General features: G+C 39.1%; 6 protein-coding genes, 1 non-coding gene and 2 pseudogenes across 10 annotated transcripts; 7 read left to right on the top strand and 2 right to left on the bottom strand.

Annotated features, from left to right (window-relative positions):
* Positions 1-15,664: 15,664 nt before the first annotated feature.
* LOC148296978 (small nucleolar RNA R71) lies at positions 15,665-15,771 on the top strand. The gene has a single exon (XR_015834181.1). It is a non-coding gene; the product is annotated as a small nucleolar RNA R71 (small nucleolar RNA).
* Positions 15,772-19,350: 3,579 nt separating this feature from the next.
* LOC148296977 (phenylalanine ammonia-lyase 1-like) lies at positions 19,351-23,220 on the top strand. The gene is made up of 2 exons (XM_088247987.1): positions 19,351-20,005; positions 21,222-23,220. The coding sequence occupies exons 1-2, from the start codon at positions 19,584-19,586 to the stop codon at positions 22,969-22,971; spliced, it is 2,172 nt and encodes a 723-aa protein (XP_088104113.1). The 5' UTR covers positions 19,351-19,583; the 3' UTR covers positions 22,972-23,220.
* A 519-nt stretch (positions 23,221-23,739) lies between these two features.
* Positions 23,740-27,356, top strand: LOC148296976 (adenosine kinase 2-like; annotated as a pseudogene). The gene is made up of 12 exons (XR_015833519.1): positions 23,740-23,895; positions 24,685-24,738; positions 25,047-25,093; positions 25,238-25,269; positions 25,373-25,474; positions 25,566-25,633; positions 25,911-25,987; positions 26,093-26,190; positions 26,300-26,361; positions 26,484-26,550; positions 26,640-26,823; positions 26,970-27,356. The product of XR_015833519.1 is annotated as an adenosine kinase 2-like (transcript).
* Positions 27,357-28,433: 1,077 nt separating this feature from the next.
* LOC148296975 (protein SMALL AUXIN UP-REGULATED RNA 12 pseudogene) lies at positions 28,434-28,908 on the bottom strand (annotated as a pseudogene).
* Positions 28,909-30,445: 1,537 nt separating this feature from the next.
* On the top strand, positions 30,446-30,937 carry LOC110767988 (uncharacterized). Its single transcript, XM_021971670.2, has one exon. It carries the CDS (start codon positions 30,533-30,535, stop codon positions 30,755-30,757), a length of 225 nt encoding a protein of 74 aa, XP_021827362.1. The 5' UTR covers positions 30,446-30,532; the 3' UTR covers positions 30,758-30,937.
* Positions 30,938-31,756: 819 nt separating this feature from the next.
* ELF6 (Zinc finger (C2H2 type) family protein / transcription factor jumonji (jmj) family protein) lies at positions 31,757-39,112 on the top strand. Its single transcript, XM_088248835.1, has 7 exons — positions 31,757-33,375; positions 33,595-33,673; positions 33,830-33,897; positions 34,406-34,556; positions 34,826-35,403; positions 36,151-36,348; positions 36,445-39,112. The coding sequence occupies exons 1-7, from the start codon at positions 32,214-32,216 to the stop codon at positions 38,868-38,870; spliced, it is 4,662 nt and encodes a 1,553-aa protein (XP_088104961.1). The 5' UTR covers positions 31,757-32,213; the 3' UTR covers positions 38,871-39,112.
* A 502-nt stretch (positions 39,113-39,614) lies between these two features.
* On the bottom strand, positions 39,615-44,286 carry LOC110767794 (AP-5 complex subunit beta-like protein). Its single transcript, XM_021971450.2, has 3 exons — positions 42,564-44,286; positions 41,577-42,016; positions 39,615-41,429 (listed from the first exon to the last, which is right to left on the bottom strand). Exons 1-3 carry the CDS (start codon positions 44,040-44,042, stop codon positions 39,938-39,940), a joined length of 3,411 nt encoding a protein of 1,136 aa, XP_021827142.1. The 5' UTR covers positions 44,043-44,286; the 3' UTR covers positions 39,615-39,937.
* Positions 44,287-46,300: 2,014 nt separating this feature from the next.
* LOC110767671 (GCN5-related N-acetyltransferase 8-like) lies at positions 46,301-48,265 on the top strand. Of its 3 annotated transcripts, none has more exons than XM_021971284.2 (2): positions 46,301-47,130; positions 47,832-48,265. In XM_021971284.2, exon 1 carries the CDS (start codon positions 46,400-46,402, stop codon positions 47,111-47,113), a length of 714 nt encoding a protein of 237 aa, XP_021826976.1. In that variant the 5' UTR covers positions 46,301-46,399; the 3' UTR covers positions 47,114-47,130; positions 47,832-48,265. The 3 variants fall into 3 exon arrangements, with proteins under 3 accessions (XP_021826976.1, XP_088105097.1, XP_088105096.1); XM_088248971.1 differs by having other exon boundaries at positions 47,758-48,265; XM_088248970.1 differs by having other exon boundaries at positions 47,755-48,265.
* Positions 48,266-49,229: 964 nt separating this feature from the next.
* On the top strand, positions 49,230-50,851 carry LOC110767664 (protein CYTOSOLIC ABA RECEPTOR KINASE 7-like). Its single transcript, XM_021971272.2, has one exon. The coding sequence runs from the start codon at positions 49,491-49,493 to the stop codon at positions 50,682-50,684; it is 1,194 nt and encodes a 397-aa protein (XP_021826964.1). The 5' UTR covers positions 49,230-49,490; the 3' UTR covers positions 50,685-50,851.
* The last annotated feature ends 8,682 nt before the right edge of the window (positions 50,852-59,533 follow it).

Genomic DNA, 59,533 nt, shown 5'->3' with positions numbered 1-59,533 from the left:
TTCTGCAATTAATGTTGAAAGAAATGTACAACTTATCATTCTAATACTGCACAAATCAAACGTGGGAAATGGAAGAAAATGACATTTCCTCATGGTCCTCATTTCTCAGCGTTCCCAAACATGAGAATGAACATTCTCTATTTCACTACAAAAAAAAAAGTGGCAACAATCACCATTATTTGGTGACTACCAAAAAAGATATTTTTAGTGACTAAAGCCTTTAGTCACCCTCGCATTAGTCACCAAATATCACCAAATAATAGTGACTGTTGCCACTTTTTTTGGTAGTGTTTCCATCTCCTGGGATTACATATGAGAAGTTCATTCGTAAGAAGTTCTATCCGCAAATCAAACAAGCCCTTATAATCTAGACAATCACTTGTACTGGAAAAAAGAAGATAGGTTTATTAATGACTGCAATTAATAAGGTGTGGAATTTGAGGGATATAAAAAGGTCACGACAGACTCCATGCCAAAATCCCACCAAACACAAACCAAATAAATTAGAGGGGATGGGGTTGGTAGGTTTTTTGGGTCAAGGGAACTGTATTCATTAATAGTGGGAAACATTACAAATTGAGGAAACTCATTTCAAAATGCAGCCCAACACCAACAAATAAAGCAGGCCCAGAGAAACATAACCTAATAAACACAAAATCCCATACAACATTAACAAAGAAACCCTAGATCTAGAAACACAGGAGCAGCCGCACATAGCATGCCAACAATCCCACCAGAGCAGATCCACCACCACCAAGGAGAAGTAACCGATACCAGGGGGTATCAAAGAGGCCAACGGAAGATGGGGGTGAGCAGGCCACCCACGCGGAAGTGTTGCGTAGATACAGCTGCACCAAAATGGATTCAGTTGCATCCTCAACTTGTGATACTCGCAAGTGCACGAGCCGTTCGGTAGTATAGCGTATGTAAGTGCGAGGTCGATCCCACGAGGATTGGTGATTGAATGATCCAATTCAGTTTCCCTACACAAAACAGAAATGAAAAAGAAAGGAAATAAATAAAACAAGGAAGAAAGAAATAACTAACTCAAGCAGATAAGTTCCCAAGTTCAATTAGATTAATGGATTGATTCTAGCTAAAGTATGATTAAGCCATGGTGTGTGGTCATAACCTTGTGTTCCTAATTCCCTAATTTGATCATTTGTTGTCTAACCTAAAATTAAGCATTAGGAACCCATTAAGCATAGAAGAACAATTTAAACAACCAAGCATGTATCTAATCCCTGTTGTCGAATGTCCATACATACTCTTCCTATTCATAGTTCAATTCGAATTAAAGCATGGTGTATACTCTTAATTCAAACCAAGATAGCTAACATGCAAGCCTAAATGGTGATCAATCATTCAAACTAGCATATTAACTTATAAGCATAATGAATAGGAACAAAAACCATAATTGAAACTTGGAAACTAATCAAACTTGAAACTAAAGAAAAGAATTTACATAACAATGAAAATTAAAGTAGAACTTGGAAAGACTTAAGGAGAATTTCAGCACAAAGATCTCATTATAACAATTGAAAACTAGAAAGAGAAACTAAGAGAATTTGAGGGAGAGAAGGGAAGGGAGCTCTAGAGAAGTGTTTGAGAGCTCCCCCCCTTGGGGTGTGTTTACAAGCTTAGAGAACCTCCCTATTTATAGGCCTAGGGGAAGTGAAAATCTGAATTCAATATGGCTAATGCATACAACACTTGTTTTATAAAATCTGAAATGGTTGATGCACTTGTATTAGAAAATCTAAATTGGGTGATGCACTTGTATTAGAAAATCTTGAATTGGTTGATGCACTTCACCAATAGATCCCACCAGCAGCCCTAGCTCATCTTCATGTCACCATGACCAAGCTTCCAACCAGAAATGATAGCTTATACCTAGCTCACCATGACCAAGCATCCAACCAGCACATGCTGAGGTCAGCATGACCAGCAACTTCAAGGGCTTACAACTTGGGCTTCTCTTAATCAAATTAGGACTTTAAGCACTCAAACTTGAAGTTCAGAATGTCTTCTTTCCAGCCATATATCATTTGGGCCAATCCAAGGTCGGAGGAGGAAGTTAAGGCCAAAACAAATTGCTAACTCATTTTCCGCGCTGATAAGATCCATCCTGAGCATGGTTCTGTGTTTGCTATGTAACGGACTCCAGATTTATCCAATGGGGCTGAATTTTGGATATGTTATAGTACACACCAATTGGAACAACTTTCATGAAGAATGTGGCCTCATTCGAGCTATGTAGGTTGTTGAAACAAAGCTTGCAATATGACCTACGGAACTGGACTGGCAAGGGGCTGTAGCCAAAATGAGTTTGTCTTTAAGCTCTTCATCCATTCATCCAAATTAGGCCTTAACATGCTTGAATTGCATGAATTATGCTCTCTAAAGCCATCATTATTACCTAAAGCTCAATGAACTGAAAGATAAACACAAAAAGGATTAAAAGCACAAGTTTAACTCAAAAACATAACCAAATCATAAGCTAGAAGGGTACAAAATGATATACAATTATGAACCGATCAAATACCCCCAAACCTAGATTTTGCTAGTCCTCAAGCAAAACAAAAGGAAAACGAAGAAAAATAAAACAAAATAAGAAGTTAACTAGACCACTTTCGTAGGTAACTCGATTGCATTGAGCGTATGCAACAAGCCTTTAAACCTCTAGGCATCCCTAGTAGGAGGAGTTGTGTCTCCTGAGGGTTTAACAGATACGATACCCACAAACGTTTTTCTAACTCTACAAAACAAAATGGTTAGAAAACTTAATAGATTTGTTAGTCCTTAAGCAAAACAAAACAAAACAAAATACAAAAACGTTAACCTTCCAACCAGACAGAAATTTTAACTTCGTAGACATGACTCAACAAGGAACAAAACAAGCACTAAGGAAGTTCTAAACATTATTCAAGTGCTACCACAATCTCAGAAAAATCATGCTCAAGGTGTGTGTGTGAAGTAGCCATGAAGATACAACTCATGCTTCTCAAACAACGATATGAATTCCTGCAAGAATGAACACAAGTTTGCCAAGCTAAACCAAGATCAATAGGACTTTACTTATGGATGTAATGGGGTTATGATAATGGTTAGACAAAGAATGGTTATGGAAACACAAGGTCTAAAGAACAAAGTAGAGCATGACATGTAAACAAGATTATTGACATTTGAAATGTAAGGCACAAAAATTGAAAAGCTCACAACACCAGATTTTGCAATTGAATCACTTCACAATTTGATTTTGACATTTACACACTTTGTATAATATTTGGCCCAATTTTGCGGCTCTTTACCCTAGATCACCTTTATTTCTCCTTATATCACCCTAGGGTCGTGACTACATTGGCCACACTTCTTTTCTCTTTTTCTTTTGATTTTTTTTTATAGCTCATTTATTGCCTTGAATACAATCTGAAATACAATCATACTCTACATGTTCCCTAGATGGTAGGATGTTTAATGGATGATAAGGTGATAGAAAGAAATGGCTAAGTGTTTGAGCACAAAGGGGTTTACAATGGAATATGTATTGTATGGGTTGATGGAGGAAAAAGAAAGAGGCTTAACAAAGATGGCCTAAATCATATCTTAGTTATAAACTTGACATTCCAGTGAATCACACAAGCAAAAATGCATACAATTGGGTAAGACATGCAAGAGTTGTATAATCATGGCTAAAGTGCATAGAAAGCTCAAACATAATTATGTGAGACTTAGCTAGCAAAAGAATAAGATTCAGACCTAACACAATGCTTATCAAATTCCTAAGAGCCATATTATAAGTTAGACTCAAGATTTATCATTGGTGTGGGAAGGAAAACTGAAAATGACTCAAAGAAAAGAAACATAAAAGAAAAACGTGAGGTTTCAAATTGCTATTCTGCTCAATTTCAACATATAATCTGTTTTGACATGTAACTTTCAAACCACTTGGTCAAATTTAACGTTCTTTACGTCGTTGGATTCAGCATGAAAACATGAAGGACACAACGCGGACCAAACATTCAAAACAGTAGCAGAAAAAAAAAATTGTAGCAATGAAGAAGCCTACGTTTTCAGACACAAACACAAAAACTAAAAAAAACACTTTCCTCACCCCCAAACTTAAATGATGCATTGTCCTCAATGTTAAAGCAAAGTAAAGATGATTGAGAACATGTAAATGATAAGGGGAAAAGTTAAGAAGAAGGTTTAGAAAGAAAAAAAAAAGAATATATAAGCAACTCACGGATGACCAGTTAAGGGCCTCAGAAAACACAGCCAGGGGATCCGGGAAGATTGGAGGGGTCACAATGGTCCCGCTTAAAACCCAAACTTCTTAGACACCGAAGGTGTCGCCTAAAGAACTCCTAGACACTGTATTGACGGAAGTGCTCACTGGAGTTACCATAAGTCAGCTCATATGAAAAATCTTTTTAAATTTTTAAATTTTTTATTTTTTTAAATTTTTATAAAAAAAGAAACAGAAATTTAAAATAATAAGTAAAGAGAAAGGATTGAAATGCTCCCCCTTGAAGCGATTAGGTCGAGCGTGATGCATTTGGAGGTCGCGACTTCTCCCACTACTCCACACTTCCTATCTTTGAAGTTGCCATCTCTCTCCATTTTTATTGAGCTATTTACATTGCTAAAACAAACACACACAAAAACTTGAAACGGAATTAAAGGATTACGAAATAATAAAAAAAAAACTAAAAATGAAAAGGAAAAATCAACACAAGTCCAATTCCATGCTTCAAAGCAACAAGCACCAATGGGTTGTGTAAGCTGGGACTTAAACCCAGTTCTCTTGCTTGTTGGGCAATTGTCCTTTTCTGTTGGACTACAAACACCACTTGTCCATTAACGTCATTAACTTTAAAACTTGAAATTGTCCAGTTAAGAAAAAAAAAAATTAAAGTAGGAAAGCCAAATAGAATCAAACAATGTTACCGATCCCCGGCAACGGCGCCAAAAACTTGTTGCGTAGATACAGCTGCACCAAAATGGATTCAGTTGCATCCTCAACTTGTGATACTCGCAAGTGCACGAGCCGTTCGGTAGTATAGCGTATGTAAGTGCGAGGTCGATCCCACGAGGATTGGTGATTGAATGATCCAATTCAGTTTCCCTACACAAAACAGAAATGAAAAAGAAAGGAAATAAATAAAACAAGGAAGAAAGAAATAACTAACTCAAGCAGATAAGTTCCCAAGTTCAATTAGATTAATGGATTGATTCTAGCTAAAGTATGATTAAGCCATGGTGTGTGGTCATAACCTTGTGTTCCTAATTCCCTAATTTGATCATTTGTTGTCTAACCTAAAATTAAGCATTAGGAACCCATTAAGCATAGAAGAACAATTTAAACAACCAAGCATGTATCTAATCCCTGTTGTCGAATGTCCATACATACTCTTCCTATTCATAGTTCAATTCGAATTAAAGCATGGTGTATACTCTTAATTCAAACCAAGATAGCTAACATGCAAGCCTAAATGGTGATCAATCATTCAAACTAGCATATTAACTTATAAGCATAATGAATAGGAACAAAAACCATAATTGAAACTTGGAAACTAATCAAACTTGAAACTAAAGAAAAGAATTTACATAACAATGAAAATTAAAGTAGAACTTGGAAAGACTTAAGGAGAATTTCAGCACAAAGATCTCATTATAACAATTGAAAACTAGAAAGAGAAACTAAGAGAATTTGAGGGAGAGAAGGGAAGGGAGCTCTAGAGAAGTGTTTGAGAGCTCCCCCCCTTGGGGTGTGTTTACAAGCTTAGAGAACCTCCCTATTTATAGGCCTAGGGGAAGTGAAAATCTGAATTCAATATGGCTAATGCATACAACAATTGTTTTATAAAATCTGAAATGGTTGATGCACTTGTATTAGAAAATCTAAATTGGGTGATGCACTTGTATTAGAAAATCTTGAATTGGTTGATGCACTTCACCAATAGATCCCACCAGCAGCCCTAGCTCATCTTCATGTCACCATGACCAAGCTTCCAACCAGAAATGATAGCTTATACCTAGCTCACCATGACCAAGCATCCAACCAGCACATGCTGAGGTCAGCATGACCAGCAACTTCAAGGGCTTACAACTTGGGCTTCTCTTAATCCAATTAGGACTTTAAGCACTCAAACTTGAAGTTCAGAATGTCTTCTTTCCAGCCATATATCATTTGGGCCAATCCAAGGTCGGAGGAGGAAGTTAAGGCCAAAACAAATTGCTAACTCATTTTCCGCGCTGATAAGATCCATCCTGAGCATGGTTCTGTGTTTGCTAGGTAACGGACTCCAGATTTATCCAATGGGGCTGAAGTTTGGATATGTTATAGTACACACCAATTGGAACAACTTTCATGAAGAATGTGGCCTCATTCGAGCTATGTAGGTTGTTGAAACAAAGCTTGCAATATGACCTACGGAACTGGACTGGCAAGGGGCTGTAGCCAAAATGAGTTTGTCTTTAAGCTCTTCATCCATTCATCCAAATTAGGCCTTAACATGCTTGAATTGCATGAATTATGCTCTCTAAAGCCATCATTATTACCTAAAGCTCAATGAACTGAAAGATAAACACAAAAAGGATTAAAAGCACAAGTTTAACTCAAAAACATAACCAAATCATAAGCTAGAAGGGTACAAAATGATATACAATTATGAACCGATCAGGAAGCGCTTGTTGTTAATATTATGTTAACTCGCAATTGTACGGGGCAATTAGTAGTATAGCAAGACAAGTACGAGGTCGTACCCACGAAGACTGAGAAGTTAAAACTAGTTATGTACTTAGATTACCAAATTCAAGAAAGTAGGAGGTTATGTCTAAAACAGAATTTAAAACAAGAGTGGTTGTGATTGTTGAACAAAAGAAGCAAAATGAAATTGCAAACAAAAACAAGTAAACAAATGTAACAAAGAGTGGTTTTAAGAGTTGGAAAACAGATTTTGAGACTAGGGCATTCGAATCACCATAACAATTCAATTCTGGGTTATAAAGATTCAAGTAACAAGTCTAATTCAGATTCAAAGATTGATTCTAGCTAAAGTATGATTAGGCCATGGTGTTTGGTCCTAACCTTGTGTTCCTAATTCCCTAATTTGATCATTTGTTGTCTAACCTAAAATTAAGCATTAGGAACCCATTAAGCATAGAAGAACATTTTAAACAACCAAGTATGTATCTAATCCCTGTTGTCGAATGTCCATACATACTCTTCCTATTCATAGTTCAATTCGAATTAAAGCATGGTGTATACTCTTAATTCAAACCAAGATAGTTAACAAACAAGTTCTAATGGTGATCAATCATTCAAACAAGCATGTTAACTTATAAGCATAATGAATAAGAACATGAATCATGAATCAAACTTGAAACTCCAAACTTATAAACCCAGAATATTCATGTTAGGTTACATCGAAGCCCTAGTTATGGATTTAGCTACTCATAATGGAAAAGAGACTTGAACAGAAATGAGAAAACATAATGAATACAATAAGAGTAGAAAAACCCTTTTTCTGAAGTTCTTGTGGTGTCCAAGGCTTCTCCAAGTGCTTCTCCACTTCTAATGCTTCTCCAAGAGCTTCCCCACTTCTAGAAAGATGTATGAAGGATATGGAGGTGATTTGGGATGAGTTTGAGTGAGTGGTGATGGCTAAGGAAGATGAAATTCGTAGGGAAATGGAAGAGAGGTTTGCTGGAGTTGTTTTGGTGATTGTTGGAGTGTTTGGGATTTTGAGAGTGTTTGAGGATGGTTGGAGTGAATTGTGGGGGTTGTGAATCTCAGGATTTGTTGTGTCTTGAATGTGGAATGGATGTGGTATTTATAGGGAGAGGGGAGTGACAAATCTGAATTCAATATGGCTAATGCATACAACACTTGCATTATAAAAGATGAATTGGTTGATGCACTTCACTAATGCATACAACACTTGCATTATAAAATCTGAATTGGTTGATGCACTTCACCAATAGATCCCACCAGCAGCCCTAGCTCATCTTCATGTCACCATGACCAAGCTTCCAACCAGAAATGATAGCTCATACCTAGCTCACCATGACCAAGCATCCAACCAGCACATGCTGAGGTCAGCATAACCAGCAACTTCAAGGGCTTACAACTTGGGCTTCTCTTAATCAAATTAGGACTTTAAGCACTCGAAATTGAAGTTCAGAATGTCTTCTTTCCAGCCATATGTCATTTGGGCCAATCCAAGGTCGGAGGAGGAAGTTAAGGCCAAAACAAATTGCTAACTCATTTTGCGGGCTGATAAAATCCATCCTGAGCATGGCTCTGTGTTTGCTAGATAACAGACTCCAAATTTATCCAATGGGGCTGAATTTTGGATATGTTATAGTACACACCCATTGGAACAACTTTCATGAAGAATGCTGCCTCATCCGAGCTGTGTAGGTTGCTGAAACAAAGCTTGCAATATGACCTACGGAACTGGACTGGCAGGGGGCTGTAGCCAAAATGAGTTTGTCTTTTAAGCTCTTCTTCCATTCATCCAAATTAGGCCTTAACATGCTTGAATTGCATGAATTATGCTCTCTTGCTCTATTGGCCTACAAAACACACAAAGGGAGGGAAATAACTTAGAATTATAGGAACTAAGCAAAAGAAGTAAGTAAATTGGGCATGTATATGTATGAAATTATGAGCTTAACACACCCCCAAACTTAGATTTTGCTAGTCCTCGAGCAAAACAAAAGAGAAACAAAGATAAAAACAAAACAAGAAGTTAACTAGACCACTTTCGTAGGTAACTCGATTGCATTGAGCGTATGCAACAAGCCTTTAAACCTCTAGGCATCCCTAGTAGGAGGAGTTGTGTCTCCTGAGGGTTTAACAGATACGATACCCACAAACGTTTTTCTAACTCTACAAAACAAAATGGTTAGAAAAACAACTTTGAAATCAACTAATGAAAATGAAAGAAAGTTTTAGTCATACCTCCAACACCATAGAGTTGCCAAGATAGGTCATCAATCAGTGTGTACAAGTGGAAGCTATAGCTCAAAGGCACACAGTTTCAAAGCAAGCACACTCAAACCTTGAATAGAGAACATGCTTCGACTCTAATTCTCACAGATAACACTCAATCACTCAGAACCTATGTTTTAATTCTCTCAAGAAAGCATAAGTGAGTGTATGAAATAGAAGCACAAATTTGGTTAGATCTCATGAAAGGAATTAAATACTAAGAATAGAGATACACACATACTTACCAGCACCCATGAATACATCCTCAAAGATCAGCTAGGTCTTTCACAATGTAAGTGAGTGTATGAAATAGAAGCACAAATTTGGTTAGATCTCATGAAAGGAATTAAATACTAAGAATAGAGATACACACATACTTACCAGCACCCATGAATACATCCTCAAAGATCAGCTAGGTCTTTCACAATGTTGTAATGAAAGGCTAAGGTTTAGGGGAAATGGAAGAATTGGAAGGAAAAACAAATAACTTAAGAACATACCAAGGTTGCATGCTTCATTAATCTGCAAGGCATCATTGATTTAGATTGGCATGGCAGCAAACTTCATGGTATCTCCTGGCATAGACTTTATTTTTCACACTTAGATCAAATCGAAACACTTTCATCTTCGTTGATTTGATCTGCATCTTCATTAACTTCATTGCACAGATTCACATCATCTTTATTTAGGTACATGGCTGCAACTTCCTTGCTTCAAACTTTATCTTGGCACACCTTGGTATATTTCTAAGCTATAGGGTATGGCTACAATAGGTCAAGTATCTCAGATTGAGATACAAAGGTAGGGAAATGATGAGGGTGATAGAAGAAAAGGCTTTAAGTGTTTGGCTTCAAGAGGGTTGATGGAACACACAAATAGGTAGGGTGAAAAGAAAGCACATAGAATGGTTATGCACACATAGCCTAGCATCACTTCAATGAGTTCATTCATGAATGAGAGCAAGCACATGATATCTGCAAAAGAGAATCATCCTTAGTATTCAATCAAAATGGAATAATGAGATCAATTAGAGTGAATTGAAGAAAATAAGTATGGATGAGAAATAGAACACTTTAAACCCTCTCAAGAAAGCAATTAGGCTCGATATAGCTCACTAGGGTAGTCTCCACTATTTTCCTTCAAGAATTTGAGCGTGGTACTTTAGCCACCAGAATTCTAAGAGCAAAAGCTTTGTGAAGTGCAAAATTCTGATATGAAAACCTCAAATAGCAGCTCCATAGCATTGATTGTATGACATTCTTTAAAAAAAAAATTGTGACAAGAGAACGAAAATTGAAAACACAAATGGATAAGAAAATTGAAATTGAAAACCTTTCCCCCAGACCTGAATTGAACATTGTCCTCAATGTGAAAGCATACAAAAGATGATTGAGAACAAACAAATGATAAAGGGAAAAGTTTAGAAGAAGGTTTAGGAAAAATAAAAAATAAAAAAAATGAATATATAAGCAACTCATGGATGACCAGTTAAGGGCCTCAGAAAACACAGCCAGGGGATCCGGGAAGGTTGGAGGGGTCACAATGGTCCCGCTTAAAACCCAAACTTCTTAGACACCGAAGGTGTCGCCTAAAGAACTCCTAGACACTGTATTGACGGAAGTGCTCACTGGAGTTACCATAAGTTAGCTCATATGAAAAATCTTTTTAAATTTTTAAATTTTTAAATTTTTTTTTAAATTTTTATATAAAAAAAAAACAGAAATTTAAAATAATAACAAGTAAAGAGAAAGGATTGAAATGCTCCCCCTTGATGCGATTAGGTCGATTGCTACCAAACACCTTCTTCTTGAACACATGGGTTGCCTCCCAAGAAGCGCCTTAGTTACTGTCTTGGCAAGACATTGTGCAATCAGCTAAGTTGATGGTACGAAGGGAAGTTGATCTACCACATGGCCAGTTTGGATGCCAGCTGAAACTCCCTCATAGAATGGCTTTAAACGTTGTCCATTTACTTTGAAAGTCGAGCCATCTTTAGGGTTTTGAATCTCCACAGCTCCATAGGGAGAAACATTGACCACGGTGAATGGGCCTTGCCATCTAGACTTCAATTTTCCTGGAAAGAGACGCAAACGTGAGTTAAACAAAAGAACTGACATACCTTTGGAGAACTCTTTCCGTTGAATGTTTCTGTCATGGTAACTCTTGGTTCGTTCTTTGTAAAGCTTTGCATTCTCATAAGACTCATGTCTAATTTCTTCCAATTCATTCAGCTGAAACTTTCTTGCATGGCCTGCCTTGTCTAGATCAAAATTTAACTTCTTGATGGCCCAAAAAGCATTGTGTTCAAGCTCCATTGGCAGGTGACAAGCTTTCCCAAATACAAGACGATAAGGGCTCATTCCAATGGGAGTCTTATATGCTGTCCTATAAGCCCATAATGCATCATTGAGCTTGGCTGCCCAATCTTTCCTTGTATTGTTCACCACCTTCTCCAGGATGTGCTTAATTTCTCTATTGCTTATTTCCACTTGACCAGAAGTTTGCGGATGATATGGTGTAGAGACTCGATGGGTGATGTTGTACTTCTTCATGAGTGCTTCGAATGGCTTGTTACAGAAGTGGCTGCCTCCATCACTAATGACAGCCCTTGGAGTACCAAACCTTGTGAAAATATTATCCTTCAAGAACTTCAGCACCACCTTATAATCATTGGTTTTGGTGGCTATGGCTTCCACCCATTTAGACACATAATCAACAGCAACAAGTATGTAAGTATAACCAAAGGAAGATGGGAATGGTCCCATGAAATCAATACCCCACACATCGAAGAGCTCCACAACAAGTATGTTATTCAATGGCATTTCATTCCTGCGACTTATGTTCCCCATCCTTTGGCACCTATCACACTTAACACAAAAATTAAATGCATCTTTAAATAGAGTGGGCCAAAAGAAACCAGATTGCAGAATTTTAAGTGCTGTTTTCTTAGCTCCAAAGTGACCTCCACAGGCCAATTCGTGGCTATGCCTAAGTATGCTTTCTTGCTCTTCTTCTGGAACACATCTTCTGATGAGTTGATCCGGGCAATGCTTGAATAAGAAAGGTTCATCCCATACATAATGTTTCACCATGGAAAAGAACTTCTTCTTATCCTGAGAAGTTAGATCATTTCTAAGAACACCACAAGCAAGATAATTAACAAAATCAGCATACCATGGCTCTTTGACTTGGGCAGCATATAGTTGTTCATCAGGGAAAGTCTCATTCAAGGGTAGCATAGCTCCTCCTTTTTCTTCAACCACAATTCTGCTCAAATGATCAGCTACCACATTCTCACATCCCTTCTTATCTCGAATCTCCAAATCGAATTCTTGCAGCAAGAGAATCCATCTAATCAAGCGTGGTTTGGCATCCTTCTTAGTGAGCAAGTATCTAAGGGCTGCATGGTCAGAATAAACAATTACTTTAGAACCAACAAGGTAAGAACGAAATTTTTCTAAAGCAAAAACCACAGCAAGCAACTCCTTCTCTGTTGTGGAGTAGTTGATTTGAGCATCATTCAAGGTCCGGCTAGCATAATGAATCACATGGGGCAGCTTGTTCTTCTTTTGACCTAAAACTGCACCAATAGAAAAGTCAGAGGCATCACACATTATTTCAAATGGTAAAGACCAATCCGGAGCTATGATAATAGGGGCTGAAGTTAGCTCCCTCTTCAAGGTAGAAAAAGCTTCCATGCAAGCTTCATTAAACTCAAAAACAGCATCCTTAGCAAGGAGATTACACAATGGCCTTGTAATGCTTGAGAAATTTTTGATGAATCTTCTATAGAATCCAGCATGACCTAGAAAGCTTCTAATTCCTTTAACAGAGGTAGGGGGTGGAAGATTTGAGATGAGGTCGATCTTGGCTTTATCCACTTCGATTCCCTTGCTTGAAATCACATGGCCTAGTACAATGCCTTGTCTCACCATGAAGTGACACTTCTCCCAATTCAAAATCAGATTTGTTTCCTGGCATCTTTTAAGCACTAGAGACAAGTGGTGAAGACAATTATCAAAAGAGGAACCAAAAACTGAAAAATCATCCATAAATACCTCAATGAATCGTTCCACCATATCTGAAAAGATTGACATCATGCATCTTTGGAAAGTTGCTGGGGCATTGCATAAACCGAATGGCATCCTTCTATAAGCAAACGTACCAAATGGGCATGTGAATGTGGTTTTCTCTTGGTCTTCCGGAGCAATGGGAATTTGATTATAACCTGAAAAACCATCAAGAAAACAATAGTAAGCATGGCCAGATAAACGTTCAAGCATTTGATCAATAAAAGGTAAGGGGAAATGATCTTTTCTAGTGGATGTGTTCAACTTCCTGTAATCAATGCAAACTCTCCAACCAGTGACAGTTCGTGTAGGAACTAGCTCATTCTTCTCATTCTTCACAACGGTGATTCCGGACTTCTTTGGAACAACTTGCACAGGGCTCACCCACTTAGAATCTGAAATTGGGTAGATGATTCCTACATCGAGTAGCTTTAAAACTTCAGCTCTAACCACCTCTTTCATGTTGGGATTTAGCCTTCTTTGGGCATCACGAGATGGTTTGCTGTCTTCTTCCATTAAAATCCGGTGCATGCACATGCTTGGACTAATTCCTTTGATGTCTGCTATGGTCCACCCAATGGCTGTTTTATGCTCTTTTAGAACTTTAATTAAGCTCTCTTCTTCATGTGAGGAGAGACCTGCAGCAATTATAACAGGGAGAGTTTCGTTAGCACCCAAATATGTATATTTAAGATTATTGGGAAGAGGTTTAAGTTCTAGCTTTGGTGGGATGACAATGGATGGCTCCAATTTCGTGGATGATGGTCCAAGAGGCTCGATTGGTGGCCTAAAGGATGGTGGGTATGGCGGAAACACTTCTAAGGCAGCCACCACTTCTTGGAACTCCGGTTCACAAAGATCTTCCTCTTCTTGTGTTAAGACAGCTTCTAGAGCATCATTAGACTTTCTCTGCAAAATTTTGGAAGAAACCTCATGATCCACAACATCAATTGAAAAGCAAGAATCAAGAGAGATAGAAGGTTGAGATAGAGCATTAAGCATTTTAAATTCAACAGTTTCACCCAAAACAGTCATGGAGAGAGTGCTATCTTTCACTTTGATGATTGTGTCTGCAGTGGCCATGAATGGCCTGCCTAGGAGAATGGGATCAACACGATCTCCATTTGGATTGTCTTCCATGTCCATCACTACAAAATCAGCAGGGAGAATTAGTGTATTAACTTGAACTAGAATATCTTCTACAATACCTTTTGGATATTTTATAGAATGATCAGCTAGTTCAAGTCGCATTGAAGTCTTCTTCATCCCTTCTAAGCCAAGCTCTTGATAAACTGAATATGGCAAAACATTGATGCTTGCTCCCAAGTCCAACATGGCTCTTCCAACCTTCTTGCCTCCAATGTTAATGGGAATGTCAAAGCTGCCAGGATCATCTAGTTTTGGTGGAAGCTTCCTTTGCAATACAGCACTTACATTCTGGTCGAGCTTTACTCCTTCATTTGGAGCGAAATTGAGCTTGTGAGTTTTCAAGTCCTTGATGAATTTTCCATATGCAGGAATCTGTTCAATAAGATCAAGCAAAGGCAAATTGATATTAACTTTACTCAAAATATCATAAATCTCTTTAAAAGCCTTATCTTGCTTTGCTTTCTTAAGACGGCCTGGAAATGGAATCTGTGGAACATATGGAGCGGGTGGCACGTATCTATCTTCTTGAAGATGTGGTGGCACAAATTTGTCATCCCTTTTATGCAATTGGAATTGATCGGATTTCTGAGAATCTGATTTGGCCTTAGGAGCAGATTGAGAAGTTTTGAGTTGTTCTCCTTCCGTGGCCATGGTCTCCTCCTCTTCATTTTCTACAATCACAACATCATTTGAAAGATTAGAATCATCTTTATTATCAATGATCTTACCTGATCTGAGCACATGAATGGCCTTGGCTTCTGGGTTCTTTGGATTGATCTCAGTTTGGCTTGGCCATTTCCCAGGCACTCTTTGAGTTATTTCAGCAGCTATTTGGCCTAATTGGACTTCCAATTTGGAGATGGCAGCTTGTGTAGTTTGCTGAAAATTGGATTGGTTGATTGCCATCTGCTTCACTATATCTTCCAATGATGATGATGATTGTTGTGGCCTTTGGAATGAAGGGGGATTTGCTTGATTCTGGGTATTTCTCCATGAAAAGTTTGGATGATTCCTCCAACCTGGATTATAACTTTGAGAGTATGGATCATTTCTTGGACCTTGGTTGTAGGAATTTACCAACTTAGCTTGCTCTTGCACAAATTCTGGATATCCAGCCCCAAGTGGACAAGCTGTGGTAGCATGGTCATGAGATTCACAAATGCTACACACTTCCTTCGGAGGGCTTCTTGAGTTTAATGCAAGAAGAGCATCTAGCTTTTGTTCCAGTTTTGAAATCTGCACACTAGAAGCATCATTAGAACCACTAATAACACGTTTACCTCTTGTATCCGTATGTTGGGTCTCCATTGCTATCTCCTCAAAGAGTTCGTACGTTTCTTCTGGAGTTTTGGTTTTAAAAGAACCACCTGCAAAATTGGTGACTATATTATGACTAGAAGGGGTTAGTCCTTTATAAAACATACGCATTTGAAGCTTCAATGGAATCCCATGATGAGGACATTGGTTGAGCAACCCATTGAATTTCTCCCATGCTTCACAAAACGATTCATCATCTTGCTGTGCAAATAACAAGATCTTGTCCCTAAGCATGTCGGTCTTTTGCGTGGAGAAGTATTTTTCCAGGAACTTCTTTTGAATGGCAGACCATGTAGTGAGTGAACCAGGCTTCAAAGAATTCAACCAATACTTCGCCTTATCCTTTAAAGTGTATGGAAACACTCTCATTCGAAGTTGATCTTCTGTCACACCTGTCAAGGGAAAAGAACTCACAACATTAAAAATATCCTTTATATGAGTCAATGGATCTTCATTAGGTAAACCATAAAAGGAAGGCAGCATATTAAGATGAGAAGATTTAAGCTCATAATTTCGAGCTACAGTGGGCAGCAAAATGCTTGAAGGAGATGCTGGAATTGTTGGGATATCAAGTTCTCCCATGAACTCAATGGCAGCCATCATTTCTTCTTCTTCTTGGTCTGAACTTGCTTCCGAATTTGAAAGTGAAGAACCGGGAAGTTCAGTGTGGAGAGCAAGACTTGTAAATGTAGCAAGAGCTTGCTCTTTTGCAGTTGACAACTCCCTTTCTAGACGATTCTGAATTTCAGAGGTCACTCGTCTGGGTTGCAATGATGGTCCTGCGTTCAAAGATCTAGAACGTTGGAACGAAGACCTCACTTGTTCAAGTAATGGATTTTTAGACATAAACTACCTGAAACAGAAAATTAGATTAATTAGAAACACTAAAAAGAATAGGGTAACCTTGGGCACATAACCAGGGAAGAACTTTCGTTCAGTCCCCGGCAACGGCGCCAAAATTTGTTGTTAATATTATGTTAACTCGCAATTGTACGGGGCAATTAGTAGTATAGCAAGACAAGTACGAGGTCGTACCCACGAAGACTGAGAAGTTAAAACTAGTTATGTACTTAGATTACCAAATTCAAGAAAGTAGGAGGTTATGTCTAAAACAGAATTTAAAACAAGAGTGGTTGTGATTGTTGAACAAAAGAAGCAAAATGAAATTGCAAACAAAAACAAGTAAACAAATGTAACAAAGAGTGGTTTTAAGAGTTGGAAAACAGATTTTGAGACTAGGGCATTCGAATCACCATAACAATTCAATTCTGGGTTATAAAGATTCAAGTAACAAGTCTAATTCAGATTCAAAGATTGATTCTAGCTAAAGTATGATTAGGCCATGGTGTTTGGTCCTAACCTTGTGTTCCTAATTCCCTAATTTGATCATTTGTTGTCTAACCTAAAATTAAGCATTAGGAACCCATTAAGCATAGAAGAACATTTTAAACAACCAAGTATGTATCTAATCCCTGTTGTCGAATGTCCATACATACTCTTCCTATTCATAGTTCAATTCGAATTAAAGCATGGTGTATACTCTTAATTCAAACCAAGATAGTTAACAAACAAGTTCTAATGGTGATCAATCATTCAAACAAGCATGTTAACTTATAAGCATAATGAATAAGAACATGAATCATGAATCAAACTTGAAACTCCAAACTTATAAACCCAGAATATTCATGTTAGGTTACATCGAAGCCCTAGTTATGGATTTAGCTACTCATAATGGAAAAGAGACTTGAACAGAAATGAGAAAACATAATGAATACAATAAGAGTAGAAAAACCCTTTTTCTGAAGTTCTTGTGGTGTCCAAGGCTTCTCCAAGTGCTTCTCCACTTCTAATGCTTCTCCAAGAGCTTCCCCACTTCTAGAAAGATGTATGAAGGATATGGAGGTGATTTGGGATGAGTTTGAGTGAGTGGTGATGGCTAAGGAAGATGAAATTCGTAGGGAAATGGAAGAGAGGTTTGCTGGAGTTGTTTTGGTGATTGTTGGAGTGTTTGGGATTTTGAGAGTGTTTGAGGATGGTTGGAGTGAATTGTGGGGGTTGTGAATCTCAGGATTTGTTGTGTCTTGAATGTGGAATGGATGTGGTATTTATAGGGAGAGGGGAGTGACAAATCTGAATTCAATATGGCTAATGCATACAACACTTGCATTATAAAAGATGAATTGGTTGATGCACTTCACTAATGCATACAACACTTGCATTATAAAATCTGAATTGGTTGATGCACTTCACCAATAAATCCCACCAGCAGCCCTAGCTCATCTTCATGTCACCATGACCAAGCTTCCAACCAGAAATGATAGCTCATACCTAGCTCACCATGACCAAGCATCCAACCAGCACATGCTGAGGTCAGCATAACCAGCAACTTCAAGGGCTTACAACTTGGGCTTCTCTTAATCAAATTAGGACTTTAAGCACTCGAAATTGAAGTTCAGAATGTCTTCTTTCCAGCCATATGTCATTTGGGCCAATCCAAGGTCGGAGGAGGAAGTTAAGGCCAAAACAAATTGCTAACTCATTTTGCGCGCTGATAAAATCCATCCTGAGCATGGCTCTGTGTTTGCTAGATAACAGACTCCAAATTTATCCAATGGGGCTGAATTTTGGATATGTTATAGTACACACCCATTGGAACAACTTTCATGAAGAATGCTGCCTCATCCGAGCTGTGTAGGTTGCTGAAACAAAGCTTGCAATATGACCTACGGAACTGGACTGGCAGGGGGCTGTAGCCAAAATGAGTTTGTCTTTTAAGCTCTTCTTCCATTCATCCAAATTAGGCCTTAACATGCTTGAATTGCATGAATTATGCTCTCTTGCTCTATTGGCCTACAAAACACACAAAGGGAGGGAAATAACTTAGAATTATAGGAACTAAGCAAAAGAAGTAAGTAAATTGGGCATGTATATGTATGAAATTATGAGCTTAACAGCGCTCCCATAATCCAAGAGTCAAGTGCAGTATGCACTTTAATCGCAGCCACGGACCACCACACGCCATCGAGGAAGAACAACGAGAGCAGTGGACGCGGAACCGAGGAGCAAACGGTGGTGGTTGAGAACTGGCGACCAGACGAAGTCGCTGGCCATGTGTGGACTGCTACATAACAGAGAAGTGATGAAGGGAGGATAGATGTAAGAAGCGGAGGGTGAAAAGTGAAGGTGGCTGGGGAAGAAAGGAGAGGGAGATATGGGAGATAAAGGGTCTCACAGAGTGGGCTTACCTTAGGGAAAAACAGAAAAAAAAAAAAAAAAAAAAAAAAAAAAAAAAAAAAAGGAAACCGAAGTAGAGGCAAGGAGCCCCAGATCTGAGACAAGGCTCAGGGAAAAAACACCCATTTCGGGTGGGGAGAAGCCAGGGACTCTCAAAATGGAGGAGGAGGAAGAGAGCTCTCTAGAGAGCTCTCGGCTGTTTTTTTAAGTCTGTGGGTTGGTGGGTTGGTAGGTTTTCCACTAAGAACTGGTGCATAAAAAGAAAGAAGTGGTCCTAAATTTGGAAATTTCATGCAACATAAGATTCAAACATATTCAAACAAAAAAACAAATTCAAATATATGCTAGAAATTGATAGAAGAGGAGAACAAAAAGTATTCAATCACCTAGGTTCGTTGAATCTTTTGAAAAAGAAAAAGAAAATCCCTATAGGATGAAGCAAAATTCGCCACGTGTCGCGCTGCCACCGTTCAAGATCATGAAGATCCAAGGGCCACCTGCAGTTTTCAACTAACCCATCGGCCTACCAACCCCAGAGCTCTATGCAGGAAGGCCCCTATATAAACAAGGCAAATAAGGGTGAACCAACTCAGGAAAATTTTCACTCATACATAGGAAATTTTCCATCCAAATTCAGCAGCCTCTTCCTTTCCCATTCCCTTATTTTCTTTCCATTTTTAATCCCATTTTTTGAGTTATAAAAAAAACCCTTTTGCCCTTTGTGCCATTTTGTAATTTGTCCCCTCATCAAATTTTGACATTTTTCCTCATCCGGGTCGTCAAGTTTGGCATTGTTTGTGATCTGGGAAGCAATGGAAATCGGCAATAAGGATCTACACGGCAATGGGAATGGCTCCTCCCTGGAGTCGTTTTGCGTGGGGCATGATCAGCTACATGGGACACAGGACCCATTGAACTGGGGCATGGCTGCTGAGTCACTGAAAGGGAGCCACCTGGACGAGGTCAAACGGATGGTCAACGAGTACAGGAAGCCAGTTGTCAGGCTGGGTGGAGAGAGCCTGACCATAGCTCAGGTGGCTGCAATTGCAAACCACGACAGTGGGATCCACGTGGAGCTCTCTGAGGAGGCCAGGGCTGGGGTGAAGGCCAGCAGCGACTGGGTTATGGATAGCATGAGCAAGGGTACAGACAGCTATGGTGTAACCACTGGTTTTGGTGCAACCTCACACAGGAGAACCAAGCAAGGTGGAGCCCTCCAGAGGGAGCTAATTAGGTAATTAACTATAATTAATTCATCCATTCAACATATCAAGGCATCTTGCTCTCACGCTCCCGTGAGATGATTTAGGAAGCCCATTATAAATGCGAGTAGATACTCGTTATCTCACCCGACAATAGCAAGTAACAAATTGATATGGACTTTTCTGTGTTATGTTGGTTTTTGTTTTTTTTTCTTTTATGAATATGCTTGAATTCCATGGTGGGAGTTTAATATGATTGAATTGAATAAGGATAGGGTGTGGCCATAATTTTTGATATATTTTTTCTTCTGCCACCAGCTATTTTTAGGTAGGTGAAGTCTTTAATTGAAGAGATATTTAGTCAAATACTCATTCTTAGCACTAAAACTATAAATAAACCCTACACCATTTAATTTCTATAAACAAACCCAAAAAAAATCCAAAAAATGACAATTGGCCATATTGAATTTAATTTTGATTATTAAATTACTTTGATGTCCTATTGAGTATTTTGGGCTTATTTATATGTTTTGGGGTTGGGTTTGTTTTGAGAAATCAATGGCAGTTTTGTAATTTAAAATAAGTTAAAAGTCTTTTTGTTATGTTATAAATGGGTTTTGGGTGTGTTTCTAAAGTCCATTTCATATAGGATATTTTTATAATTTGGGCTCATATATTGGGTATATTAGTGAATCTCCCTTAATTGAAATGGCCTTACCACCAAAAAATAAATAGAAGGGTAAAAAATCTAGAGAAGGAGAATGACCATTTCACCAAAAATTTATAATAATTTTTTATTTTAAAATACATTTATATAAATATCTTTTCATAAGATTATTTTTGTCCAAAAGTGCGTGAGTCATCATGTGATTGAGTCTTTCACCTGAGAATATAAATTCACTCTCCAAACCAAATAAAATAAATATTTTTATTTATTTACTACTATAACTGGTTTTTTATTTTTAAAAAATATTTGGTAAGTTGAGTAAACGAGGATAGCACTCCTTGCTATTAAAAAGATGAATAAAAACAATTTCTATTTGTCAAAACATTTTGATAGTCTTGTAATTTAATAAAGATCAAATAACTAATTTTACTAATTTTACTAGCCAACGGGTCTAGCCCAGTGGAAATGAATTTCATCGTGTTAACAGTGTGTGAGAAAACCGCCCTCTCCCGATATCAGCTTTTATTAAAAAAAATATATATATGGTGTTAATTGAGTTTCTTTTTTTGTTTGTTGAACAGATTCTTGAATGCTGGAATCTTTGGCAGCAGCACAGAATCTACCCACACATTGCCTCACACCGCAACAAGAGCAGCAATGCTTGTGAGGATCAACACACTCCTCCAAGGCTACTCAGGCATCAGATTTGAAATCTTGGAGGCCATAACCAAGTTCCTCAACAGCAACATCACCCCATGCCTTCCTCTGAGAGGAACAATCACTGCATCAGGGGACCTGGTTCCTCTCTCCTACCTTGCTGGGTTTTTGATTGGCAGGCCCAACTCCAAGTCCACAGGGCCCAATGGAGAAACCCTTACTGCTGCTGACGCCTTCAAGTTGGCTGGGGTTGATGGTGGGTTCTTTGAGTTGCAGCCGAAAGAGGGTCTTGCATTGGTCAATGGCACTGCAGTTGGCTCTGGTTTGGCTTCTATGGTTCTCTTTGAGGCCAACACTCAAGCAGTTTTAGCAGAAGTCATGTCAGCAATTTTTGCTGAAGTTATGCAAGGGAAGCCTGAATTTACAGACCATTTGACACATAAACTGAAGCATCATCCAGGCCAAATTGAGGCTGCAGCCATAATGGAACACATTTTGGCTGGAAGTGATTATGTAAAAGCAGCTGAAAAGGTGCATGACTTAGATCCTCTTCAGAAGCCTAAGCGAGACAGATATGCTCTTAGAACTTCTCCCCAATGGTTGGGCCCACAGATTGAAGTGATCAGAGCAGCAACCAAAATGATTGAGAGGGAGATCAACTCAGTGAATGATAACCCATTGATTGATGTCTCAAGGAACAAGGCTTTACATGGTGGAAATTTCCAAGGGACCCCAATTGGTGTTGCCATGGATAACACCAGATTAGCCATTGCTGCTATTGGCAAACTCATTTTTGCCCAATTCTCTGAGCTTGTCAATGACTTCTACAACAATGGGTTGCCTTCAAATCTCACAGGAAGCAGCAACCCAAGCTTGGATTATGGGCTCAAAGGTGCTGAAATTGCAATGGCATCTTACTGCTCAGAGCTCCAATTCCTTGGCAACCCTGTCACCAACCATGTCCAAAGTGCAGAGCAACACAACCAAGATGTCAACTCCTTGGGATTGATTTCTTCTAGAAAGACAGCTGAGGCTGTGGACATATTGAAGATCATGTCATCCACATACTTAGTTGCATTGTGCCAAGCTGTTGATCTGAGACATTTGGAGGAGAACTTGAAGAGCACAGTGAAGAGCACTGTCAGTCAAGTGGCCAAGAGAGTCCTAACAGTGGGCTTCAATGGTGAGCTTCACCCCTCTAGGTTCTGTGAGAAAGACTTGCTCAAGGTGGTTGACCGCGAGTACGTTTTCGCTTACATCGATGACCCCTGCAGTGCTACCTATCCATTGATGCAGAAACTGAGGCATGTTCTAGTTGAGCATGCATTGAACAATGGTGAGAAGGAAAAGAGTTCAAGCACTTCAATCTTCCAAAAGATTACAGCTTTTGAAGAGGAGCTTAAGACCCTCTTGCCCAAAGAAGTTGAAAGTGCCAGGCTTGAATATGATAATGGAAAACCAGCAATCCCAAACAGAATCAAAGATTGCAGGTCTTACCCACTATACAAGTTTGTGAGAGAAGAGCTGGGAACTGCTTTGTTGACAGGTGACAAAGTAAGATCACCAGGTGAGGAAAGTGACAAGGTGTTCAATGCAATCTGTGCTGGAAAGTTTATTGATCCTCTGCTGGACTGCTTGAAGGAGTGGAATGGTGCTCCTCTTCTCATATCTTAGAGAGTGCTGGTTATGGCTTTACTACTGCAAATTACTTAATTTTCTTTTCAAAAATTTATGTTTTTTTTTTCCTTTTATACAAGGCTGTATGGCCTTGAAACTGGAAAGTGCATGGTTTTTTTTTCCTTTTATTTTCATTTTATTGCTTATATGTTGTCTACATTGTAGTCGATCTTCAGCAGATCAACAAAATGTATTATAAACAAAAGTCACAAAAGGTGGCTTTATTTCTTTAAATCTCTTTCTCTATCTCTGAGGATGTGTTCTTTTGCCTAACCTGTATGAAAGCTGAAAGCAAGGAAGCTGACCAACTAGTATTGGTAAATACATTGATCAAAATGATAGATTTTGTTAACTCGAAAAACATGTAAGGTCTCAACCAGCTGGCCTGATTGATTTCCAGTTTTGTGGAATAAGAAATAATTGCTTCCTACAAGTACTGTTTCTCTCTGTCTCTGTTTTCTCTACCTCATTTTCTCAAAATTGTAATCGTTGTTGTTTAACTTCATTTAAACAGAATCCACAACACAAACTTTTGTTATAAAAAAATAATCACTTAAAAAGGTGAAACCCTTCTCAATCAACAGAATCCACAGCATCGTGTGTGTGAGAAATCTCAATTTCCTGTAATTTGGATCAAAATATCGCTTGTACTAAAAAAAACTCTTTCTCAATCAATAAAAATCCATTTGAATCGATGAGATGGGAAATGACAGGATGCTACTCATTCCCTCTCTTAGTATAAATACCTCACAAACCCACACTCGCTTTGTGCTTAGCTGCTCGACCTCTGTTTTTCTCTTTCTCGAAACACAATTCAGAACTCTCGCAAATTTCATCAATGGCGTCCGAGCGGGTTCTCCTGGGGATGGACAATCCTCTTCTCGACATTACAGCTGTCGTTGACGATGAATTCTTGACAAAGTAAGCCCCCATTTTGGTATATTACGTTTTTATATTCCCATGCTCTGGTACTGTTTGGTTGCTCAGAAAATGGTAGGAATGTGCGATCTGTTGTCAATAACTTTTATTGGGCAAACTCGTGTGGATAGATCTGAAACTTTTTTGTTTTAAGAAACAGAGGATTATGATAAAGAAGATAGATCTGAAGGATTTATTGTTCTTTGTTTTGTTTTGTTTTATGGGCTTAACCCAAAACCTCATCTTTTCCATTATGGTAGCAACCCAGATGAGCAATAGTTGAGTTCTTGTAGCTGATATATATGTGACTGTTTTGGTTTGGATCTGATCTGATTAGATATAGTGCAACAAATTCTCCTTGTCACTGATGATTGGGATTGTGTGCTTTTAATAGAACTTCAATGGTTTTTCATATCATTTATGCGCTTTGCTCATGCTCACTTAGTTAAAGTGGAAAAGGCCAATGTGGTTACTTGCTTGTTTGATTTTGTGATTTTTTTGTATTCACGGTATATATGACTATGAAAAATCCATTTTAACCCTCAATGAAAGTTTCTTCATTTCCTCTTTAATTACTTCCTTTGTTTATTCTTTAGCCAACTCTTCAATTACTTTCAAGTGTTATAGCCTCATATTAGTTTTGCTTCAAGCTTAATTTGTTGTTAAACTGGAACTATAATCATAGATTAATGTTGTATTTAAATGTTTCTATATGCTGATTGTATTTTTTTCTCTTTCTTTGATCTATGCATCATGCCGTACAGAGAACTAAGTTGACTTGTTTATTGACAGATATGATATCAAGCCGAACAATGCCATTCTTGCTGAGGACAAGCACCTGCCCATGTAATTTCAGTTCATTTTTGGTTCTCATCCTTACTTTCTTGTTTTCTTATTAAATCACCTTGGTTTAGAAAATGTTGTCTTTTATTTCCATAGCTTCCAGTCAGTAACTAAAACCAATTAACTTTCCCTGTTTGAACCCCATATCTTCTTATTGGCAAAAGGTGTTAGTTTTCTAATCTGTAAGCTCTATGTTTATAAGCTCCTCTTAGAGGTTCATTTAAACATAACATCATGATTGGTTTCTGGCATTTGCAACTTCCTGGAATATTGCATTTGCTTATTCAATCTTTGTGGATGGTTTTTCACAGGTCTGAAGAAATGGCTTCCAAGTCCAATGTAGAGTATATTGCTGGAGGTAAGTTGATAAGTTGTTCTCTTTGGTATTTGGTGATGCCATTTTTATGATCTTGTCTACAAACTTGCTTGATAATAATGCCTATTTTTCTATCCTTTGCAATCTGTTGACTAATGCACTATATGTTTATTGTGCTCTCTTTAGGTGCTACTCAAAATTCAATTAAGGTTGCCCAGGTTTGTTTACGTATTTTTAAGAGAATTTTGTATTTTATTTAAGATCTGATTCAATCGTATTGTACTGATAACAAATCTCAATTTCTGTGTTATTTTGTTACAGTGGATGCTCCTAGTTCCTGATGCGACTAGTTACATTGGATCCATTGGGAAGGACAAATTTGGAGAAGAGATGAAGAAAAATAGTAAACTTGCTGGTGTTAATGTGAGTTTCTCTACATCTTCACCTACCCTACTGATCCCTCAGCTATCAAATTATTTTGAGTCAATGAATATTTATTTACATTTGTAATCAGGTACAATACTATGAAGATGACAAGGCTCCAACAGGAACATGTGCTGTTTGAGTAGTTGGTGGTGAGAGGTCAGTTTTACATCTTTTGCCTGTTCAAAAAACTGTTGCATGCTGATCTTCATAGCCATCTTCATGCTGATCCTCTTTTACTTTTATTACTGCTCTGTGTCATGCATTTAGATTTTACTCATGGTTCCCATCGTGATCCTTGTATCAGTCATAGGTCATAGATTTTTGGAACAAAAGGCCCCTGCATGAAGTTTTCTATTTCTTTTTCTCATCAACTAATCCTATGGTTTATTAAAACTTTGCTGGGATTAATTTCCTGTTACAAATAATTGTACAGGTCCCTTGTTGCTAACTTATCAGCTGCAAATTGTTACAAATCTGAGCATTTGAAGCAACCAGAAAACTGGGCTCTGGGTATTACTTCCTTTGCTCTCTTGTTAATTCAAACCTCGTCTTTTTTATTAGTTTTGGTCATTTGTCCTCTCAAACTCATGTCTACATAAACTCATGCTTGAACAGTGGAAAAGGCAAAATATTTCTACATTGCTGGATTTTTCCTTACTGTGCCTCCTGAGTCCATCCAACTGGTTGCTGAACATGCAGCTGCAAACAATAAGGTATCAAAAATGTAGTTTTTCTGGGATTGAGTATGAACAATGTGGTTGGAGTCTTTCTCTTTTTGTTGTTAAATTCAATAGCTTCAGCAGCCTTCTCTTGCATGTGTAGGTATTCATGATGAATCTATCTGCTCCTTTCATCTTCAAGGATGTGCAGGAGAAAGCCCTGCCGTAAGTCACCTCTGCCCTCAACCCCACACCCCTTAAAATAAAAGTAAAAAAGTAAAGAAAATAAGTTTCTTGGTGTTCATGATGTCCCTCAATGGAGAGTACTGAATTTCCTTTTCATATAGGTACATGGACTATGTTTTTGGGAATGAGACAGAAGCAAGAACCTTTTCAAGGGTTCATGGCTGGGAGGTAACACTACTTGGTCTTGGGTATCTCAAATTTGACAGCATAACTTCTAATCTCTACCAGTCACTAATTATAATGTCTTTTGCAATCAGACTGACAATGTCGAGGAGATCGCTATAAAGATTTCCCAGTTGCCCAAAGCATCAGGTGCTCACAAGAGGATTACTGTGATCACTCAAGGTGCAGATCCTGTTGTGGTTGCTCAGGATGGGAAGGTGAAATTGTATCCTGTGATCTTGTTGCCTAAGGAGAAGCTGGTTGATACCAATGGAGCTGGTATGTGATATCTTACCCCTTAACTATAAGCAATTATCAATGTTTACCGGTGAAACACTTGAGTGGGAAATCAGGATTACAGATGAAGAACAGAAGAGTTCATGTTCAATAATGATTAACAAAACCCATGATGTTTCTTGTGGCATGGGATGCATTTGTTGGGGGATTCTTGTCTCAGCTGGTTCAAGAGAAGCCCACGGAGGACTGTGTTAGAGCTGGTTGTTATGCCGCAAATGTTGTCATCCAAAGGTCAGGCTGCACATACCCCGAAAAGCCTGATTTCCATTAGGCCCCATTTCTCAACAGTTCAGCTCCATGTAGTTCCATTTGTGGTAGAGTTGGATTTCATGCTGATGTAATTGTCAGAGCCGGCAGTGTTTATCTCCTAAACCCATTTATCTGGTATAGGAGTTTGTTTGTTTTGATGTTAATTTTGTTTGTGATCCTTGTCACATAAAGATGACATCGATGGCAATTTTTTTACAGAACGTATTTTCCATATTAATATCAAAAAAGCTGAACAAGTTATCCCAGTCTATTTTAGTAATTTTATTTTCATGGTTTAATTTGAGGACACTGCATTCTCTTCAAACTTGGCTGATGCCCTCAGAACTTTTTCAATTACGAATGTAAGTTAGGAGAGATTCCTGGGTGTCACCGGTTGTATACACCCTTGAGTGAGAGTGATTGCTACAATCTCTTTCTACTTGTATGGGTTCCCAAGATGATACTGTTGGGTCTACGATCTGCGTGGGTATACCGTATATGTACATAGATACAAGTGTGACGAATGGTGGAAATTACATGTAAACCTTGCAATAGCTTATCAAATTATCCATTTATCATCGATTCACATTGTAGGTATATTATATAACTAAGTCACTTAAATCAAGCACTTTCGAAAAATGAAGAAAGCAAATCGGCGATAAAATTACAACTCTTAAACCCATTTACAAGGTTTGGTGGCTTCATTTGCCCAATTCTGGTTACAACTTACAATTAGCCTGGGAAGCACTAGGCTCCTAATTGCAGATAGATGCTTTGACTTAAGGAGGCTCTGCTCATCTAAATTTGGAAATGAAGCATGCAAAAGCATATGATCAGTTGGAATATTGGCCTAATAAAAGTTGCTTCACCATCAAGGAACTTAGAATTAGGGATCCTCCTCACTTTTAGCATCTACGAGATGGCTATGAATGCTAAGTGTGAGATATTTATGAATAATTTCGGTAGCATTACGTAGAGTAGATTAGGCTATGGTGGAGTTTTTGCGATTAGAGAAATAATGCTATTTCCCTACACAAAGTTACATCTCTATCATGCCAATCAAATCACAGTTGTCGCACTAGGTATGACTTGGAAAACTGAATGTTGTAGTCACAGAAGGACCCTCCATATAATTTGATCATTGAACTGAAAATCATGTAAAAATGTGTAGATATTTGGGCACTTGAATCGTGGGTTTGTGGAGAATTTTTGTTTAGATAGTTACTCTTGTGAAGGTACACAATGTACAAATACAACACAAACTCAGCATCTGACTTTCTACCATATCTTATATATCTTCCAAGCTCCAAGCATGTGTTATGAAACCTGTGGAACATGGCACCTCAATGATAATGAAGCCCCTAATCAAGTTCAGCGCCGATGCAGCAAAGAACGCTGAGGAAAATGCATTCATTGCAAGGAATGCAGAGCTTTGAGTTGGTGGAAAACTGGAACACTCCCTCGGCATGATCAAGCAATGCCTTGAACAAAGGGTGGCTGAGCAAGGCAACCTTGATGACATATCTTTTGCAATCTTCACCAACATACACCACCAAATGGCCTTTTGGGACATCTTTTGGGATATAGTCCTTCTCATCAAAGCAGAACCACATGTATCTATTGCTAGTGTGAACCCAGATTGCACTCTTTAGGACAGTAGCGCCGGCTTTCCTGCATCTACGAAAGCATTGCTTGATGAGAAACTTGCTCTCCGTTGGCTTCATCGATGTTGATGACAACTAGACGGTGAGAGTGAGAGAGTGAAGGAGAGGGCACTGAGGATTGTATGGCAGCAAAGTTTAGCTTTATATAGCAGTATGTAGGTGAGAATTCCCAATGTAGATTAGCTACTGTTAGGGATATTGTAAAATATATAGATTATTTTGCCACAATTGTGTTTGAGAGAGAGAGAGAGAGAGAGAGAGAGAGAGAGAGAGCAGTGGATTCTTATTACATTTTGGTGGGGTAGTAAAGTAGATCATAGTTCACCTGCAATTACTGTTCTAATTATGGAAGTATATAGCTCATAATTAACCATCATTTTCATATTTCCCCTGTTAATGTACATCTCTCTGAACTAAATGAGAGGACTGAATCAAAAGTACAATAGAAAGAAAAAAATAAAGAGAAATTAGAAAAACCATTCCCAGAAATTTAGAAATGTACATGCTAAGAATGATGCCATTCATTAAGTAAACCTAGTCTCAGTGTGTTCGTGTTCATGGAACAATCTGTCTGTAATTTTTTTGGAACTTGAAATTTGAATGGAACATAAATAAAGTACACCAATGAAAAACTTGTTAAATAAACTCCAGAAGCAACTTTGTTTTCTTTTTGCTGCATTGTTTGAAGTTTTCTAGAGAATTGCATGTGGCCAATTGGTACAAGTCAATTTGAGCCATGGCCCATGAGCTATATAGCACACAGATTTCAATTAAAATAAGTGTTGGTATATATATATATGAAGAATGAGACCCTCAACATGACACATCATTCAATTTCAAAAGCCAACAGATCTTCCAATTTGGCTCCACTCTGCACCCACAGAAAGAGAAGAGAGAGAGAGAGAGAGAGAGAGAGAGAGAGAGAGAGAGAACTCCCTGATTCTGCTGTTAGAGGTTAGAAGGTCAAGTCTGGTTGTTTTGGAGAAAATTTGAAGTTATAGCATAATATTATCCATGCATTATCTTTTTAGCCTTTGTTGGCAGAGTTTGGATTATTTTTCTATTGTTAAAATGGAAAAGTGACAACATTAGTTGTTGAAGATGTTATCTTGTCTAACATTCCCCTTGCAGCATGCATGTGTTTATGTTCAGGCTTTTGATATTCTATACAATTCAGCTCTTGCCCCATGTACTTGTACATGGCAGCTTTATTTTTTGGTCTTCAGATTTGTGTTTTTGAGTGGCAATTTCAATTTGTGAACAATAATGAAAGCAACCCATTTTCAATCCCCATCCCTCTCTTTAATTGAACCCAAAATAGGAGAAATTTTTGTATGTTCCGAGAAGTCAAAAAACCTCACATTGATGGGAGCATATTCACCAACGGTTATGGCTCACAAAATCACTTCAAAATACTGAATTAGAGTGCTAGAAGCTAAACATAGAGAGTACTAAATTGTATGATTAGCCACTTTAACCTCTTTCTTGGGGAAAAAAAAACCAACTAAAATATATGGCTTTTATTGTAAATTGCAATCCCAACCTCATATTTTCATCACCCTGTTTTGCTCCAAACCACCTAAAACATGAGGCACACATCTTTCTTTCCTAAGTATGTCCAACTTCTCACCCCTTATAAAAACCTAACCCCATCACTATTTCTAATTTCATCTTCATTTTTCAAACACAATTCAATCAAAACCCTCTCAAAAATTAAGAAAACACCAAAAACCCAAGAGAGATCAGTGATTAAAAAAAAAGAAAAAAGGATCAATAATATGGCCAATAAAACTGCCATTCTCATTTGTGTGCTAGTTGTTGTGGTTGGATGTAGCAGCATGCAGGGCAGTGAAGCAATATCCGCATGCGCCAAGCCATGCATGCCAGTCTGCATGAAGGAGGAAGGGGCAAGCATTCCCATCTGTGAGATTGCCTGTGAGAACTATTGCAAACAGATCTCCGGCAACCGGAATTCGGAGTGGAATCGGTATCGCAACCTTTGATTGTTCATCAAGCAAGTTTCAGATTTAATTAAGTTCTAATTAAGTTGGTCTAAATAAATGATGTAACTACTGGAATTTTGTGAATATTATAAGGGTAGCTGAACAATATTCCATTGTAGTTTGTAAATAGAGATGCAATATTCTTTACCAAGCATACTTTGTAATTTTTTTACCAACAGTTTCTTTACTGTTATATACAATATTCCTCTCACAAAATAAAATTAAACTCGTAATTAGCTTGTAGAACGTTAAAATAACAAAAGTGCAATCACGAAATGAATCATCATGATCATTTTATTGAAAACTTTTTCATGTTGGTCCCCTCACTTTCCAAATATAGTACATGGAATCTTTGTTTTTGTTGAAAGTAGCTTTTGTTCTTTTCTAATTTCTATCCCAATGGTAATGCATTTTGATCGTGACATTGAAATAACATTGCAATATGTAATCTCTCCACTGTCTCTTATTGTTAAATGTCAAACCCCCTGTGGGGCTTTTTCTCTCTCGCTTTTTTATGTGACTAAGTTATATGAACTTTATGAAGAGACATATATATATAAAGGATATTACACTCGTGATATGTAAGTGTTTCTCCAATTATACATGTATGTAATGACAGTTCAATGTCAAGTCTTTCTCCACTCCTGAAGTATCTGGATAATTCCAGTTACATCCCTAATTAATCTCTTCTTATCTAAATTTTCTCCACAATTCACTTTTGATTTTGATTTCCTTCATTTAATTTCAATTCCAAATATGAATCATATCATACCCCTATATTGTTACACATAAATTATTAGTACACGTTATCTGTGATGCTAGTGATAACTTATCCTAGATTTAAAAGAAAATATCTGACAAAAAAAAAATATTTAAAAGAAAATAAAGGTTAACTTATATTCTTTTTTTGAGTTATAACTTATCTTGTTTTTGTGGTATGAAGGTATACTTATCTATTTGGTACCACCATTTCTATATAATATATTCAAGACCGTTGTATGTTAAAATGCGCACATACGCGCAATGTAACCCAACCCAAGTCGTACCGTCAGAAAACAACAGTGACTTCCTTCGTGCGCTGTGTCCCAGCCGCGCAGATTAGTGACGGCCCTTCGCCAAAACTCTATCTTGAGGCAGCTTCAAGATTGTCGCTCAAAACCTAGACAAAGCTCTCTCTTTCTGTGATTTACAGACAAGACACCACTTGGAATTGGGAGTGCTTCTGAAGGCTAATCAACCAGTCTCGTTGAATGTACAGGTTCTCAATTAGTCAATTTCTGAGCTTTATGTATGAATAATTGCTACAAACCCATGCCAATTTACCCAAATCTTGCACTTCTAGGGTTTCGTTACTGGGTTGGTCTTGTAACTTTATTGATTACATGATTAGAAGCCAATGTACCAAAAGCTTATATCTTTTAGGAGAATAATGCTGTGGATGTGAATCTTGGGAAAAATGGGTGATGTTGAGATACCCAATTGGCTGAAAGGGTTGCCATTGGCGCCCGAGTTTCGACCGACTCATACTGAATTTGCAGACCCAATTGCTTATATATCGAAAATTGAGAAGGAAGCTAGTGAATTTGGTATTTGCAAGATTATCCCACCGTTGCCAAAACCCTCGAAAAGATATGTTTTTAGCAACTTAAATAAGTCGCTTGCAAAGTGCCCAGAATTGGGTTCTGATGTAAATTTGTTGAATGATTGTTCTCCCCTGAAAACGGGTTCTGGGGATGGTCGTAATGATGGGGAGGCTAGGGCAGTCTTTACCACAAGGCACCAAGAATTGGGCCAGAGTGTGAAAAGAGTGAAAGGGGCAGCAGTTCAGAATCCGCCATCAGGTGTTCATAAGCAAGTGTGGCAAAGTGGGGAAATTTATACTTTGGAGCAGTTTGAATCTAAGTCTAGGGCTTTTGCTAGGAGCATATTAGGTACAATTAAGGAGGTCTCTCCACTGCTTATAGAGGAAATGTTTTGGAAGGCAGCTTCTGAGAAGCCTATATATGTGGAGTATGCAAATGATGTGCCTGGGTCTGCTTTTGAAGAACCGGTTGGTCAATTCCGTTATACTAATAGGCGGAGGAGGAAGAGGAATTCTTACCATAGAAGTAGAGAAAACTCTGATAGTAAGACAAGTGACCTGATTAGCAGTAGTGAAAGAGACTCTCATAGTATTGAAGTTAAAAATGCTTCTCCTAAGAATGTTTCAGATACATGTTTAGAGGTATCCAACTCATCTACTGCTCCAGAAATCTTGTCAGCAGAAGAAACCTCCCAATCTTCTAGGCGAAAAAATCCAAATGCATGTTGTGATACAGAAGGTACTGCTGGTTGGAGGCTTTCAAACAGTCCTTGGAACTTACAAGTAATTGCACGCTCACCTGGTTCACTTACTCGTTTCATGCCTGATGATATCCCGGGTGTTACTTCTCCTATGATTTACATTGGAATGTTGTTCAGTTGGTTTGCTTGGCACGTTGAAGATCATGAGCTTCACAGCATGAATTTTCTTCACACTGGATCTTCAAAGACTTGGTATGCTGTTCCAGGAGATTATGCATTTGATTTTGAGGAACTTATTCGCACTGAGGCATTTGGTGGTAATGTTGACCGCCTAGGTATGTGAAACTCTTCATGGCTGGTTCATTGGTTGTTTCATAAAAGTTTACAATTTAAGCAGATTGGAAGTCCAAAATATAGCATCTCCAAACAAATTTTAATTCAATTTTTTTATGTGTTCTGTTCTTACAGGATTGCCCATTACATTCTGAAATTTATTGAGTGTTATTACTTCTATAGCCTTTTTCTAACTCAGGTCCAGTTTCTCTTATTGCCAGCTGCTCTCTCATTACTGGGTAATAAAACAACTTTAATTTCACCTGAGGTTGTTGTTGCATCGGGAATTCCTTGTTGCAGGTGGGTTTTTCTTTTCTCGTTCTTGTTACTTCTGTGGTCCATTATAATGTTAATTTAGTTTGTGGATTTCTTTTACATGTTAAATATTTTGGCTTTGATCCGTGAAGCAGAGTCTTTATTGGGTTCTACTTATGTCCCTTCTGGTTTCTTCTTTAGGTTAATACAGAACCCTGGTGAGTTTGTTGTGACTTTTCCAAGGGCTTACCATGTAGGATTCAGCCACGGTAATTGCTTTATATTTTTGCACGTAGTACTTAATTTTGAAGGAGAATATGATAATTGTAACATTTTGGCCTGAACTCTGTTCTGACTCTTTGAATGCGCACAACTAGGTATTTGTGGCAGAAAGCCTAGGATATATATATACACACACACATGAAATCTACAGAGAAAGGGGTAAATACTTAAAGGATTCAATTCCTTTGTGAACATGTGGTGTTTGAGCCAAACTTGATTTTAAAATGCATACTGTAAAAAAGGACCAAACCCTTGGAATAATTTCTCCTCTGCCAATGCCTTATTGACCATAATTGCTGATATGGCAATGTTATGACAAACTTACATTATTTCTGACAATTGCATTAGTAATTTTTATATTCATTTGTTACTGACATCGTGATCCTTTGTAACATGCAACATGATGTTTCCCATTTTCGTTTGCAAGTCATTCTTTTTCATAACGTTTCTCTTTATTCTATTTGAACATATCTTATTACCTATTTGGAATATAAGGTTTTAACTGTGGGGAAGCTGCCAACTTTGGAACACCACACTGGCTTGAAGTAGCTAAAGAAGCTGCAGTACGTAGAGCTGCTATGAATTATCTTCCTATGCTCTCCCATCAACAGCTGCTATACCTCTTGACCATGTCTTTTGTTTCAAGGTCAGCCAACCATCTTATTTGGATTATTTTGAGCGAAAGATAGTCTCAGTATGGTTGTACATGCTGCTTCTGGAACTTGTTCGTTGATGATTCAGATAATCATGATTGTGATAAAGTTGTTCTTTTGCATTTGCTCTTCTACTCCTTAGTTAGATAGATGATAGAAATGCATTATGACTTTGCTTGTTGTCTTGCTAAAGTTGTCAAGTGGGGCTCCTGATAGACATTGTTTCTCTTGTTTTGGCTTTGCATTTTTGTTATTATGCTAGAGTGCCAAGGTCCCTACTACCAGGTGTGCGGGGTTCGCGTATGAGAGATCGGCAAAAGGAAGAAAGGGAGTTATCAGTAAAGAAGGCTTTTGTTGAAGATATGTTAAAGGAAAATAACGTTTTATCTGCCCTTCTTCGGAAAGAATCAAGTTACCATGCAGTATTATGGAACCCAGATTTACTTCCATATACAAGTAAAGAGCCCCAAACACCCAGTGCAGGTGCTCCTGTTGATATGAAGCCAAAAGAAAATGCTACCCATATTCAGTGTGGAAATAATAATAATGATCAGAACTTACTGTTTGATGAGATGAGTTTGTATACGGAAAATATGAATGATTTATATTTGGGTAGTGATGATCTGTCATGTGACTTTCAAGTCGACTCAGGGACATTGGCATGTGTGGCTTGTGGAATACTTGGGTTTCCATTTATGTCAGTAGTGCAACCATCTGAGAAAGCATCAATGAAACTTCAGCCTGATTCTTTTTTGGCTCAAGAATTCCCTGGAGTTTCAGGACTTGAGAAATCTCATTTGTCTACAGGCCATCACGCATTTGTCAAGGGCTGTGTTACAGGTATTGGAATATGGATCAACATCTCTTCCCTTGCCTCATGTTTTTGGCCTTCTCAAATAACTTCCATTATCTATTCATTTAGCCAAAAGAAAAAAGAAAAAAAGGAGAAGTCATATCTGGTCAACAGTAAGGCTTATCTTAAAAGTATGTGACCATGTACTGTCTAAATTGGAAGAAATGTGATTTCCTTTTAACCTGTTGTGTTTTACCAGCCATTAGTTGAAACTTTAGATTTCACCATCCTGGTTAGTGCTTCTTATAGGTTGATTATATGTTTAGGAAGTAAAATATAATTTCAGATCCCTCAAAAGTAGCTCTTATAGTTTGATTATCAGGGAGTGGCAAAATTATCTCCAGAGCCCTTAAAAATAGATATTTTCCTATATAATTGTTACAGTTTCAGGTCTTTTGGGAGTCTAGTGCTGTTCTTGTCTGTTGGTCAGCTGTATAGATTTTGACAAAGTATTGTGGTACACAGAAACAGAACTGCCTTAACACTTTCAGTTGTGAAGCATCTGCAGCTAAATTTTGAGATCCTCCTGTGCACTTTTTTATGGTTTCTTCTTCTGTTTCTGACATAGGACCTTGAATCTGCTTGTTTTCAGACACCTGAATGTATTAATTGTTCTCTGTAGTGTATTGTCACATAAATAGGGTCAATATTTTCTTTATTTTATAGACTACATTGTTTCCAGATGTTTTTCACGAAAGCAAATGTTCAAATCTTTTCTTTTCTTTGTTCTGCAGAGGATCCGTCTCCTGTTCCCAATGTCATGTCACCTGCAAAGGATCCCCTAATACCTTCCACAACCAAGCTTAATAAGGATTGGAATACTGTTAATAAATTTCTGAGACCACGGAGTTTCTGCCTTGAGCATGCTGTTGAAATCGTGGAGTTGTTGCAGAGTAAAGGTGGAGCGAATGTGCTTGTAATTTGCCATTCTGGTAAACTGAAAAACACTAGTACTTGATATTCTCTCTCAGTTTGCAAAATTGTTTTACTTGTGGGTAGTTGATTCTTTACTCTTTGGATTTCTGCAGACTATCAGAAAATAAAGGCTCCTTCTGCTGCAATTGCAGAGGAAATAGGTTGCTCTTTTAATTATACTGAGGTTCCATTGGATATCGCATCAAAGGAAGATCTGAATTTGATAGATCTTGCAGTCGATGATGAACATGATGAATGTAGAGAAGACTGGACCTCAAAGTTGGGTATCAACTTAAGGTACTGTGTCAAGGTCAGAAAGAATTCATCCTCAAAGCAAGTCCAGCATGCATTGACATTGGGTGGATTGTTCTCCAAACAGAGCCCGAGCTCAGATTTTCAGAGGGTCAAATGGCAATCCAAAAGATCTCGATCTAAAAAGCTTAATCATCCAGCACATTGTAGACCATGTGGGAGCATTGAGAAAAAGGATGAAGTGGTGGAGAGAAAGGCAGATGACACCTCTTTTAAGAGGGACGAAAAAATAATTCAATATTCAAGGAGGAACTATAAGCTAAAAGCAGGCGATTCAACAGGAGCAGGTAGGATCTGTGGGTACCCTGCTACTTGTGGAGAGGGTGATAAACATAGTAGAATGGCATCTGAAAGTAACATTCGGGACATTGGGAATTCCACGAGCGGTTGTGCAAGATTTTATTCCTCCAAGTCAAATAGAATGTCTGAAACATATCCTGTTGTTCAGATGCTTGAAGCAACCAAGGATATCAGTTTGTACTCTACTCCTTCACAAGTTGCAGCTAAACTTGCGACTACTACATTAATAGCTGAAGGCGTTGAGGCACAGGTTGAGAATCACAGTTCGGAAGGAAGAAATATGTACGGTGAAGGTTGTGGTTTAGTATCAAGAGATAGTTCTGATATGCAAGATGAGATCGCGATCCCTGAAGAAGCCAGTGAGAACAAGTCTGAGGCACAGATGGTGAATACAGTAATGGAGATATCTTGTATGAACAGTGAAGTTTGTGATTCCATGACTTTGGGTGATGAAGTGCAGCAAGAAAACCAAACTACCAACAAAAGAAACGACAATGCACCAGTTTCATGTAGTTCCCATCTGTTGCAGGATCCTACTTTTGCTGCAGCTGTGGACTACGATGGATGTCCAAGAGAGACCCACATTGCAGATGAGTTTAGCAAGGATGTATCTTTAGAATTCAAACTGGAAGAAGAAATTAAGAGTCTGAAAGGAAGAAATGAGGAACCCAGTTTAAGTCCTACCAGACAAATAAATGAGCCCTCTCCTGCTTCAATTGAAGGAACTTCAGGAGTTCCTAGAGAGCTCTGTGCTGCAGAAGATTCTTTGCCTGGTCCGATTTCATGTAGTGAAGAATTCCGGACTGCAGATAGAAGCGAGGGGGAACATGTCTCCACCTCGGTGACACAAATGGAAATAACTCAACCGTGTATCTCAATGGAAGAATCTTCTCAAGTCCCAAGAGGTTGCTCTTCTGAGGAAGGCCCAGACAACGGTGTGACTTCAGAAACAGTTCAGCAAGAAGTACAGACTTCAAATAGACCTATAAAGGAACCTATACTTGGTCTTGTCATAGAAACAGAAAATCAGCCAACATCTGGTTCAGTTGAAGAATTTGAGGTTCTGAGAGTGACCTGTGCCACAGATAACATCAATGGTTTTGTGGCTTTGGATAATAAAGAACAGAGAAAAACCCAGACTACAAATAGTAGTGAGGAACTCATTTATAGTCAAGATATTGCCAGATGCCAGCCGTTACCTGCTTCAATCCAAACATATTCTAGAATTAAAAGAGAGCCCCGTGCTGCTCAAGGCTTACGCAACTCCAGTGAAGTTTGCTTATCACCACTTGATAAAGAGTTGGAAAGCATTGGGTCTTCCATTGCAGACCCTGCACCAATCCCTGAAATGGGAAGAAAAAGAAAGAGAGAAGTGGAGCAAATAAAAGATGACAATTTCAATTTCAATGGATTTATTAGGGGCCCATGTGAAGGATTGAGACCAAGGGCTGGGAAGGATGCAATGAGTAGAAGCGGGATAGACAACCTCCACAAAGAGGTGGAGGAGAAGCCAGTGACAAAGAAGGTGAAGAAACCTTTAGATCCTCCCAATCCCAAGTATAAGAAAGAACAAGAAAGGAAGTCTCACAGGTGTGACCTAGAAGGCTGCCGCATGAGTTTCGGAACAAAGGCAGAGCTAGTGTTGCACAAGCGTAACCGCTGCCCGCATGAAGGGTGTGGTAAGAGATTTAGCTCCCACAATTATGCAATGATACACAGCCGTGTGCATGATGATGATAGGCCCCTCAAGTGCCCGTGGAAAGGTTGCTCCATGTCGTTCAAGTGGGCATGGGCACGGACTGAACATATACGAGTCCACACTGGAGAGCGGCCGTACCAGTGCAAGGTTGAGGGCTGTGGCCTCTCCTTCAGGTTTGTATCAGATTTTAGCCGTCACAGACGGAAAACAGGGCATTATGTGAGCTAACCTGCCTGAAGATTCGTTGCTTTGTTCAGGTTACTTGTGTAACATATGATGGGTATAAGCAAAAGGGGTTTCTGGGGCCAAAGAGGCCTACAGGATCTCGTGTAATCTTCTTTTTTGTGTTTTTGGTTAGAACCTCATGTAATCTTGGATAGTCTGGTTAGGTGTAGATTAGTACGAATTTACTTTTTTGTAGCTGCAATTCACTCACCAATTATTTGAATGCACCGATAGTTTTCTGTCTATTTAGCCTATTTTGATTGGTTTGGTTTTGAAACCATGGTGCCATTATGCCATGATGCCACAGTGCCACTGTCCTTGATGTCTCCATGTTCTTTCATTTTTTGACACTAATCTCAACCATTTTCTTCTTTTTTTATGCTTACATACATGGTACAGGAGGATTTGCTTTCAAATAACAAAGGGATATTTTGTCGGGCTTCTAATTTCATTGCTAGAACAGTTTATCTTTACGTTCTTTTTTATTTTTACAAAATGATATTCTAAACTACTCTGTATGGAACACGCGTGCAAAGGACACGGTCTTAGTCAACTGGCCTAACTCACGTATGTCATGGAACATAACATCTGCATTTTATCTTTATATTCACGACGAGTTTCATAGAACATCGATACTAGATCACTAACTATTGTATATCTTCGTTGTTTTACTGGAGTATTGATGTTCCAAACTAGTAGATATGCGACCTATTAAGCCATTTACCTCTCCATTCCAATCCCCAAATATAATCATTAAAATAAGCTTGTATTGATTGCAAAGGATGAATCAGCTTACAAATTATTACCCTCTTGTGGTTACAAATCCAACCTACAGAGAATGTATAACGCCCCAAAAATGCATTTCTTAATCCCTGATACAACAAAAGAATACAAGGTAAAAGAACTCGAGATATTTACAGTAGAGTTTATTCTGGGTGCAAAAAAATTACCCTTCTCTGTACGAACAAATATGGGGAGAAAAATTATAGAACAAAATGCTGATGACCTTCATAGCAGCACCGATGATAATCCTAATGTAAAGTACTTGCAAGGTAAAAATGAATAAATTCCTATGCCAAAAATAAAGCTTCCAAATAATCATCAGTATAAGCTAAGCACGGCCAGTGATCAGTTCGAATTCGGACTAACGTTGAAACATCGGACACTTCCATTTGGAAGAGGAGATGGAACCTTGGTGGAAGAAATATCAAAATAAGAAAGCAACCCATGTTTCTTTTACGGATATTGACAGGACTGTCCCTTTCATCTTCACCGTCGGTGTACGTAAGATGAAGAGGGCCTCTATCAAAATCAGTCGCTGAGCTAGTAATATCAAGGGAAGAATCTGAGGCTGCATCCTTCCAGATGACGTTCCTAATGATTCCTGCATCCTTTACAATATTAACAAGTGGTTCACCAATCACACTCACCACAAAAGGTGCCAAGTAGCGCTCAGTAGCCTGAATCAAAGATGATGCAGGGACTTCAAGTAGCTTGACTGATCGCGTACCACTGATTGCTGTAACCCCTTTGCCTCCTTTCAATTGAAAGGTCTCCTGTGCAGTGTTGGCAGTACCACACGCCTCCCAAAGAGCAGTGAACAAGTCTAAGTAATAAACAGGTGTGGCATCTTCCTGGATGTCAGGCGGTACAATAGACTTGAGAAACATATCCTCTATGCCTACAGTGATACTGTGAAGCTGACCACTGATTATCTGACCATTTTCTGCATTTGTTTCAATGGAAACATCAATTAGACCAGGTGTTGGTTCTCGTGGTTCCAATTCAATTGCTACTGGAGCTCTAAAGCTTTCCTCTTCTCCAGATCCATTTTCTACAGGAACAATAGCTAATGAAGCTGTCTGACCAGATACATCAGTTTTTCTGGGAGGCTCACCAAGAAGAAAAGGTATATGATACGATGCAATAGGCCCATATGGTGCAGAGGACGAAAACTTTAGCACTGTTGCATATAAAGCAGGAAGGGCATCTAATTCATCTGAAACACCAGCAGGGGAATCAACTCCCCATATTCGACTGAAAGGTCCAGATTCAAACCTCAAACTACAAGATAGTCTAACCTTAAGTCCTGGCATATGTCTAAAATCAGGAATGCATGAAAAATGCCTCCTCAATGTTCCTAATATCTCTGAAATCTTTGAATCCGTCACACGCAATGGCTCCTGTGGTCGATCAATTCTAGGAGCTTCTTCAATAATTTGGACATTACTACTGTCCTCAACATTACTACTGTCACCAATCTCACTATCCTCTATTATGGGTTCATTGTCCCTGATGCCTTCAAGGTAACCGGGTTCAGTACTTCCAACACCCAAAGATGATAAAGACAAGGACCAAGACTGTTTGACTAGTAGGGGGATTACTCGCTCAAAATGGACATATGAGGAGATATTCCTAGATTTCTTGAGACTCTGAGAAAAGCGAGGAGCCTGGACATTGAAACTGGAATGTGAAGATGGTGAAATACCGAGTTGTTCCCCAAGATTTAGCATGTCCCTGAGCTTCTTTCCCGGCACGCAGATCAAAATTCGAAGGTAGATCCTGCAAAAGGCCATGATGAATGAACAACATCAGCTAAAAGTGGGTATTGACAATATTATGAAATGGGTATTTTGTGCCCATACAACAGAAAGGTAAGATCTGAAAGGACAAAAGAAAGAAGAGTAGAAGCATGTTTCTTAATCATACCTTGCATTGTCACGAACCTCCAAATCAGGAAAGTAAAGGCAAGTAAATGCCAAAAGGCGAGATAGTCTAAGGAACAATCGAGAGCTATTGTGATGCATCAGCAATGTTCGACAGATACCAAGAACTCTGCTTCCCTGAGACCATGATCTCAGTCCCGTATGTGGGCCATGTTTGCCAACAAGGAAGGCCATGAACTTAATAAGAAGCTCTAGCAATCCTTGAGGAGGAATTGTATCACTTTCGGCAATTCTATCAAATATTGGAAAGAAGGAAACCAAGTTGTAATCGAATTTCACTTTTGGAAGCAAATGCTGATCAAATGTCTGAAGCAGGCGTTCTCCCAACCAACGGTGCTTTTGACAACCCAACAAGCGATCAGTCAAAGCAACTACCACTGGAACTAATCTCCGACACTCCAACATCAGGTCCACCAGCATCCCCTGGAAACAGAAATTTGGAGATATTAAAAATGGCACAGGTATAAAGGTTAACTCACCTTTCTCACTTCTCCTCTGAATTAAAGATCACTAAAGCAATTGCACAGTTGAGATTTAAAAATTTCAGTGCAACTACAGTCAATATATAAACAATTAATACTATTAGAAGCATCAACAGTTCTCCCAAATTTTAGACGTCAACTACTGTGGTAGATGACCTGGCAATTTCTTAGTTGCTAAACATAAAACACATCACATCAGCTTATATCAATAATTTGGTCCACCTTGTACTCCTCATAAACAATATATGCACATACAAGCACTGAGACGAATCCAAACACATCAACTAATCCATAAGCAGAACAAAGGAGCAAGATGGATTCTTCTGAGATTTTTAATTCACTCCAATTCAAACTCAAAGCTCAGGGTAGAGCTAATATATTATCCAAATCCTACAAACATCTTCGACTATAAATAGCAAATTTCACATATAATGTCTTTTTATTACAGTAGAACATATGCAAGGAAACTGAGGAAGAGAGAAAACTACCTGTATGGTACTGAAAGTGGTGGAGTCCATCAGACTTCTAGTGGTGGAAGGATCATTGTCTGAATGAGATGATGCCCCAATCAAAAACCTATTCAAAGTTCGAAATGCCACTGCAGTCTCAGTGCTCCCCGGAGGTAACCATTTGAATGCTGATACACAAACAAGTCCATCTTCGAACAGCTTCACCACCAACTTATCCTTCACCCCACCATTCTCAACCAAAACAGTGTCTGATTTCAAGACATCAGCACAAATAGAGCAAAAGGCAAGCAGGTCAAGCTTCATCGCTTTCAAAGCAAGCGGATCGAACACACTCGGATAGAATCTCGAACCCATATCAACAATGGTCTTCACTTTCTTGGCCTCCCTTTTCAACACCAACTGACCAAAACCCAACAACCAATGCACTGCCAGCAATCGAAAAACCAAGTGGTGCTGCGATTCTCTGGATAGTAACACAAGCCTGCTTACAATGTCACCTTCTTGCCCATCAAACGCGTCCCAGAACCTCGGGTACATGGTCAAAACGACATGGGCGAGCATAGGATCGGACGAATAAACCATCCCAAAAAATTGCACCTTAAGCATGGAGGCTTGGAGATCCAATGCCGCCGCGATTGGCATTATCAAAGCCAAGAACTCAACCATCGCACACGGCGTCAACACGTGCGGCCACTCTAGCAAAAACGCCATCGCCCTCCTCAGCTCCTTGTGATTCAACCCGCCCGGACCCGTCCCATTCTGCGGCGCACTAAATGGCACGAGAGGCACCGTCGTATTGAGAATCGAAACGCCGAGATTTCTAACGACGATGTTGTGAACGACGGTGGTGAACAAGAGAATGTAGCTCTGCGCAGCGTGAGTTCTCTCGTTCTGGGAGAGACTCCATAGATGTCCGCCGATTTCGGAGAGCAAGCAGGGGCGAGATTTCTCCAACTCGCGCAGGCACTCACACGCGAGCGCACGCGCCTGACGGTCGATGCCGTGATTGGGACGGTTGATCACCGTTAACAGAAGCTCCACCAAGCCCTCGACGGCGGCGATTGGAACGACGCCGTCATCGTCGTCGAGGGAGACGACGATGGAGGTGACGGAGAGCATCATTTGCTCCTTGAGCGCGAAGGTGATGTGGACCCCATCGGGCGGGGTCTGGATCAGGGCGCGTAGGGTTTCAATCAGACGGTGGAGGACTTTGCGCAGCGAAACGAAGTCGGTTCCGGAGCTGGCGGTGGTGAAGAGCGCGTCGCAGAACTCTTCGAGGAAGGTGATGACGTGGAGCTTGAGGGGAAAGTCGCGCCTGGCGAGAGAGGAGAGGGCTTGGTCGAGGAGGGAGAGGCGGATTGGGTGCGCGGAGGTCCATTTGTGTTGCCGTGCGCCGCCGTGCTGGAAGTCGTCAATCAATGACTCCCAGTCTTGGAGCGAGAGCGGCTTTAACGGCGGCGACGACGGCGGAGCTGCCTCTGGGGGCTTATCGGTCATGCTTCAGCTGCTGCCCTAGGCGCCGAGCTCAACACAACAATACTAAAGCTGAGCTTGGGAGATTCGGCTGGCTTGGCTAATGGAGATTTATATCAGATTGAGAATTGAAATCAAAAGAGAGGGAATTTGAAAATTTTCAGAATTTTGGAAATTTGAGTCGAGGATTTTGGATTTTGGAGGGTGAGAGCGCCACACCGGTTCGGGAGGCTCGAGTGTGAAGAAGAGTGTGAGTTGGCTTTTTCCAGTGGTCTAATTTTCTAATTTTGGTAATATAGAGTAGAATTTCCCCCTTGCTGCCGTGTCTTAATATGGCATTTGGAGAGCGACGATTCTCAATTCTATTTACATTACATCCTCTAAATTACCACTCACATCCACATTTTACCTTTACTATTTTCTACTTTTTATTTTTCAAGTTTTTAAAATAAAATTACTTTTGGAGTTGTGATTGTCACTCAAATTTTTTTTATTATTATTATGCACTCAAGTAAGAGACTTGTAGTTTAAGTAATTAAGAAATTTAGTTATCGTGCACATTATGTATTATTGTGTTTGAATATTCCTTTTTTTTTTTATCGCTTGTATTAAAAAAAAAATCATCATTACACTCTTTACCTGTAATTTATTCATTATTTTTTTATTGCCAACGATAATTTCCTTGCTTCGTTTACTTAAAGAAGAGCAACATCTCAAACTCTCCCTTCTTGTTTGACTAATTTATAGGTGGATTGTCCTAAGAGTCGATAAATCTGGTCATTTAGGTAAAAAAGTTGAGATATGTCTGTTGAGATGCATGTTATCCATAACTTCTTCAAAAATGTTGTTATTCACTTTTCATGTCTAATTATTGTACGACGTATTTTTTATATATGCAATTAGTCAATGAATTTTGAAGAAGACAAGTGAGACGTCAAGTGGATTGATGAATATTTGTAGTATTTTTCATGTTCTAAGTTTATAAGTCACTCCCAAAAGGATTGGTTTCTCATTCCATCTATCATTGACATGTTTTTTTTTGTTGCATTAATATTTGGGAAAATGAATTGGCTTGAATATGTGTAGTATTTTTCATACCCTATTGTTATAGACCAAACAAATACTCAGTTTCCTACCCCTGATGCTGATACGGCTCAAGCATGATGTTGTGGCCCAAGGCCGAAGGAGGAAAACAAACCTTTGTGCTGGATAGCCCAAACAGATACGTGGAATCAATGAATTGGTTGTAAGAAAAAAAAAGAAAAAAAAAAAGGGGTAAGAATTAAAGAATTACAAAGTCGTATTTGAGCAAATATAATACTACTCATAAATGTTGAATTTATTCACCACTTAATATAATTAATCTATATTTGATGGTTTTTGTTGAGGTTGGCAAAAAGTTATATTATTATAATATAGAGATGCAAGAATCTGTGCTTAGACTTCTAAACAAATATAAATAAAAGAAAACAAAGTCTATTCCTTCTTCCCTTTTCCCCTTTCCCCTTTAGAAAAAGACTCACGAAATTGGTGGATAATGAAGCAAACTTTGATTCTACCTCTCAAGAAAACCGGAACATAAAATTCAAGATCGACTGTTATTTCATCGTACCAATAAATTTTCTTTCGAGAAAACAAGATTAAATGAAGAGAATGTGAATATCATCCAATGTGTTTATAGAGGGAAAATCGGTGTTGAACTTTTTCCAACTTTGTGCAATTATGACATAAACTAAATTTTTTACGATCAACACCTAAGAACACTTCCAACTATTTGTCATTGCAAAAGGCAAGGGGGGCAAGGGCTGTTCAAATTTTCCATTAGACCAAATTGAATCCGATAATGAAGATTAGATTGCTGTTTAAATTTGAAGTAGGTTTCTCATATACCGTAATCGCGAGATATAATTAAAATATCATCTAAACAAAATTATTTTGATTGTCATGAGTAAATTATTTAGAGTGGTGATTTCCCCACTTTAATTTTATCCACTTACACTCCATTTTATAACTTAAAAAGGAATGTAAGTGGATAAAATTGGAGTGGAGAAATCATTACCCATTATTTAACGTAAAAGATGAATGGAGGAAATACATAAAATTCCAAATTGAATGTTCTAATCTCATTTATGCAAAGTTTCTCTTTATCTCTGGAATGCTTATCTTAAAAGACACGAATTTGTTCTAACGTGGCGGGAGCAAGATCGTTGGATCTGTTTAGCGGGCAGGATTGAAAGCCTGCTCACAACGAACTCCATTATAATAACCGTTCCCACTTCTCCTCAGTCCTCACTACTCATCACCAGTACGATTTTCCCAAGCTCTCTGAAAACCGCAATCAACTTTCTCTGAAAACAGCAAGCGTAACCCAAAACCCAACAATGGCCGCCGCCGCACCGCCACCGCCACCAAGCCCAGCCCCAGAGGCACCCAACGACGTGCCCCAAGGCTCGACCCCAAGGGGCCACCCACTCTTCGCCAGAATCCGCTTAGCCCTCCCAACCGACGTCCCCCACATCCACAAGCTCATCCACCAGATGGCCGTCTTCGAACGCCTCACCGAACACTGCATCGCCACCGAGGCCTCTCTCTCCTCGACCCTCTTCACCTCCCCACCCTTCCAGTCTTTCACCATCTTCGTTCTCGAAGTCTCTCACACGCCTTTCGTCGAACACCTTCAGTACAACAACCCAGCCTACCCGCCCATCACCAAAGTCGTCAATCTGGACCTTCCGATTAACGACCCAGACCGCGATTTGTTCAGATCTAACGGTGGGGTTCTTGGCGGCGATGCCTGCGTTGCTGGATTCGTGTTGTTTTTCCCAAACTACTCGACTTTTCTGTCGAAGCCTGGGTTTTACATAGAGGACCTGTTTGTGAGGGAGTGCTACAGGAGGAAAGGGCTTGGGAAGATGCTCCTTTCAGCTGTGGCTAAGCAGGCTGTGAAGATGGGGTATGGGAGAGTGGAGTGGGTTGTGCTTGACTGGAACGTGAATGCTATCAGGTTTTATGAGGAAATGGGTGCTAAGATCTTGCAGGAGTGGAGGATTTGCAGGCTCACTGGTGATGCTCTCAATGCTTATGTTAATGCCTAGCTCTAGCTCTAGCTTAGGTAATTTCCATACCTTTTTCTTTGGATTTAGAATTCAGGAAATGAAATGAAATGGAAGAAAATGTTGAAGGCTAGCTCGCCTTAGATTGTTCCTTCTTGTGTATTTTCTTTTTTCTTCTTGTCTGTTTGTTTCTGGGTTGAGATGGAAATGTATGTGTGGGCTAGGAAGATTATGACAGAGGAGGCAGTCTTGTAGAACCCTTGTTGTTTCTCCTAGCAATGTCACAGCTACACCTTTTACCTCTCTGAAATCTTCTGCTGTATGCCATTGTTGTTTGATTTGTTCTACTGTGTTTTTTAATTGCTTTGCTCTTTCGTTTCTGTGTGGGTTTTGTTGTTGTTGATTTTGCCTTTTTGCCATAAGTTGAGCCATAAATGAAAATTCTCATATTTGGAGTTCTAATATTCCTTTATTAGTAGCTAGAACCTTCTTGAGAATTCTCTTCTTCTTTCGTGAGGATCAAAGTAAGTGAAAAGACCCAAACTTCATTCCAGAAAAAGGAAAAAAAGAGAAGAAGAGGGGCGCAAACTTTGATCAACGGAAAGAAAAGAGAGACTTTCTCCCACTGCCCCCTCCCTTTTTTGCCCTTTTAATTATTTTGGCTCGTGTTGCCGACTTCAAAGAAGTCTAAGCAGGCTGTGAAGATGGGGTATGGGAAATTGGATTGGCTTTTGCTTGACTGGAATGTGAATGCCATCAGGTTTTATGAGGAAATGGGAGCTAAGATGTTGCAGGAGTGGAGGATTTGCAGGCTCACTGGTGATGCTCTCAGTGCTTATGTTAACGCCTTACTCTAGCTCTAGATGTAGCTCTAGCTCTAGCTTAGGTAATTTCCATGCTTTTTTCTTTGGATTCAGACCTCAGGAAAGGAAATGGAAGAAAATGTGGATGGCTGGGCCTAGGCCTAGATTGTTTCTTCCTTCTTCTTTTCCTCGTTTCTCCGTGTGTTATGTTGCAATTTAGGCCTATGATTTTGGCTCGTGTGGTCGACGCCAAAGTTTATGGGATATTTCTTCCCACCCTTTGCGTGCTTGCTGGGATTCATTGTAAAAATTATAATGGTCGAAAGAATATCTGAGTAAAACAGATATTTTATTTTATCTTATCTATCTATCAATCCTCTTCTTTCTTTTAGCAAGTCAAATCCTTTTTTATTTTTTGGATAAAAGTGATATCGAGGAGGGAGAATCGAAAATGCTTCTAATTACTTAAGTTACAAATCGTTAATTCTTTTTCTTTTTCTGTTTTTGTACATATTTAATACATATTTCAGCTGCGCAAACACGAGATGCGGCACTGGCAACGGTATGGTGAAGGTCAGTTTCTTCTGCCTTTAAAAAAAATAAATAAATTAGAGAATAATAAAAATAGTAACAAAAAAGTCTGCTTATTGTTCTCAGGCTTGAATCTTGACCCGAATGTGGTGCTTGTTAATCAAATTATTTCATCCCTCACCCGCAGACATAATAATGAATTTAGGATTCATTTGGATTTGACCAACATAAATAAAACCCCTTTGGCTGCTGCAAAGACCAGAAAGTAAGCTAAATACTAAGTGGCATGCGGGATTTGAGCCGCGTCACATAAGATATCGCCACGTTGCGTGGGTGAAGAGTCCTCTCAAAATATGCTCATCGCCCCCTACCAATTTTTGACCACATAGTATTTTTATTTTATTTTATAAACACACCCTCCTTTAATCTTAGTTCTAACTTCTCTTATTTGTACTTGTTTTTGTTGCTCTAAAAACGAATTATTAAACTGATCAACAATATATATCGTCGCGAGTATTTATGCGAGTTAAGTTTGAAACCTTCGTGCAAATTAAGATAAATACCACTAAATCAAATGCTAGTTCATCGTAAGTTAAGGGTTGTTCGCATTATTAACAATATAGCGAATATACAGGAGAACCAATAATTAGGAAGTAGAAAAAGGGGCATCAAAAACCCAACCATATGCCAACATCTTTCTTTGTTATAAAGATTTTATTGTCGTCTCTCAATTGGTCACATAAAGTAAGCTTGTAGTTTCGAATAATTTATAATATCTATTTTTTGTTTTCCAATCAATAATAAAATATCACGGAATGACAAAGTGGTTGGTCTTCTTCTTCTTCAATCGCTTTCGTATTTCCCCTTAGTCAGGTACTCGATCACAATATTGACAAGGACGCAACTCATATATTGTGATCGAGTACCTGACTAAGCGAAATGGCTCTCTCATTTATTCATCACATCCTATTTTTATACATTTGAACAAATCCAGCGCAACATTTAATCCGAAAATCCCAATTCTGCTATGATATGACGCCGTTGCCGCCACCACCACCACCGTCACCGTCAACCCCTTCGTCCTGATGTGCTGGACTAAAAAGAGCACGCAGGCGATGGAGCCCAAGAACCCCAACAAACCCCGAACCCCAAAATCCTCCTCCTTTACTGCAGCAGACCCCTACTCCACCACTTTCAGCGCCAACGAGAACAACTCCAGCTACAACTTCTCCAAGTCCTCCACCTCCTCCATCGCCTCCCTCAAGTCCCTCAAATCTTCCCTCCCCGAAAACCTCATCATCTACGACATGTCTGAAATCCGCTCCTCCACCGACAACTTCCTCGCCCGCCGCCTTTCCTCCTCCTCCACATCCTCCTCCTGGCGCTGCTCCCTCCGCGGCAAAGACGCCGTCGTTTTCCAGCGCAAGTCCCGCCTCCCCATCTCCCTCGCCGACCTCCAACACCGCCTCGCCCAAATCTCCAAATCCAACCACACCAGCATCATCAAGCTCCTCGGCGCCGCCCTCTCAGGCGGCTACGTCTACCTCGTCTACGAATTCGTCGCCGGCGCCACCCTCGCCGATTGCCTACGGAACCCTAAGAACCCGAATTACACCGTTTTGCCCACGTGGCTCTCCCGGATGCAGGTCGCCACCGACCTCGCCCACGGCCTCGATTACATCCACCACTGCTTCGGCCTCAACTCCACCTTCGTCCACAACCACATCAAAAGCTCCAGCATCATCATCTCCGACCAGGAACACGTCGTGCTCAATGCCAAGATCTGCCATTTCGGCACCGCGGAGCTCTGCGGCGAGAACCACGCTCGGTCAACGAAGGTGGAGGGCACCAGAGGGTACATGGCGCCCGAGTTTCAGCTCAGCGGGAGCGTGACGCAGAAGTGCGATGTCTATGCCTTCGGAGTTGTGCTGCTGGAGCTGATTTCAGGGGAGGAGCCATTGAAGTACATGATGGATGACAATGGCGGGGACGGAGTGTATAGGAGGGTGAGTGCGATCGAGACGGCGAGAGAGGCGATGAGGATCGGCTGCGGCGGGGTGAGGAGGTGGGTGGATCGGAGGTTGAAGGACTCGTTTCCGATGGACGTGGCGGAGAAGATGGTGATGTTGGCGTTGGAGTGCGTGGCGGAATATCCGGACAGGCGACCGGATATGGATCGGGTTGCGGGTTTGGTATCGAAGCTGTTTTTGGAGTCTCAGAGTTGGGCTGAGAAAATGGGCGTGCCCATTGACATGTCAATTACATTGGGCCCCCGATGATATTGCTAATTGGTTTTTCGGGTTCAATTTTGTTTTGGAGTTTCGGTTTTTTGATATTTTTAGGTTGATCACAAATTGTGAAGAGGAGAGGGAGCTCGTGGGATTGGGGGGGATGCTGTATACTTGTATATTTGATTTGATGATGTGAATAATTTCACATACAAAAATCATTCATTAAGCTCAAACAAACTGACTGAGAATAGAAACACCACAAGTTACACAAATTTTATCTTGAAATGTTTTTCTTTTATGTTCTTCTCTTGAAATTTCGGTATATCGGCGGCGGGAAGGAGGATTAAGATTAGAATAGGTTAAGAGTTAGGTTAATTTAGAATGATTAATATTGGAATCTGGGAAGAGTGCTTAAGATTAGAATAGGTTATGAGTTTAGTTAATAAACGAAGCCAAACATAATCATTGTCTGGTAAGTTTATGCAATCCATGAATTAGAGATATTCATCTATAAAAAAATTAAAATTTTGAGAAAATTTATGTTGCTTCGATTACAAAATAAAACTATGCAAAGCCAACGAAAGTTGGTTGAGTTGGCAAGGATCATTCTCTTCGCTATCAAGAACTACAATCAGTCAAGTCTTCGGTCTCGGGTATTTGTGGAAAAATATACCTCCTTAGATAGTGAGAGCAAAAATATAAATTCCATTATGACTCAGGAAAGTGGATAATAATTAATAATTAATGGCTGCGGCTGATAGAAAACTTGTTTAAGCTATTCAATTGTCATCCATACGAGTATTCAAATTCAAGCATATGTCATGAGTTTGCCACTTAATTATTCAGCGCACACCAGAAGGAAGCCTAATAATACAAAAGCAGATTGTGTTTCCGTTTGAATATTTATATTAGGCTTCTGATTTTCAAATGACAATATTAGCCTAGAACTCGGAGGGCACCCCAATAATTTATAATATAAACTTGGAGGGCTCTCTGTAGTCTGCTGGTATTGTCTACGTAATACCGTTTACATAACCGACTTCGAACCGCCAAAGCTTAAGAAATCGAGCATGGCAGCTCGGATGTTGCAGAGGCGTATAGGCTCGCTCTGGGGTTGTGCTGTTGGAGCTGATTTCATGGGGAGGAGCCATAAGCTAGCCATTGAAGTACATGATTGATGGAAATGGCGTCGGTGGAGGGTATATGAGGGTGAGTAGCGGCGGCGGCGGTGGGTCGATTCTAGGTTGAAGGACTCGTTACTGATGGAGGTGGCGTTGGATGCGGACAGGCGACCCGACCTGGGTCGCGTTGCGGGTTTGGTATCGAAGTTGTTTTTTAGAGTCGTTGGGTTCAAATTTGTTTTGGATTTTAGGTTAATAACAAATTGTGAAGAGATTAGGGAATTGGGGATGTTTGTATACTTGTATATTTGATTTGATGCTTGTTGACGTGAGTTAATTAGGGCAATCAAAGAGATTTATTTTTTAAGTTTAGATAGTTTTTTTCTTTCGCTAAAAAAAAAGATGGTTTATTTCTCATTCAGTTTAGTTGACATATCCCTATATTATTATGAGATATTTCTCGTATCTATTTTCTTGTAAAGTCCTATATATTCATCTTTATGAAGAAGAATAAAATAATCCAAATATTCAAATTATATAATTCTTAGCATGGTACGAGAGCGGTCGGTTCTAGCCTAGAGGACGAAATCAAAATTTTTTTTTATAGGGGTGGGCTAATATATTTTTTTCCAATGAGATATCTAACATAAGCTTGTTTTTCTTAAAGTAATATATAATTAAACACACATTGTCAAACATCAAATATTGCATTGCTAAAAAAATAAAAGAGCTTACCTAATGAAGTGGAACCGTACGCTCCTTTAGGGTAAGCTATTTGAGATTCAAGATGAGTAGGTTCTTCTGGAATTGAAGTATCATTCCCACAATCTACTATTATCTCATGTGATATTATGTCCAAACAAGAAATAGTACTATAAAGCTAGAGAAGCAATAATGCTAATGCAATCAGTAATCCAAAATATGCAATCGCCTTCCGATGATGTCATTTAGGTAACATCTTCCCCTGAAACTAATAATACTAATGAATTTCCTCATGATGATTTAATTTCATATGAGATTCACATAAGACACATAAGAGACGTAAATACTCCCATATACCAACTTCCAGAGCGAAAGAACCGTGGTATACCTCGCGACCAATACAAAGAATATTCTAAAGCCAAAGGAAAGTACCCCATAAACAATTATGTATCTTTATATAGATTGTTAACATCACACGTATCTTTTGTGAACCAGTTAGCCGACATATATGTTCCAAGTAGTGTGAAAAAAGCACTTGAGGATCCAAAATGAAAAGATGCCATGAATGAAGAAATGTGAGCTCTCCAAAAGAATGTCATATGAAAGCTTGTTTCCTTACCTATTGGAAAGAAAACGGTAGGTTGCATATGAGTACATACCTTAAAACTTAAATCCGATGACTCAATTGAAAGATACAAGGTCAGGTTAATAGCAAAGAGGTACAAATAGAAATATGAGGTAGACTACCAAGAGACTTTTACCCTAGTAGCCAAGATCAACACCATAGGAGTTTTATTATATATTGCAGCAAACCTGGACTTGCGATTGCATCAATTTGATGTTAAAAATACCTTCCTACATGAAGACTTGGAATAGAAGGTATACATGGATTTATGCCCAGGATGTAATATAGCTAAGAAATAAAAATACAGAATTAAAATGAATGGGAGATGAGATAGGGAGTAGGAATTACCTCAATAAAAGGAATAGTGAATAACAAAACCGAGGTGAATATTAGCGTGAATAGTAACCAAAGTGGATGATGATCAACGGGTATAAATAGTGGACGGAAAGAGTGAATAGTTTTTGGGTGAATAGCATCCAGAATGAATAGTATCCAGAATGAATAGTAACTCTAGGGAAGACGAGTGTTTATGAGAGCATTTCCAGCAAGGGGACCTAGGGGAGGGCTGGGGGGGAAGCCCAAAATGCTGTTTCCAGCAACAAAAAGTGACTCGGGCAAGGAGTGGGATCCAGCGAACTGGGCTGGCCTGAGCGCCAACGGCAGTTAATTTTTGTGCAATAAAAAATTGAAAAAGAATCGAAATTTTTTTTACAAAAAATACAAAAAAAATACTAAATTTGTTTTCTATAAATACCAACCAATACTCTTCACTTTTAACACCAAATCCTCATACATTTTCTTCTCCTTCTACTCAATATTTTTTTTCACTTTCAAGTTGTATTTTTCTCTATCATATTATGGGTTCTTCTAATGAAACTGGAGGGGCATGGAGCACGATGGAAGATGTTTTGTTGTGTGAGTGTTGGGTCCAAATTAGTCATTGTCCCGTAACGGGCAATGAGATGAAATTCTGTCATATGTGGAAAAAAATTCATAAGGAATTTTGTGAAATGGCAAATGGTTCGACCCGAACGAAAATGACATTATCTAGTAGGTGGAAAATTCTTAATAAAGAGTTGGCGAAATGGAGAGATGCCTTGGCAAAAGCGATGGACAACCATAAAAGTGGGGAAAACCTTAGCAATGAGGTAAATTATTTGTAATTTTCGTTTTATTAATTTATATGTCATATTAATTTTTATTTAAATGTTTCTTGCAATTTATATATTTTATCAATATTTCTTGTATTTCCAATATTTATTTAAATGTTTCTTGCAATATTTATATTTTGTTAATATTTATTGCATTTCTAATAAATTGTTAAAATTTCTTGCATTTCCATTATTTTTTTTATACATGTTGCATTGCCAATATATTTTAAAGTTTGTTGCATTTCCATTTTTTTTTTTATAGATTATGCAAGCACAAATGTTGTTTGGTGCTACTGGGCAAGGCAAAAAAAGTTTCAATCATACCCAATGTTGGGAGGCAGTGAAGAATTGTAAGAGATTCCAAATTATTCTAACAGGGTCCACAGGTGGTGTTGAACGAGACGCCGCTCCATGAGACACCGACATCGGATTCACCTATGAATTCCCCGATGAGTCAAGACTCACCTATCAAAAAGGAGCCTAGGCCTATTGGGAGGAAAGCGGCGAAGGCGAAGAGAGGGAGTAATTCTACCAAGAATGCATCTAAATTTTTGGAGGACATTTCAAAGCACCAAGCCATGAGAATTGAAATGGATATGAAACAACAAGAGCACGATATGGCAATTCAACTAGAATATGCAAAAGAAAGGGAGTATGTACGCCAAGAAAACATTGAAAAAAAGGGTCGGGAAACCATGGCCATGAATACAAGCCATATGTCCCCTGAAACACAAAATTTTTGGAAGCTAGAATGAAGGGAGGTTATGAGACGAAAGCTTTTTCGTGACGATGGACTTAGCAACACAGATTGGTTAAATGATCAAAACCATTAAGTTAGTTTGCTTGCCTTTCATTTCATTGTATTTTTTGTTTGTTTAATAAATTAGTGGTAATTCATGTATTTTATTTTCTTAGTTGTATTGATTTTCTTTTAGTGAATAAAGAAAATATTCAACAAAATTCCTTTTTAGTCAAGACATTCCATACATAAAAAACAAACCACAACCAAAGCATACAAAATAAAAAAACCACAACCAAAGCATTAAAAAAACAAAGCATAACTAAAAATACAACATCAACATAATAAATTAAAAAAACGTCTTCACTTCACTTCATTCATCTTCATTGCCTTTCACCGCCCATAAATGCTCCATCAAGTCAACTTGACGTCGTTCATGAATATACGACGATTGCATCTCCGTGTAGCAATCAATCATACGGGGCATGAAACTACCGTCTCATGGGATTTGGTTCATACATTTCATTAGCTAGATAATCATACTCATCCTCCACAATCATGTTGTGAAGGATGATACAAGTCATCACTATGCTCCTAAACACCTCTTCGTCAAATAGACACGCCGCGCCCCTAATAATAGCCCACCGCGCTTGGAGGATACCAAAGCACCTCTCCACATCTTTTTTGTAACCCTCTTGATAGGTAGCAAATAATTTTTGCGTATGAGATCGGGGATGTGGAATTGATTTCACAAATGTGGTCCACCTTGGGTAGATGCCGTCAGCTAGATAATACCCATTTTGGTAGACGGTATTGTTGATTTCATATGTGACATTTGAGGCTTCACCTCTCAATACATCATTAAACACCGGGGATTGACCCAGGACGTTCAAATCGTTTTGTGATCCGGCAACTCCGAAGAAGGCATGCCAAACCCATGTATCGAATCTAGCAACTGCTTCAAGGATGATTGATTTTTGCCCTTTCTTGTTTCCGTAATCCCCTTGCCAAGTAGTTGGACAATTTTTCCATTGCCAGTGCATGCAATCAATGCTGCCAATCATTCTAGGAAAGCCTCGAATCTCAGCTTTTTGTAGAAGCCGTTGCAGGTCTCTGGGCGTAGGTCTGCGCGGTAGTCCCTGGTGTACAGAGTTTCCACTGCATCACAGAATCGCACCAAGGTCTCCAAAATAGTGGACTTCCCCATACGGACAATCTCATCCACCTGATCAGCAGATGACCCATACGCCAACATTCGTATCACTGCTGTGAACTTTTGCTCGGGAAGAAGTCCTAAATTTCCAGCAGCATTTTTCTTTTGAACAAAGTATTCATCATAATTGCAAATATCATGCATGACTTTATTGAACAAATGGGGTTGCATTCTATATCTTGCTCGAAAATGAACATCAGAGTACAGAGATTGTGGGATAAAATAATCTTCTAGAAGATTCTTACCCCGAGAATGTATATGTTTGTCCACATTCGGGCGACGGCCTTCACGTGAACCATGACGGCTCTGGTTTTCTTCCTCAAGCAAAGCCACTGCTATGCCAAGTTGCTCATCTAGTTCTCTCTGCACCCTCTTGCTTGCAGCTCTTCTACGCATTCTTTCTCTAGTTTCTTGCTCTTGTCTCTCCAAAACCTCTTCCATGTTTGCCATTGAGATGGAGATTGAAATCTAAAATATGAGAAATGGAAATGTAGAGAAGATATGGTGTGGGAGGTATGAGCTGAGCCTCTGGTTTTATAGAATAATTTAGGCAAATAGAGATGACACGTGGCGCAATTTTAGAGGGTGAAAATCTTATCTGAAATTTGAAATTTGAAATTTGACATTTATCTGAAATTTGAATTTTGAAATGTATCTGAAATTTGAAATTTGAAATTTATCTGAAATGTGAAACCGAAAATCTTATCCGATATGAATAGTATTGACACGTAGGAACCCAAAAATCTTACACGAAAATATTATCCAAAATAATTGTTTAAGTAAAAAAAGTTGTGAAAAAAACAAAAAAATGAATAGTAGTTGCCATGGCAAAGGGCAACTGCTGGAAACACACATAGCTTAATATGGCAAGGACAGCCACTATTCATGTGAATAGTAGCTGCCCTAGCTGTTGACTATTGTCTCAAAAGCAAAGTTGCTTTCGGCCAAAAGTAGAATATATTATTTGGCATTGGCAGACAAAGTGGAATGGGAAGCTGCATGTGGGAGACAAAAGGCTAGCATTTATCGCTAACTTTTGACTTGATGGGAGGCCTTTGGCCGTTGGCTTCTTTGAGAAGCCACTTCCTTTGGCTTTAAAAGGAGAAGCAGCAGCAGCCCAGAGCATGAGAGACAGAAGTTTGCAGAGAGAAAATTGAGAGAGGAAAAATAAGAGTTGGGCAGCAAAACAAATTGTTGCTGTCGTTGGTTATTTTTCCCTTTCTCTAAATTGTACTCAATTTGTATTCTCTTTATATTCTTGAGTGTGTGAGCTTGGGTATATTTGGGGCTTGGGTTTCTGAGTGTTAAACACTATTGTATTCTCTCATTGATTATAGTGGAATACTCCGTCGTCTCCAAACTGGATGTAGGCATTGCCGAACCAGTATAAATCTTGGTGTTCTTGTTGGTGTTATTTTGTGTTCATTTTTTTTTATCTCCTGCTAGTTGTGTTTATTTTCACTCGCACTTGGTTGACGCTTCCGCACAACAAGTGGTATCAGAGCTCCAGTTTCGACTGGGGAAATTGGCGTGCTACAGTACTGTGAACAGTACCAGTTCTATAGTACCGTGAATAGTAGCTGCGCTACAGTGCCGTGAATAGTGATTGCTACAGTAGCCGTGAATAGTGCCGAGTGGATTTGATGGCTGGAGATAAAGACGAATCTGGGAAGGAGAAGGAGTTGGCATCGTCTTCGTCGGCACCTACATCCAATAGACATCCGATCGCTACTACAAGGTTAGAGGTTGATAAATTCAATGGCTCTAATAGTTTTGGTATGTGGCAATGTGAAGTTATGGATGTGTTGTATCAACAAGAGTTGGATATGGTTCTGGAGGATAAACCAGAAGATATTGATAACAAGCAGTGGACGCGAATTAATCTTCATGCTTGTGCCACTATTCGATCGTTCCTTGATAAGGAGTTGAAATACCCATATATGAAGGAAACTTCTGCTAAGGAGTTTTGGACGAAATTGGAGGAGAAGTATATGACCAAGAGTGCAGAAATTCGGCTCTTCTTGAAGAAGCGACTCTTCCGATTTCAATATCGATCAAGTATTTCTATGCACGAACACCTCAATGATTATAATAAAATACTTGCTGATTTAGCAAACCTTGATGTGAAAATTCCTGACGAGGATAAGGCACTATGTTTGTTAAATTCATTGCCTGATGATTATGATCATTTGAAAACTACTTTGTTGTATGGAAAATCCGAGGTGAAACTTAAGGAGGTGTCTGCGGCATTGGTGAATCATGAGTGTCGTAAAAGGGATCAGAAGACTCACAATTCACAAACCGAGGCACTTGTTGCAAGGGGTCGAACAGAGGAAAGAAAATCTGGGAAGCGGGGAAAATCTCGTTCAAAGTCGCGAGGGAAGTTTCCTGCTAAAGATGAATGTGCCCTTTGTCGCCAAAAGGGTCATTGGAAGAAAGATTGCCCCAAATTGAAGAACAAAGAGAAGGAGAAAGCGAGTTCTGAAGCAAATGTTGCAAAATCTGGAGATGATGATTTCGAGTTGGCTTTGGCTAGTTCATCTGCTGATGGTCACTCCGAGGAGTGGATTTTGGATTCAGGTTGCACTTATCATATGTGTCCCATTCGGGAATGGTTTTCTAGCTTCGAGGAGCTGGATGGTGGAGTTGTTTTGATGGGCAATAATAATGCCTGCAAAACACAAGGGATAGGCAAAATCTGTTTGAAGATGCATGATGGAACAGTCAGAGAATTGAGTGATGTTCGGTATGTACCGGATATGAAGAAGAATCTCATCTCATTGGGCGCTTTGGAATCCAAGGGTCTCAAGATCACCATGGAGGGTGGAGTTCTTAAAGCTGTGCACGGGGCACTGGTGGTGATGAAAGGTACAAGACGAAATAACTTGTATTTCTTGCAGGGGAGTACAGTTATTGGTGGAGCAGCTGTCACCGAAGCTGCTGACGCAGATAGCACAGATACTACGAGGTTATGGCATATGCGTCTTGGGCATGCTGGTGAAAAAGCGTTGCAAGGATTGGTGAAGCAAGGCTTATTGAAAGGTGCAAAGGCATGCAAATTGGAATTCTGTGAGCATTGTGTGTTGGGTAAGCAAACTAGAGTAAAATTTGGCACTGTTATTCATAACACTAAAGGCATTCTTGATTATGTTCACACTGATGTTTGGGGACCTTCCAAGAATGCATCTTGGGGAGGTAGCCATTATTTTGTCTCCTTTGTTGATGACTTCTCTAGAAGAATATGGGTGTACACCATGAAGCGTAAAGATGAAGTCTTGAAGATATTCCTGAAGTGGAAAAAGATGATTGAAACGCAAAGTGGTCGAAAGATCAAGACTCTCAGATC

This window comes from Prunus avium, chromosome 2 (assembly GCF_965620075.1).
Source record: "Prunus avium chromosome 2, drPruAviu1.hap1.1, whole genome shotgun sequence".
In the NCBI taxonomy this organism is placed as follows: Eukaryota; Viridiplantae; Streptophyta; class Magnoliopsida; order Rosales; family Rosaceae; genus Prunus; species Prunus avium.
The sequence above is the reverse complement of the archived record's forward strand: the minus strand, read 5'-3'. Positions and strand labels throughout refer to the sequence as shown.

What these genes read in the sequence shown, in the direction of transcription:
- LOC110767664 (XM_021971272.2), top strand. Translation starts at nt 49,491, where the DNA reads ATGTGCTGGACTAAAAAGAGCACGCAGGCGATGGAGCCCAAGAACCCC.
- LOC110767671 (XM_021971284.2), top strand. Translation starts at nt 46,400, where the DNA reads ATGGCCGCCGCCGCACCGCCACCGCCACCAAGCCCAGCCCCAGAGGCA.
- LOC110767988 (XM_021971670.2), top strand. Translation starts at nt 30,533, where the DNA reads ATGGCCAATAAAACTGCCATTCTCATTTGTGTGCTAGTTGTTGTGGTT.
- LOC148296977 (XM_088247987.1), top strand. Translation starts at nt 19,584, where the DNA reads ATGGAAATCGGCAATAAGGATCTACACGGCAATGGGAATGGCTCCTCC. An exon ending in CTCCAGAGGGAGCTAATTAG is followed by an intron (nt 20,006 to 21,221) that starts GTAATTAACTAT and finishes TTTGTTGAACAG; the next exon opens with ATTCTTGAATGCTGGAATCT.
- ELF6 (XM_088248835.1), top strand. Translation starts at nt 32,214, where the DNA reads ATGGGTGATGTTGAGATACCCAATTGGCTGAAAGGGTTGCCATTGGCG. An exon ending in CCATGTAGGATTCAGCCACG is followed by an intron (nt 33,898 to 34,405) that starts GTAATTGCTTTA and finishes TTGGAATATAAG; the next exon opens with GTTTTAACTGTGGGGAAGCT. An exon ending in GCTTGTAATTTGCCATTCTG is followed by an intron (nt 36,349 to 36,444) that starts GTAAACTGAAAA and finishes GGATTTCTGCAG; the next exon opens with ACTATCAGAAAATAAAGGCT.
- LOC110767794 (XM_021971450.2), bottom strand. Translation starts at nt 44,042, where the DNA reads ATGACCGATAAGCCCCCAGAGGCAGCTCCGCCGTCGTCGCCGCCGTTA. An exon ending in CCACTTTCAGTACCATACAG is followed by an intron (nt 42,017 to 42,563) that starts GTAGTTTTCTCT and finishes TTCTGTTTCCAG; the next exon opens with GGGATGCTGGTGGACCTGAT. An exon ending in GAGGTTCGTGACAATGCAAG is followed by an intron (nt 41,430 to 41,576) that starts GTATGATTAAGA and finishes GGCCTTTTGCAG; the next exon opens with GATCTACCTTCGAATTTTGA.